The following is a 71,023-nucleotide window of genomic DNA, read 5'->3' on the forward strand; positions in this document are numbered from 1 at the left end:
AGTAAGGCATTTTGCAAATATGGTTTGAACAGTCATCTGATCCGTCCTATATCCGGGTTAACCGGAGTCGGGATCGTCCTAGACTAATGCTGGAAGGGAACAGGCCCTGTACCAGACGGCTATAAGAGGCGCGAGCCAGCCGGCGGTGTAAGGGGCCTCCCTCTGGTTTTGAAAATGAGAAATGGGGAACCTGTTTAGGCGCGGGTTAGCCCACGGTTTATGTGCCGTGTTCTGACCTTTTTGAAAACGTTATAAAACGTGTTAAAAATGGGTATTTGAACCCGGTTTGATTTGAAAGAGTCGTTTAGACCGCATTTGTTGATTTGAAGAACTAGACTCGAATAATCATCATTATTTGATAATATTCGGTTTCGGGTTCGATTTAACAAACTTGACATGAATAGTTTTGAAAATGATTATGGACTAATTGTTTTAAGTCCATTTTGAATGTAATTAGTCGATACTCGTCATCGTACACGGGTTAAAATCCGGCATGGTATGTAGAACCAAGGATGATTTTGTGTTGGTGACTAATATGTTTGTTTGAAAATGTGAAGAAATGAAATAAAAGGCGTTAAAATACCTTCTAAATGTCATTAACCAAATATTATCACCGAAACACGGATTTAACCGTCATGGTATGAGGAACCAAGGGTGAAAAATGTTTTATGGTTAAAACATGTGAAATGAAACAAAAAGGTTTCGAAAATACTTGAAATGGTAAAAACCGATTACAAATATGAAAAATGGATTAAGGGAAATGACGAGAACAAACACGGTTGATTTCTGGTCTGAATACCCCATTTAGGCGCGAGCGATTGGCGACCTAAGGGGCTTCTCGCCTCGGACAAAAATCAGTTTTGGCTCGTTTATTCCATGTTTTGGTTCATGTTATGCATGTTTTAGCATGTTAGAGTCATGAAACAAATGAAAACATAATAAAAGAGGATTTTTACACCCTCATACTTACATGTTTGGTTATAGCGAGTGACCGACGTAAGTGTAACAACTCGTTTGATCGGAAAAAACTCGGTTTAAAACCGTTTTGGTAAGTAAAAGTGTGTTTTAAAAGTTTAGTGATGGTGTAGTGGTCGAGATGGTCGGTCAAGTGATTTAATGCATGATGACGGTACCAAACAATGTGTAAGGCTCGTGTTTACGATCGGTAGGTCGTAAATACGCGTCGGATTGTGACTTTAGAAGTCGAGTCGAGAATTTTAAGGGAGAAAAGAGGGGGCGGACACTCGCGTAAGTCTCAAATGGGTGGCATTTGAGGGGTATTTATAGGAGAATGAGTGGTTGTGTGAGTTTTGAGCGACATGGCCACCTGGGCTGCTCAAAGAGGCGCGAGCCACTTCGCGGGTCTTCGAGCTGTGTTGTCGCTTTCACAACAAACGCAATCATGATTTGTTCTATCCTAGGATTTGTAGTCATATGTTTGGTACTTGACCATTCATAAATCCGGGAAATCTTAGCATAGAAGGTTTGAAATGTTTGTTTTTTGTGTTTGACTCGGTTTGACTCGTTGTTGGAGTCGGGATTTGAATTTTTGAGTCGGTTTTTGGTCCGGTGTCGGTTTTGACTCTGTTAGTGTCATTGCGACCCCGTCGTCGTGCATTAAACACTCCAGGTATTTTTGAAATGTTTTGAAATGTTTTATTTTCGAAATCGTTTTAAGTTTTCTGACGTAAAGTTGTACACAAACTGTCGATCAAACGCCGCGATTCCAAAACATGTTGTAGTCCGATAATCATCGGGTGTTTTTTGGAGTCTCGCAGATCATCGGGTATCTCTGAGCCCCCACTTTGACCGAGGCTTGGACAGGGCGAAAGTCAAAGTAGAGCCCCCAGGTCAATCGAAGATTACAACCTGGAGACCCAAGGGACGTCGAGGCGGCTCGAAAGGATTCGGGCCAAGGACCTGCCGTCGGGAAGGGCGGCGCCAAGGCGACTCGAGGGTATGAGTCAAGGACCTGTCGTCGGGAACAATTTAGAGTCTGTCGACTGTCCATGCGGGTCATTTAAAGTTCGTTAGACTACGTACAAAGGCTCGCCAGCCATAAGAGGGAGTCATACCTGAGGCATCTTCGGATACGTCCTCGCTTGTTTGCGGACAAAGGCTCGCCAGCTGATGGTAAGGAATGTACCCGAGGCATCTTCGGGATGTGTCCTTGATGTTTGCGGACAAAGGCTCGCCAGCTGATGGTAAGGAAATGTACCCGAGGCATCTTCGAGATCTGTCCTTGAAAGGTTACGGACAAAGGCTCGCCAGCCACGGTAAGGAAATGTACCCGAGGCATCTTCGGGATGTGTCCTTGAAGGGTTGCGGACAATGGCTCGCCAGCCAAGGTAAGGAAATGTACCCGAGGCATCTTCGGGATATGTCCTTGAAGGGTTGCGGACAAAGGCTCGCCAGCCAATGGTAAGGAAATGTACTCGAGGCATCTTCGGGATGTATCCTTGAAAGGTTGCGGACAAAGGCTCGCCAGCCAATGGTAACGGTCGGCTAATGGACCATGGGAATAGCCGCGTCGAATGGGCTTGTTTTGAAAGTAGTGAACTCGTGATGTCGCCGGGGAAATAGTGAGTATGGATTCTCGCTATCACCATTTTGGAATGAGTGGGTTCCGCGAGGAAGTCCCCTGTTGGTATTTGAAGGAATAGTGAATTTGGAATCTTCACCATTCGTTGTTCTTCTTTGAGCTTGAAGTGGCGGTTTTGATCGCTGTTTGTTTGAAGTTTGAAGGAAATAGCAAATCCTAAATCTGCTATTACATTTGAAGTGATGGTTTATGTGCCGCCGTTGACATTTGATGGAAATAGTGAATTTGGAATCTTCACTATTAATTGAAGTGACGGTTTATGTGCCGCCGTTGCTTGAAATTTGGAGAAATAGCGGTTTTTGAATTTTCGCTATTATTTTTGAAATTGACGGTTTTCATTGCCGTCGTTCGAAATTTTGAGGAAATAGCGATTTTGAATTTTCGCCATTATATTCGAAGTTGGCGGTTTTGATCGCCGTTTGCTCGAAATTTTTGAAAATAGCGAATTTGAATTTTCACTATTTGGCTCTGTTTGTTTTTGAGGAAATAACGACATTCAATATCGTCAGCGAAAATCCGAATTTGTTATGTGGAAATTGGGCCAAAGCCCAAATTTCGCTGAAAAAGCAAAGGGGAGGCCTATTTTAGGCGCGAGCCATCTGGCGATGGAAGTCGGCTTCCCTATTTTCTGTTAAAAAGACGCGAGGTTGAGCTGCGGATGATTATTCATCTTCATCCTCAAAAATCCCACAAAATCGCCATTGAAGGACCTTCTTGCGTGTTCGAGTTCTTGCCTTTCATCAACAATGTCATCTCAAGGTAAGTATTCCCTCTTGAATCCATTCAAATTTTTTGATTTTTAGCTTGATTGAATTAGGGCGAAATTTACCCTAGAAAATCGAATTGGGCGTTTTTGATTGAGCCCATTTTGAGTGAAATTGATGTTTGCATTAGGTTAGAAACCTGTTTAGGAGTATAGGGGTGCTTTTAGTTTACATTTTGGTCCCCGTTCCCGCTCCCTATGCTCGAAAAACGTGAGTGAGGCGAGAAACCGTCTCATTTTGCAATGCCAAGTTTATTTGCTTGAGTAGTGGGTCCCACTAGGTTGCATTGTAGTTGGGAAAACCCGTGTTTGCCATTTAAAGACCTTCGTTGGATGTTTGTGGGCAAAATTGGATTTTTGCCTTTTGCGACGGTCTTACATCTAACAAAATAAGCGCCTGTTTGGGCTTGAATTGAGTCAGTTTGCCTTGAAATGGACCTTATTGGTATTTTAGGTCACCTTGAGGCGTGATAAAATCACGTTTGCCTTTTTGCGGTCGTTTTTGAATTTTGACCGGTTTGGGCTCAAATTAGCGTATGAATTGCCTTTTTGAACCGTAGAAAAATCCCCATTGTGTCGGGAATGTATTTTGGGTTGTTGGCGGACCTTGTATGGGTCTTGAAATGCCGTTTTTGTGGTTTTGACTCGTCTTTTGCTTGAAAAGAGGAGCGAGTCGTTTTTGTGTTTTTTTTGTGAATTGGTTTGGGGCGGGATTGCCCCTTGTTTTTGTATTGCAGGTTGTGTTTTTTTTGTTTTTGGGTTTATCCATTTCATGCCGTCGTAACGCCGAAATTTCGGCTGACGTTTTTTTGTTTGTTGTTTTTTTTTTTTTGATCACAGGGTATCGTCTGGGACCTATGGGGTCCGTCGTTGAGGCTTTGAAGGAGGAAGTCAATCCTGGAGGGTCTGTAGCGGCCGAGGAGGCTGCCGTATTCGAGGCGGTGGTGGAGGATGTTTTCGTAGAGGAGGAGAGGCGGCTGATATGGCCGGCTTGTCCTTTTCGTTGTGGCTCATAGACAGGGTGGCTGATGAGTGGGGTTCAGTATCGGAATGGTGCATCGCATCATGGTTCTTGGCCTCCTCATCATCCAAAGTCTGCAAGGCACCTTTGTCTTCTTTTTGTCGTGGAGCGAGAACGGGGTTATCGTCATGGTAACCTCCCCTCTCGCTTTCATTGCTCCTCTCTGTTTCCCATGTTGCTCCCTTTCTTTTTCGATCGGAAGGGTAGGGAGTGCTTAGTTCGGTAGGTGGCGGATAGCCCCGATTCGTTGTTTTAGGCGATGTCCGTATGATAGACGTTTGTTTTAGGCCAGTATCTGTATGATAGACGTTTGTTTTAGGCCAGTGTCTGTATGATAGACGTTTGTCGATGTATTTTGCGTAAGGCGGTTTGTATATATGTGTTTTTGGATTATGGTTTATTTTGTGATTTTGGTTTTTTTGTGTTGTGTTTCGGAAGAGCACCGTCGACAGTCGATTCTCGTTTTGCTTTGCACTAGTTCCTGCATCGTTAGTGTAGAAAACAGACAACAGATAGCACATATACATAAACGCAAACATGTAGAAGTATTTGATTGAAAATCAAAAATTAACCAAGATGACTTGAAGTCAAAATTTGAAATTTTGAAAATTCCGTGACAAATCGTCGCGTTTGGAATTCAAAAGGAATTGATTTGAAAATTTGAGCAATTAACTCGTGTCGTGAATTAAATTGCATCGAAATTTTTGAAAATGACTCGAAAAAAATTCAAACTCAGACCGTCAGGAAAGAATTTTAGAAAAGGATTTTTGTGAGTATATTTGGCTTTTGAGGTCAAGACTCGAATTTGTGAGTGCTTGAATTTTTGAGGAAAATTGATGTCGTGTTATCAATCCTCGATTCTGATTTTTGCCGGAAAATTGCGAAAAGGCGAAAAATATTTTCGGAATTCGACTGTCATGGAAACGATTCATCGCGGATCGGGGCGACTAGCCCTTCCCCCCCCTTTAAAAAAAGAAAGAAAAATCTGTATGTTTAAAGTTGCGTCCTGGAAACCGTGTCGGATTTCGTAAAACGCGAAAACAAGGAAATGTGAGTGTGAGGAAACACAAAATTTCCGGAATCATCCCGAAGAGGCGCGAGGTTCCTGACGAGAGGTTTGAGGTGTCAGGAGAAAACACATGTTGAAAGAGACAGGTCAACAGCGGGAATCCTGGAAGATTCTCAAAGAGGCGCGAGCAGCTTGGCGATGGAAGTCAGCTCTCCCCTTTTTCTGAAAAATGCGTTGATCATTTTGTATAAATAGGGACGTTTGCGCTTCATTGTTTCATCATCCGAAACACAAAAACATCTCTACAAAACCTCTTCTTCTTCCACAAAAATATTTCATGGATGCTTTTGAGAACGCATTGGGACAATGGTGCCGGGATTTGTCGCCTCCCGGGAAGCATCAACTCATTTGCATGGGAGTTGGTCAATTGTTGGTGTTTCGTCAAGTCAAGGTGCAACTTTCGTTTCTTGAAGCATGTTCTCGGTTTTGCGATTCGAAACACCATGTTTTCGTTTTCCCGAAAGGTGAAATTTGTCCTCTTGCCGAAGAAGTTGGAGTCATTGGTGGGTGGCCGGGTTGTGCTCCGGTGCTTCCTCCGACTCGGTTGTGCTACAAGGAGAAATTCCGTTCCATGTTGGGCTTATCAACAAGCCAAATCAACTTTGTTCTTGCTCCACATGGTGTGGATATGTTGGCTCTTATCAACATCTTTTCAAACCGATTAGATGCTAATGTCTCGGAGGTGGCTAGGAGAAGGGCTCTTGCATTTTGCCTTGTCTATGTGTACCTCTTTGTTGATGTCTTGAAGAAGGAGGGGCCAAGATGTCATGGTAGCATGACCCTTATCCATGTGATTGAGCAAATGGAGCATGGTAGAGATCCATCATGGTTGGTGCTTGGAGAGATTATCCAAGCTTTGGACAAGGAAGGCTCTTGTGGAGAGGCTCCCTCTTTTGGATCGCCAAGGATCCTCCAAGTGTGGCTATTGGAGAGGCTAAGGTATGTAGAGCCTCCGGTTAATCCTTCTTCTTACTCCTTCCGTCACCTCACTATGAGGAAAAAGTTGTACCCGGATAGTTTTGCTTCCACCGAGGCCTATTGGACCGCAAGATTGGCGGAGGAGGGTGGTCCTCATATCCGTTGGGTGGTGTCGTGGTGGCACTTGAGGTCCTTCACGGGGTTGCCCGCTTCGGGTGCTAGTCCTCGTTCTTTGATGGTGGTGGGTTTGAAGGTTGTTTCCTTCATTTATCCCGAAAGGCTCATGAGGCAAATGGGGCGTCAACAAAAGGTGCCCGCTCAAGATACTCCTGTCCAAGAGAATGTTTTCCGGAACTCCGAGCTTGTGGAATTCTTTGAAAGATGGTGGGCCACTCGGCCGCTTTGGGAGGTACCAAACCGCGTTGCCACGACATGGGTGACTCCCGCTTATGTCAAGTGGTCACGTGCTCCGTCCTTGGAAGAGAGATCCAAATTCCGTAAGGACGAGGTTGTCGACTTGAAGTACCGAGAGGTTGGCAAGGTCAACTGTGCCTTCTTTGAGGAGTATGTTGATGGAGCTACTCCCGATGTGATGAGACCACCGAAGAGGAGGAGTTCCGGCCCCAAAAATATGGTGGGCCGTGCATTGGCTCGTCTGGGTCGAATATGGGGTCTTGCACTAGACCGGTGGCCGTCGCCGTCTTAGATCCGTTTAGGATCCGTTCCGAGGAGGAAATCCATGCTAGGCGGGCCAACAAGAAGAACAAGGGGAAGATGTACCCCGAGGGAAAAAGCAAGGGTAGAATGGAAGAGTGAAGACCTCCATTACCCACTTTATTATTATGTTGTATTATTGTTGTGAGTTTTTATTATGTTGTACTAGCTAGTTATTGTGTGTTGTGTGCTAGTTTTACTATGTGAGGTGTGTTAGTTGACACCTTAGCTTCGACAAGTTGTAAACTCGTCGAGATTTATTCGTCGTTGAAATTGTAATCCTTCCCATTATTAATTAAATAAGAGGATTGCTCGCGTCGAAAATTGTGAACGCTTGTTTCTTCCATCCATTTGGTAAAGGCAATTTGATTTGAATCGTCCTAAGCATTTGCACTTGGGAAAGTGGTATTTTGTGGAAAGGGAGAAAGGCTCATTTTTGTATGCTTGTGGGAAAGGGAATGGTTTTCCCTTTCTTCTTTTTGGAAGTTGATGTCGGTGATGTTTTTTGATTGTGGGGAATGGTTGTATCTTTCTTGTGAAAGAAAGGACTGCCTACGTATCCACCTGAAGAGGTGAAATCAAACCATGATCGTAGTTCGAGATGTTTTGTGAATTTGAATTGGGTTTTGTGGTTGTATCCCTCATGCATAAGAGGGACTGCCTACGTATCCACCTGAAGAGGTGAAATCAAACCATGCTCGTAGTTCAGGGGGTTTGTTTTTGTAGTGCAAATGGACGTTGCCTTTGACGGATCAAAGGACATTCGAAACGGGCAAGGTGCCGCAACTTAGACTCGATAAAACATGCAATTACAAATTAGAACACGTTGAAGAACTTGACTTGAAAAGGGTTGAGGTCGATGCTAGTTGTAAAACTAGGCTAGGTCGCTGGTTGCTATGGTTCAAGGGTAGTATTTCTTGAGTTGGTCTAGGTTGGTCGGGTTTGTGAAGTCCTCCTCGTCTAGGTCACTCAGTCTCACTGCACCCCCCGAAAGTATTTTCTTGACCAGGTATGGCCCGGCCCAGTTGGGTTTGAATTTTCCCCGCGGATCGACGGGTAGTGGTGCTCGAACTGACTTGAGGACCAAGTCACCCTCCTGGATGTTTATGGGTTTGATCTTCTTGTTGAATGCCCGTTGTATACATCGTTGGTATAGCTGGACGTTGTGTAAGGCGTTGAGTCGCCGTTCGTCTAGAAGAGTGAGTTGTTCGTACCTTCGACGGGTCCATTCCGCCTCAGGGACTTAACTCTCTAGTAGGATGCGTAGAGAAGGGACCTCTAACTCTACCGGTTGAACCGCCTCCATACCGTATGCTAGGTAGAAGGGTGTGGCGCCTGTCGGTGTTCGAATGGAGGTTCGGTATCCCCAGAGTGCGAATGGGAGTTTGCTCGGCCAATCGCGGTAGTTGTCTTGCATTTTCTTGATAATGGTAACAAGAGTTTTGTTCGCTGCCTCCACCGCTCCGTTAGGTAGGGGGATGATCGATGTCGCTTGATTTTGTATTTGTCCAGCAAAGCCTGAGTTTCCGCCCGGAAGTGAAAGCCTTGATCGCTGATGATTTCGTGGGGTACCCCGTATCGGCAGATGATGTTGTTATGAATAAATTTGGCCACTTGTTTGGCGGTCAAGACTGCATATGACTGTGCTTCCACCCATTTGGTGAAATAGTCGATGGCGACGAGGACAAAGCAATAACCCTTGGTGCCGATCGGGTTGACTTTCCCGATGATGTCGATGCCCCAGGTTGAGAATGGCCAGGGTGATGTCATGGTGTATAAAAGGGATGGTGGTATGTGTTGTATGTTGGCAAAGATTTGGCAATTGTGGCAATGTTTGACGTAGTTACGGCAATCGGCTTCCATGGTGGTCCAGTAGTAACCTAGCCGCATGATTTTCCGTGTAAGCATCATTGCACTCATGTGAGGGCCACATTCTCCGTCGTGAACCTCTCCCGTGACTTTTTTGGCTTTGTGATGGTCAATGCAAAGGAGGAGAATTCCTTGGGGTGTTCTTTTGTAGAGTTGATTTTGGTTCATCATGAATTGTGATGCAAGTAAACGGATGGCTCTGTCCTCTTTGATCAGAGTTGGGAGGAAATTCGTTTTTGGTTTTGTAATTGAGGATGGCTTGGTACCAAGGTTCATCATGGCTTTCCTCGTCGTCGATAATGGCACAAATGTGAGCTGGCTCGCTCCGTCTTTCGACACATAGGGGCATCGATGTCATGTCGTCAGGTATGTTGACGAGCGCGGCAAGTTTTGCCAAGACATCGGCAAATTGATTTTCCTCTCGTGGCAAGTGGAAGTAGTCAACTTGGTCGAAGAATTCGGCCTCTTGATTGATCTTTGCTCGGTAGGGAGCTAAGCTGTCAGATCGGATTTTCCATTATCCGGATACCTGATTGATGATGAGTGAGGAATCGCCATGGACCCTCAATCTCTTGATGCCAAGTGTGATGGCTGCTTGTAGGCCGATGAGACATGCTTCATATTCAGCGGCATTGTTGGTGACGGCGAAGTCTAGCTTGACCGAGATCAGAACATGTTCTCCCTCTGGTGATATTAGAAGGATTCCTACCCCAAAGCCTCTCAGATTAGATGCACCATCAAAGTATAAGTCCCATGCGTCGGAGTCGGCACAAAGGATGTCTTCGTCAGGAAGTGACCATGTGTCGGTCGTTGGGTCCTCGTTGACGGGATTTTCTGCTAGGAAATCGGCAACTGCTCTTCCCTTGATAACCTTGAGGGGTACAAATTTGAGGTCAAACTCGGACAGCATGAGTGTCCACCTAGACAGCCTTCCGTTTAGCACGGGTTTTTCGAAGATGTATTTGACCGGGTCCATCTTGGAGTAGATGTGGACCGTGTAGCTGAGCATGTAATGCCGCAGCTTCTTTGTTGACCATACTAGGGCAAGGCATGTCTTTTCTAGTTGGGTATACCTCGTCTCGTACTCAATGAACTTTTTGTTGATGTAGTAGATGGCTCGTTCTTCGTTGCCAACTGTTTGTTCTAGCATTGCTCCCATGGCTGTGTTGTTAACAGTCAGGTATAGGGATAGAGGGATCCTCGGTTGAGGTGGCATGAGGACAGGAGGTTTGGATATTATTTCCTTTATCCTGTCGAATGCCTTCTGACAGTCGTCATCCCAATCGGTGTGATCGAAGGCACGAAGCTTCTTGAATATCGGTTCACAGATCATAGTGAGCTTGGCAATGAACCGGCTGATGTATTGAACCTGACCGAGAAATCCCCGAATCTCCTTCTCGTTCCTAGGCCGAGGCATTTGTTGAAGGGCTTTGATTTTGGTTGGATCAATCTCAATGCCTCTTTTGCTAACGACATGTCCCAAGAGTTTTCCGGAGGTGACCCCGAATGCACACTTCTGAGGATTTAGTCTCATGTTATATTTCAGCAGACGAGCGAAGAATTTCCGGAGGGCATTGATGTGGCCGTCCCGTTCTTTTGATTTGACGATCATGTCATCGACATATAACTCTACCTCCTTGTGCATCATATCATGTAGGAGAGTGATAGCGGTTCTTTGATAGGTTGCTCCGGCGTTGATGAGGCCGAAAGGCATGACCGCGTAGCAATATGTACCCCACTGTGTAGTGAACGCAGTTTTGTGCATGTCTTCCTCAGCCATTTTAATCTGGTTGTACCCGGCATACCCGTCCATGAATGATAGAAGAGCATGTTCGGCGGTGTTGTCCACCAGAATGTCAACATGTGGCAAAGGGAAGTCGTCTTTTGGACTCGCCTTGTTCAGATCCCTGAAGTCGACACAAACCCGAATTCTCCCGTCTTTCTTCGGTACAGGAACAATGTTGGCCACCCAATCCGAGTATTCAGACACTTTGATGAATCCAGCCTTGAACTGTTTGTCCACTTCTTCCTTGATTTTTAGGGCCCATTCAGGACGCATCCGGCGTAGCTTCTGTTTCACAGGTTTAGCCCCGGGTTTAATGGGTATCCAGTGCTCTGCAATTTCTCTATCAATACCAGGCATGTCTCTGTAAGACCAGGCGAATACGTCCTTGTATTCGGGGAGGAGGTCAATGAACTGTTGTCTTTCCGAGGGGTCCAGGGTTGTCCCTATCCTAAGTTCTTGAGGTGTATTGTCGGTTCCTACGTTAATAGGCTCGGTTTACTCAATGATGGGGGTTCTGGTTTCCCGCTTGTCAAGTTATTTGGCCAAGTGAGGTGGGTAGTCACTCAAGTCAAGTTCTTCATGATCATTCAGAATTGCATTGCAGTTAAATTGAGACGAGTCATAAGCAAACTTAGCGTTCATTAAGTTGTCACGAGAGAAAAGCTCGGAAAGGACAGACATCTCGTGGTCAGTCAGAGGCGACACGACAGAGGAAGTGGCCCCTGGAATAGGCTCCAGGTTGTCACCTTTCATGGAAGTGGGGGTGACCTTAGTATACTCAGCCTCTGAATCAGCCACGACTTTGTGATAAAACAGTGGGAAGGGGACCTTGACTGGGACATCAGGAGTGACAGACTCTGACTCCGACTCGGACTCAGACTCAGACCCTTCTTCACCTCCCTCCTTGAACATAGGGCCTTCTCCAGTTGTTATCTTGAGAATGCAGCCTTTGCGATCGGTCCACTTGATGGTTTTCCTCCAGCCCTGGGTGGCTTTCTCCGGGTCAGTATCGGAGATCAAGGCGGTTGGATCAAATTGGTTGTCTTTCAGAGCGATGTTGATGATGTCCTCATAGTCGAGGTGTTTGATGTTATCTTCCCTGAAGGGGAGTGTGACAGCTTGTCCGTCAAGGCATAGTGACGGTTTGGACTCAGTTGATGCAGCTTCGATGTTGTCGGGGATAAAGTAGCAGTCCTGGAAGACTTCCACCCCCGGGTATCTAGCCCTGGCCATAGAGTCATAGATTGGCTCCGGAAAGCCGTGATATAGTTCAGACTCTCCCTCGGGGACAAAGTATCCGTTGAGAGTCAGGTGGTATGGGCGGAAGATGACTCCGTGCTTTTTGCGTTTTCGGATTAGGAGGTTCATCTCCTGGATGTCTTCATTGGTAGGTTCGTATCCCAGCCCAAAGGGAATGTTGGGGACCTTAGCCTGTTTCAAGGGAGGCAACGGGTCCTTCAATGGATTGAGCGGCAAACCCGGGAAATAACCCTGACGCATCATGATACGGTTGATCGTGAGGTTGGTGAACGGGTCACCCTCAGAGGTTGTCAGTTCATCAGTTATGGCGTTCACGGCTTGGAAACCCCACATTTCATTGTCGTCCTCCTCAATGGCTTGGGAGGCTACCCCTCTTCTCATAACTGCTTTGATTGGGGAAGCGGGGATCCTGATCGTTTTCCCGTTGAAGGGGACCCTGATCTTTTGGTGGAGCGTTGAGGTGACCGCCTTGAAGGCGTGAATCCAGGGACGTCCCAGAAGCATGTTGAAGGACGCGTCGATGTCAACCACTTGAAAACTGGTTTGTCTTTCTAAGGGTTCGGTTGCGACGGTCAAAGTGACTAGCCCAGCGACCTTGCGACGAGTGCCGTCGTAGGCGCATACTCCTTGATTCGTTGGGATTAAATCAGATTCCTTAATACCCAGCCTGTGTGCAGTTTTGAGAGGAATGACATTCACGGCGGAACCGTCATCTACGAGGACCATTGGTATATTTTTCTGGAGGCATTGTACGGTGATGTACAGAGCCAGGTTATGATTGGCTCCGAACGGGGGGATATCCTCGTCGAAGAAGACGACCGGGTTGTTCAGATCAGGGGCGTCTCTCGTCATGTGTGCCACTATTTCTTCTGGGGAAGAGGTGGAGGGCACGGTTAACTTTCTCAAGGCCTGCAGCAAGGCCTGTCGATGCTCAAAAGACGTTGCGATCAGTTGCCAAATTGAGATTTCAGCTTTCGCTTTCTGGAGCTATTTCAGGATTGAGTTCTCGGGGGCCTTTGGTTGAGTGTCCACCTCTGGGACGATTTGGTCATTCGTTGTTGGAACGACCATTGGATTGCTCGGATTCTGATAGGGATGTCCGGACCGGGTGAGATGTCCGATTTCCTTTGTCCTCTTTTCTTTCCGTGGGAGGATATAGACATCCTCAACATCATCCCGCCATATGCCGTTAATTTCAGGGTCTCGAGGATACCTTAGAGGGGTATTCCTCGGTGGGAAGTTCTTGTGGGGAATATTTTTGTGAGGGCGATTTTTATTCGGGTAGTTGTTTTGAGGGTAGTTATTCTGAAGGTGATTTTCGTGAGGTCTATGCCAGAATGGTCGCGGGAGCGATCCATCCTGGGGTGGGTAGTTTTGAATGTTTGGGGAATTCTCCCTCGGACGCGGTGTTGGTGGATTGAAGATGAGTCGACGGTAGGCGTCGTCGAGTCGGGTGATTCTCTCAGAGAGGCTGGCTATGGCCTCTTCAACTTGCTGAAACATAGTGAGCATGGTGGCAGCACTGAACACGAACACTCCGTCTGAAGGATCCTTTTCCAGAACATTCACCTCGTCGTCAATTGGCAAGATGAGATGAGAGCAGTCTAGGGTCGGCTCATCGTCAGAGATGGCGTGAATTCCCAGGGGATTCGTTTTGTTGTTTGGTTTAGTTGGTGGAGGTATAGGCAAATCTCCCTTCTCAATCATGTCTTGAATGAGGTGCTTGAGTTTGAAGCAATTTTCGGTATCATGCTCTTTCCCTCGATGATACTGGCAGTAGGCGTTGGGGTTCCAAAATCGGGACTTCTTGGCGTCGGCCGGGTCCGGGGTGGGCCCAATCGGTTGTAACTTCCCTTGATCCATGAGCCTTTTCAAGGCACTTGCATAAGTCGATCCTATGTTGGTGAACACTCTCTAAGAGCGTTCAGTTTTCTTGGCAGATGGTTCGACGAGGTTAACCTCATCAATCTTGTTTGTCTGACCGTAAGGGCGAGATCCGGTTGAGGTGGATCCTTGATAACCCCTGCCGGTGGTCTTTGCTAAGACACCCTTTCGGAGGTCGTCCTCAATACGTGTCCCCAGAATCTGCAGGTCTTGAAAAGTTTTGATATTCTGATACCTCAGTAGGTTGGCATAAACCGGGCGGAGGTTGTTGACAAATTTTTCCACCGGAGTTGATTCACTCAAACTTCATCGACCAACTGAGTACTCACCCTCCTCCAACGGGTTAGGAACTCAGTGAATCCTTCCTTGTCGTTTTGGGTTAGCACTTCGAGAGTACGGGTGTTGGCCTGGATCTCGACATTGTCGGCATATTGTTTGCCAAACTCAACTGCGATCTCATCCCAAGTGGTAAGGTTTTTCGGATCCAGGGAGTAGTACCAATGGCGAGGAATTGGCTCCAAAGAGGATGGGAAGATCCTGGTAAAAAGCTCCTGTTTGACCCCTTTAATGGCCATGTAGTCTTTGAAAGCGCGGATGTGGTTGAGTGGGTCCTCCACTCCCTTGAACTTAGGCACATCAGTCAGGGTGAAGTTGTCAGGTAACTGGTCCCCAACAGGTTCGAACCTTCGGTTATTTTCAAGGTGGATATTGTTACCCCGGGCTAGGAGCTGTTCTTCCAAGAGTTTCAGTCTCTTCTCAGTTTCAGTCAGAGGTGGGGTATTATGTTCCCCAATTCCCTTGTTCTCGAGGGCGTCGATACGGGTCTCGACGCGATCCAGAGTGACCTTAAGAGCGGTAAGCAGGCTGGCTAGCTGATCAGTTATGACATCTCTGTTGTTATCATTGTTGTTGTGGTTGACAGACGCAGTTGAAGACGGGGCCATGGCTCTGAGGCAGAAAAAAGGCTCACATTACAACTCATTCTGACACGGTTCCAAGACTGAACGCAGACAACACAGAGGACGAGACAAAGATCGACTCAACAAGATGGGGTGACCGTGTGTGGTCCCTTGGTGCTGACTCTATTTATGACGTGACGGTGTTTGACCGAACCTTTGACACGAGTCCAATCATGACGGCGCGACGCCATTGGACGGGTCTCGTGGTGAGACGACTCATAAGTAAAGACCCATAAGTACGTTTGCTTTGACTCGATAGACACGAGGCGGAATTGGAATGGTGGACTGAAGTTTTCGAAAATAGGAATTTCCAAAAAGATTCATTTGTTGCTTTAATGGGCGGCTTCCGAAGATAGAAATCTCCACAAGTCGATCAGTTGAAAAGGGTTGTCTTAAGTTTATTTGCAAAAGACGGTTTGAGTTTGAGTCGGCTCAGAAAACAGTGTGTTGCTTCCCAAGAGGGTTTTGAAATTCAAAATTGTATGTTTTGAAAATCGAGTTTGAAATGTTTGAAAAGGTCTCGGGGACGGTGCATGGTCCTCGGGATCTGAAAGTGTCTCGAGAAAAGGGTGTGTGCTTTTCTCGGGTTCCGAAAGAAAGCCATTGTCGGCGCGAAACGGGTTAAAATCCGTATTTAGACGCGGCGATTATAACGGCGTAAAAAGGCGATTTAAAATGGTTATACAAAACCGGGTTTGAAAATCGTCATTACGACGGCCTAGAAAGGCGTGTTGAAATGGTTATACAAAACCGGGTTTGAAAATCGTCATTATGACGGCCTAGAAAGGCGTGTTGAAATGGTTATACAAAATCGAGTTTGAAAATCATCATTACGACGGCCTAAAAAGGCGTGCATCGGTCGGCGAAAGACCGAATTTTGAAATGGCCATTATAACGGCGCGAAAAGGGTGTTTTTGAAAGTTTGAAAATGACACGGAACGACTTATGATCAGATAGCACATAAGCACTCACAGTTCATTATATTATGCATCATGCTGACACGGGTTTTGGCTTAGAAGGGTGGGTTACACACCAAGCAATCAAACCCCGATTTGCGAGAGGGATACCAATCCAAACAAAATGTGTAAGGAGGGTGCCCTAGCCTCGTGCTCGAAAGTGATGAAAGCACTTTGACGAAACAGAAATGTGTAACGTTAATGGTATGCTTGACTCAATCGGGATTCGAAACGCGGGGATGAGAAAAACTCACGCCGACGAAGCGAGCCAATCGGTCGAAAAGGGTTAGGTTATGGGACCGGACAAGGAAACCCGACCGTGACCGTAATATCAATTAATGCATTCCAACCAAGACCTCGTTCGAGTCTCACCATCTAGGGATCACAAAGACGTAAGTGTCCTAGTTATCTCCAGCGGAGTCGCCAATCTGTGGACGTGGGCCCACCTGCATGCCCAGCCGATCTGTGGACAATGGCAGTGGTCTTTTTTGAAAGCCACGCTCGGCGGCGTAAAGGTGCTTTCGACCGGATCGTTTTAGATCGGTCGGTTTCGTCTCGGTAAGGGTCTCGAAACGATTAGAGATGTTCGGAGTCGCCACCAAGCATTTGTGGGATGCCTGGAACCCGTTCGAATTCCACTTTATACCTCGGTCAAATCGAAGCACAAAGCAGCGTTTGACATAGGTACTAAAGATAAGGAAATCGTCCCTCTTTAGCATCCTATCTCTAGAATGACTCTCGTACGCCCTGGATAAGGTCGTCCACTATCCAAAGTTTCTGAGTAAGAGGTGAAGGTACGTATTGGGAAGCCCTTTAATCGAACACCCAATCCCGCCCGCGTTAGCGGCCTCTACCGATCGATCTTGGTTGGTTGAATGCAAAAGTTGATAAAACGGTTTAAATGCATGAATGCGCATCCAATGATTTAAACCTAACATGTGAGAGCTTTCTAAGTCGGTTGATTTAATCCAAGTATCAAGTATAAGATATTGAGTTGGATTAATGGTTGATTTGCATGCAAGACGGAAATTAAACATCCATTTACCGTATTAGGTTTAGGGTGCATAACATGATCCATTTGTCTTAATAAGGCATTTTGCAAATATGGTTTGAACAGTCATCTGATCCGTCCTATATCCGGGTTAACCGGAGTCGGGATCGTCCTAGACTAATCTTTGGAAGGGAACAGCCCTGCACTGCAGGACGGCTATAAGAGGCGCGAGCCAGCCGGCGGTGTAAGGGGCCTCCCTCTGGTTTTGAAAATGAGAAATGGGGAACCTGTTTAGGCGCGGGTTAGCCCACGGTCACTACAAGGTGAAAGTCAATTAGCTAACGATATTTCAGTAGCAAATCACTTGATTTCGGTAGCTAATTACAAATAGAGACGGAATTTTCGACGAAATATGATCCGTAGCTAAAAGCCTTGTAGCTAAATTTGCTACGGATTATTAGCTATAGCTACCAAATGTGAAGTAGCTATTTTTGCGACAATAATAGAGACCAAAGTTGAAGTAGCTACAATATCTAAAGTGGCTACAATATAATAAGTGTGGGCTTATATGCCACGACACCCTAGCCAGGCCCTCGCACTGGACCGCCGCTCGCCGGGCATGCATGTATGAATGTATGTCCATGCACCCACCTCTTGTAAAGAGGTTGGAAATTTTTGCTGTTAAGAGGAATCGAACCCATGACCTCCAACTCTGTAACTCAGATTCTAACCATTGAGGCAAAGCAGGATTAATGAATATTTGCGTGATGAATATTTACTTAAAGTAAAAGTCATTGTTACGTATGTGAGTTATAAGTTATTTTTTTCAAAATAGTTATAATAATATAAATAGATTATATTAATAATAATTCAAAAGTATATTACACATTGGATACATTTTATATGAAATATAAAAAATACATGATAATGAAAATTAACTTTAGCTACCAACGTATTTCCGTAGCTGAAAACTTAAATTAGATACTAAATTTGCTACTCAGTTTGTTTTCTCTCTATAACTTTAGCTACCAACGTAATTCCGTAGCTGTAAACTTAAATTAGATACTAAATTTGCTACTCGCTTTGTTTTGTCTCTATAATAACTACGTACTTAGCTACTGGCAAATTTCCGTATTTAAAAACTTAAATTAGATACTAAATTTGCTACCTACTTTATTTAGTCTCTACAATAGAGACATAATTAGCTACCATTTTAGTTTGATCTCTAAAGTAGATACTAATATATTTTTTGTCTCAACATTAGTCGCTAAATATATAGCAACTGAGTTTTGGTGAGTTGCTAAATTAGTAGCTAAATCATCATTCTCTTGTAGTGGGTTTATGTGCCATGTTCTGACCTTTTAGAAAACGTTATAAAACGTGTTGAAAATGGGTATTTGAACCCGGTTTGATTTGAAAGGGTCATTTAGACCGCATTTGTTGATTTGAAGAACTAGACTCGAATAATCATCATTATTTGATAATATTCGGTGTCGGGTTCGATTTGACAAACTTGACATGAATAGTTTTGAAAATGATTATAGACTAATTGTTTTAAGTCCATTTTGAATGTAATTAGTCGATACTCGTCATCGTACCCGGGTTAAAATCCGGCACGGTATGTAGAACCAAGAATGATTTTGTGTTGGTGACTAATATGTTTGTTTGAAAATGTGAAGAAATGAAATAAAAGGCGTTAAAATACCTTCTAAATGTCATTAACCAAATATTATCACCGAAACACGGATTTAACCGTCATGGTATGAGGAACCAAGGGTGAAAAATGTTTTATGGTTAAAACATGTGAAATGAAACAAAAAGGTTTCGAAAATACTTGGAATGGTAAAAACTTATTACAAATATGAAAAATGGATTAAGGGAAATGACGAGAACAAACATGGTTGATTTCTGGTCTGAATACGCCATTTAGGCGCGAGCCAGTTGGCGACCTAAGGGGCTTCCGCCTCGGACAAAAATCGTTTTGGCTCGTTTATTCCATGTTTTGGTTCATGTTATGCATGTTTTAGCATGTTAGAGTCATGAAACAAATGAAAACATAATAAAAGAGGATTTTTACACCCTCATACTTACATGTTTGGTTATGGCGAGTGACCGACGTAAGTGTAACAACTCGTTTGATCGGAAAAAACTCGGTTTAAAACCGTTTTGGTAAGTAAAAGAGTGTTTTAAAAGTTTAGTGATGGTGTAGTGGTCGAGATGGTCGGTCAAGTGATTTAATGCACGATGACGGTACCAAACAATGTGTAAGGCTCGTGTTTATGATCGGTAGGTCGTAAATACGCGTCGGATTGTGACTTTAGAAGTCGAGTCGAGAATTTTAAGGGAGAAAAGAGGGGGCGGACACTCGCGTAAGTCTCAAATGGGTGGCATTTTAGGGGTATGTATAGGAGAATGAGTTGTTGTGTGAGTTTTGAGCGACATGGCCACCTGGGCTGCTCAAAGAGGCGCGAGCCACGTCGCGGGTCTTCGAGCTGTGTTGTCGCTTTCACAACAAACGCAATCATGATTTGTTCTATCCTAGGATTTGTAGTCATATGTTTGGTACTTGACCATTCATAAATCCGGGAAATCTTAGCATAGAAGGTTTGAAATGTTTGTTTTTTGTGTTTGACTCGGTTTGACTCGTTGTTGGAGTCGGGATTTGAATTTTTGAGTTGGTTTTTGGTCTGGTGTCGGTTTTGACTCTAGTTAGTGTCATTGCGACCCCGTCGTCGTGTATTAAACACTCCAGGTATTTTTGAAATGTTTTGAAATGTTTTATTTTCGAAATCGTTTTAAGTTTTCCGACGTAAAGTTGTACACAAACTGTCGATCAAACGCCGCGATTACAAAACATGTTGTAGTCTGATAATCATCGGATGTTTGTTGAAGTCTCAGCAGATACTGGGTATCTACAGGCGGCCACATAAGGCGCGAGCCTGTTGGCAGTGCAAGGGGGTCTCCCCTTGTTTTGGAAATAAGAAAGAAGGGGCATGTTTAGGCGCGGGTCAACCAACGGTTGTATGCCGTGTTCTGACCTTTTGAAAAACGTTTATAAAACGTATTGAAAAATGGGTATTTGACCCGATTTGGTTTGAAAGGGTCGTTTAGACCGCATTTGTTGATTTGAGGAACGAGACTCGAATAATCACCATTATTTTGATGATATTCGATGTCGGGTTCGACTTGACAAGCTTGACATGAATAGTTTTGAAAATAATTATGAACTAATTGTTTTAAGTTCATTTGAATGTAATTAGTCGATACTCATCATCGTACCCGGGTTAAAATCCGACATGGTATGTAGAACCAAGGACGACTTTGTGTTGGTGACTAATATGCTTGTTTTGAAAATGTAAAGAAATGATGAAAGGCTTTAAAATACCTCCCAAAAATGAAATAAAAGGCTTTAAAATACCTTTTAAATGTTATTAACCAAATATTATCACCGAAACACGGATTTAACCGTCATGGTATGTGGAACCAAGGGTAAAAAATGTTTTATGGTTAAAACAAATGAAATAAAATAAAAAAGGTTTGAAAATATTTGAAATGGTAAAAACCAATTACAAATATGAAAATGGATTAAAGGGGAAAGACGAGAACAAACACGGTTGAGTTCTGACTTGGACACTCCATTGAGGCGCGAGCATGCCTGCATACCAAGGGGCTTCTGTCTTAGGCCAAAACTCAGTTTTGGCTCGTTTATCCCATGTTTTGGATCATGTTATGCATGTGTTTAGCATGTTGTAGTCATGAAACAAATGAAGACATGATAAGAAAAGGATTTTTACACCCTCATACTTACATGTTTGGTTATGGCGAGAAACCGACGTAAGTGTAACAACTCGTTTGGTCGGAAAAGACTCGGTTTAAAACCGTTCTGGTAAGTAAAAAGAGTGTTTTATTAAGATTAGTGACGGTGTAGTGGTCGAAATGGTCGGTCAAGTGATTTAATGCACGATGACGGTACCAAACAATGTGTAAGGCTTGTATTTACGATCGGTAGGTCGTAAATACGCGTCGGATTGTGACTTAAGAAGTCGAGTCGAGAATTTTAAGGGAGAAAAGAGGGGGCGAACACTCGCGTAAGTTCTCAAATGGGGGCATTTGAGGGGTATTTATAGGAAAATGAGTGGTTGTGTGAGTTTTGAGCGACGTGGCCACCTGGGCTGCTCAAAGAGGCGCGAGCCACGTCGCGGGTCTTCGAGTTGTCCTGTCACTTTCATACAAGTGCAATCATGATTTGTTCTATCCTAGGATTTGTAGTCACATGTTTGGTACTTGACCATTCATGAATCCGGGAAATCTTAGTATAGAAGGTTTGAAATGGTTTGTTTTTTGTGGTTGACTCGTTATTGGAGTCGGGATTTGAATTTTTGAGTCGGTTTTTGGTCCAGTGTCGGTTTTGACTCTAGCTAGTGTCACTGCGACCCCGTCGTCGTGCATTAAACACTCCAGGTACTTTTGAAAAGTTTTGAAATGTTTTATTTTCGAAATCGTTTTAAGTTTTCCGACGTAAAGTTGTACACAAACTGTCGATCAAACGCCGCGATTTCAAAACATGTTGTAGTCCGATAATCATCGGTGTTTGTTGGAGTCCCAACAGATACTGGGTATCTAAACATATTTATTATTATTATTATTATTTATTATTTTTATTGTTATATTTCTTATATTATTATTATTATTATTATTATTATTAATTGTTAAAATTATTTATAATATTTATATTATATTATACTTATCGTATTTATTTTATAGTTATTATAATTAATACATTTTATTATTTAATATTATATTATTATTATTATTAATGTTATCATTTATATTACTACTATATTATTATTATTGTTATTATTATATTACTATTTTTTTTATATATACTATTAGATTATTATTAGATTATATTAATATATTAATAATAATAATAATAATGAATAATATTGTTATAATATTTATTATTATTGGTATTACCGTTATTATTATTATTATTATAATCTTTTATTTTTTATTTCAGTTCAGATCAGTTCAGTTCAGCTCTATTCAGTTCAGTTCAGCTCCATTAAATTCAGTTCAGTTCAGTTCAGACAATTTCAATTCAAAAGAACATGGCCTAAATTGTTTGAAAGGTTCGTTATATTATTATTGGGCTTAATTCGACCTCTATGAGTCATCAAAGTACTAGACAGGAATTGGGCCACGAATAATGATGAGTTGAAGCTCGACCCAAATCCAAACCAAAACTCAGACCTGAGCTGAGATGTGAACCTGATGGCGGTAAAGTGGGTCCAAGCCATACGGTGACTGTAAAACACACATGTTATTTGTCAAAACAAACCAAACAAAACTCGTAACATAAGCCAAAGCGACATCTCTCCCTCCTTCCTCCCTTCCGTAACCATTTTTTTCTGCGACTTTTTCATTTATTTTCTTTTCTTTTTCCTCCCAATCCCAATTTTGCAGCCATCGTATCATCATACGGAATACTCGTATATTATACATAATCAGTTTAACCAATTATACACCAATCTTGATTTATACTCCCTACGTCATTATATCATTCAACCACAATTCTTAGAACAACAACGAAGAACAAATAATTAACCGGTGATCGGAGATGTGGGTTTTTTATTTGATATCGTTGCCGTTAACATTAGGGATGGTGATCGTAACCCTTAAATACTTCGCGGGCCCACACGTTCCTCGTTATGTCTTTCTTACCGTTGGTTACGCCTGGTTTTCTTCTCTCTCCATCATCATCCTCGTACCCGCCGACATTTGGACGGTATTTCTTTCTTTTTCCTTTTTTATCTATTGTCTTTTCAAAATTAGGGTTTCTGTGATCTAAGATTATCTGATCAATTCCTGATGTGCATTCATACTACATTACATTACTTCCAAACATTTTGCACTTGACTGGACCAATTTAGGGTTGCATTGGGGGGTAGGTAGAGCTTAGAGACCGTGTCGAATTACAATTGACTTGATCATCAGCTTACTGATTCCTGGTTGTGGGTTGGAGTTTGAGGTCGCAATCAATATATGACTGACAGCTAGTAAAGGCTATAATTTGCCCAAATCTAGTTATTATTATTCATTCCATCCAGGTCATTTGTTTACCTTTTATTAATGTACCCCTCACAAATAAGGGTACGTAGTGGACAATGCAAGACCTTGTAAATTCTCTGAATGTATCTGTCTATGTGCTCATTCTGTGTGGAACTGGTTACTGATCCTTTTGTATTTGCTCAATTGTTGTTGAGTTTTGGGTTCTCATATTACCCCTAATCACAAGGAGATGAATTAAGTTGAAAGGACTAGGAATTTGAGGATGTTATATACAGAGTCTATGTTAATTGAATGAATGGACATTAGGTATATCCCCTCATACCCGTTAAATTGTGTTTTACTTGAATTACGATGGAGACTTGGAGAGATGGGGGAAGGAAAGAAAAGTGAAGTGAAGTAATGACCTTGTGCAAGTGAGTAGGTTAGGGTGGTTGTAATTTCTATTGCTATTCTTTTACAGTAAATAAGGTAATAGTGAGCAGAATCATTTTGTGAGCGATCCGATATTTGATTGGTCAAAACAGGAGCTCATCTTGAGTGAGCTTGATCGACACTTTATTGAGCTAAGTCAAGGGCCCATCTGATTTAGCTTGGATTTAAAGTATGAGTGCGTAATTATAATCAATTAATCATAATTTAATAATCTTGGTCTATCCATTGGGCTTGGTTTTTCTAGTTTTGTGGTGTAGTTCTTATAACTACTAAATAAATTTTAATTTTAATGGCGATAATAAAATAGTGGAAAAGTATAGTGAGTGTTAGTTCACTTAGTTGAGCTCGAGACTACTGAAGTTTCAGTGGAGGTCAACAATTTTCTCTCAAGCTCAAAGTCTCTAACCAAGGTTACATTTCAAGCGCAACTAACTTGGGCTCGGTTTATGGCCAGTCATATTAAGCTAAAGCAGGGGCAAGCCGAGTGTGGTCCGGATCTGGCTCATTATCTCCCCTAGTTGTGACTATAATTTTCTGAATAGACTTGTCTGAGAGTTTGTGTAACTATGAGGGTTTTGTATTTTTATCTGATTGGCATAGCAGTATCGAAATTCAGTAGTTCCGATATTGGTTATTTATGAGGAGTCTAGTTGTTCACCCCGGAGTTCTATAGGCTAAACTATGACTCTATGAATAAGAGTTGTTGGAAAAGCATTACACAGCCGACATTATAGCAAGATGTCAGAGGAAATATTTCTCGTGTTTCCAAGCATAGTTAATAGAGCTGGACTAGCTTTATTGCTTTAAGCATATGGGCTCCATACGCTTTTATGGCCAGTGCTCCATGAAGGACTTATGAGTAGCTGATTTTGCTGGTCCTGCAGACAATGAACGGTCATTACAATCACGTTATATCTGTCTCTTGGAGCTTGTCATATTGGAGCACATTTTTGTTGACTTGGTACGTCGTTCTGGTTGTATACATTAACCTTTTCAATTATTCTTTATTTTTTTGTTGAGTGTTGATGCAGAAATTGTAGCTTTAGATATGTTCTGCAAAATTCTAGGGCTCATTGTTGCAGATAGCCTTATGTATCTGGACTATGTGATTTTTCTAAGCAGGGCTGTGGTCCCCCTTATTCAGGGTTATGAAGACGCTGGAGACTTCACAGTGATAGAACGGTTAAAAACAAGTGTACATGTTAACCTGGTGTTTTATCTAGTTGTTGGATCAATTGGTCTTATTGGACTCGTTCTCCTTATTACTATGCGCAGGGATTGGTGAGTCTAAACTGTTTTATAATTCGCTTTCTAAAGTTTTTGTTAAAATGATGATTCCATCACATCTGACCTTGTCAGTATTGTCACCAACGGCTTATAGTATGATATTATGTACAGTTTTTATTTACGTCTGATCCCTGGCCCTTTGTGGATATTTCTGGTCTGAGACAGGAATGGCGGTGTTCTTGGTTTTGCGATGGCTTGCTCAAATACTTTTGGACTGGTTACTGGAGCGTTTTTGCTGGGTTTTGGTTTAAGTGAAATCCCAAGGAGCCTCTGGAAAAATGCAGATTGGACATTTCAGCACAAAGTGGTGTCCCATAAGATTGCTAAAATGGCTGTTAAACTGGATGAAGCTCATCAGAACTATTCAAATGCAATTGTGGTGGGTTCCAGTGCTGGTTTTAAAACAGCGTACATTTTTTTGCTATTTGATTCTGTTCAAAAAGTCATTTAAGCATCTTCCTGGAGTTTATGTGCACTACAGATTGTTTTTTTGTATACCGGTGTCATCCCCTTGGTGTTTTTTTTATTTTTTTACTGGCATCCTCAATTGATGTCCTCTATTACTAATAAGAAAAAAAGTGAACCATAAATGCACTTGAAGAATGACAATATCATATTTACATCATTCGACCGGGTACCTTCAGGCTTCAGTCAATCCGCTCATTGTCATTTTAGCTATTGGCTGCAACTCTTTTGTACTTCAGAATGCTCTTACATTTTCCTGTGGCAATTCTTTTTTATTTAGGATGACCATTTTCTCACAATTATCTTCTGAATTTACTATTCTTTTGCTGTCCATTTATTAGGTTGCACAAGCAACATCAAACCAGATGTCAAAGCGCGATCCTTTAAGACCTTACATGGATGTAATTGATAAGATGTTGGCTCAGATGGTAGGAAAATATTATGCGTTTTTATTTTCTCTCGTCTTTTTAAACTTATTAGTATATTACATAGTAGGAGTCATTCGCCATGTATTCTTCCGTTCATGACTACTGACTCTTCTATATATCAGTTCAAAGAAGATCCTTCATTCAAACCCCAAGGTGGTAGGTTGGGTGAAAATGATATGGACTATGATGCAGATGATAAAGCAATGGCTACACTTAGGCGTCAGCTTAGAGTAGCACATGAGGAGTATTACCGGTATAAGAGGTAATATTTCATGTTTCATTAGAAAGATAAGATCTATACATACCGTAATATCTTATCTGATCACTCTGTTTTGTGTTACTCCTTAGAGATAGTTTTGCGTGTTGGTGGTCTAGTTAGCCTTCATCGTAATCTTGTCCATGGTAGTGATTGTTAGTTTTAATCTGTAAAAGCTTGCTGATTTATTTTAAGTTCATAGTAGTCAGTGGCGAACCTAGGATATAAAGAATGGGAGTCACTATGCAATACATTGCGATTAGAAGTCGGCCATCGGAGACTCGGAGGAGATGATGGTGTGATGCGAAGCTATGGTTTGTGGTTTGGGACTTCACGTGTAGAGTAGTTAAATAAAAGAAAAGAATGAGGGAGGGACTTATGAGACTCCTTGGAAAGGAGCATATAAAAAAATCAGCTTGTGGGAATTTGAACCCCAGTTATCTTGCTTAAAGGATTTGGAGTCATTTATGCGTTCATGTCCATGAAGGCATGAAGTGAAACTTATTTTATGTTGTGCCCTGTGACCCAGAAAACTCTGGAACTCTTCCCCATATCCAGTATTAGACTGGCAATGACTTCTATATAGACCCCGACAGCAGAGTTTTACAATGGCATACAATTTAATTTGTTGGATTTTGATGATTTTCAACATCATTTGGATATTGAGATGAAATGATACCTGTGTTACATTTTCACCACATCTGGTCTCTTGTCCCTGTCTAATTTCTGTTTCCTTCAGGAAATGAGTTCTAGACTTCTAGACATGTAGGAGTGGGTTTAGAGGGGTTTATGGTTGAATGGAGTTATAACTCAAAGCTTGTTTCAGTTCTTGGAAGCTGTAATCTTGCCAATGATTGTGATTTGTGAAATATATATATAGTGAACAATAAAAGATTCTCTCTTGGATCAGACATCCACAACTTTTTTTTTCCTTTTTTACTTGAACCCATTGGCCCTTTCTTCCATTCTTTGATTGTCTTTGATAGTTTTCTTGTTCTGCAGTGAATATATGAGCTTTGTCTTGGAGGCGCTTGAGTTGGAAGACACCATTAAAAATTATGAGCGACGTGATTCAACTGGATGGTTTGCTTTTCTTTCATGATTTTCTTTCATTAGGCCTGGTTGCATCTTTTACAGTCAATTGCCACAGTAACTTATTTTTTTTTTCTTTCTTGAAAATGTTCAAGGAAGAAAATCTCGCTATTCAGACTGCATGTAGGCTCATAGATGAAGCTGAATGACAGTGAACCGCGCGCTTAACTGTTTGATTATGTGTTTATTTTGTTCCTGTCCAAATATTCTGCTTTGCTATTAGATACGAATATTTCCAGTAAAGAGAAAACCACTGTACGGTTTTAGGTTTAGACTTTAGATTGGTGGCTAGAATTTAATGTATAAGTAGCTAGTTATCCCCACAATTTTGCAATAATGGGCAGATAATTCCCTAACTCTTAATTGGATCAATATAGCTGCAATATTTATGTATTTGTACAAATAAACTAAAATGCCATTCTGGCAAAACTATTACATTAAAAAACATTTTGAAGTGCCAGGAAAATTACCTTTTTGCTAATTTGAAACAGAACAAAATAGTTATCTCGTAACGGGTGTTACCCGATGATGTTGACACAATAAACGGGAATAAAATATGTTTGTCGATGAGCAAAGGCTCACCTTTTCTTTTTTCCCAAATTAATATGTGTTAGTTGACCCTGAATACTTTTAAGGCCGTTTTTGGTTTTGGAAACGAGGAAGATTATAGCTTAAGGCCTTGTTTGGATACCAAAATAGGAGGGAAAAGGGAGGGGAGGGGGAAGGAGGGAAGAGAAAGGGAGGGAAGGGAAGGGGAAGTGAGGGGGAATGGAATGTAGGTGTTTGGATACAATTTCCCTCCAAATCTTTCCTATCGTGGAGAGATTTTAATTTGCCTTGGAGGAGAGAAAATGGATCCCTCCAAATCCCTCCCCCTCCATTTCACTCCACCCTTCTTTGCTATCCAAACAAAGGATTTTAAATCCCCTACTCTACCTCCCTTTCCTTTCCCTCCAAATCCCTCCTACCCCTTTTGTTATCCAAACAAGGGATTTTGTATCCCTCCCTCCCCCTCCCCTTCCCTCCAAATCCCCTCATCCAATCAAGGCCTAAATGATTGATACATATGTATATATAAGGGGAGTTTCCAGATATACTACTCGAAGAATCGACACAATACACACTTTTTCCCAAATTAATGTGTTAGCTGATCTCGAATACTTTTAAGGCCGTTATTGGTATTGGAAGCGAGGAAGATCGTAGCTTAAATAACTCACACATGTATATAAGGGGAGTTTCCAGATATATTACTCAAAGAATCGACTCAATACACCTAGTCGGTTAGAATTTTGAAGAGGGAGGGAGGGAACGAATGAACTTATTATCCATGTTAGTTGATGTAGGCTACAAGACAATCATGCATTAGCCCTCTGATTGGATGGATGGAGGGAGGGAGAGTTATGAACTCGTATTATCCGTGCTATTGATGTAGGCTACACGACTATCATGCATCAACCCTCGCTTTGGATGGACGGAAGGGAGGAGGGAGGGAGGTTTATGAACTCATTATACGTGGTAGTTGATGTAGGCTACACGACAATCATGTATGGGCCCTCTGTTTGGAGGGAGGGAACAAAAAGGGAGGGGACAAATTCCCTTGTTTGGTTAGCAACTTGAACTCATATTATCTGCATTAGTTGATGTAGGCTGCACAACAGTCATGCTCCAACCCTTTGTTTGGATGGAGGGGACAGATTCCCTTGTTTGGTTAGCAAGTTGAAATGGAAGGTGTTGGAGAAGAGGGAGATGGAGGGATCCATTTTTTCCAACAAGCAAATTAAAATGTCTCTTACATAGGAAAGATTTGGAGGGAAAATCCCTTTGATCTGTTCCTTCTCCCTTCCCTTTTTATCTCCTCTCCATTATCTCCTATCTTTGTATCCAAAGAAAGGGTAACTTCTTTTTTTCACTTTGGGAAAACTTATGTCGTGTTTGTGAATATGATTTCTTGTATTCGTTGGTATAAGTAACTCTTGTCACTGACTTATGCTATCCCTTTCAGGAAGTATATTTCAAGCTTGCGAGGCAGTCGACCTGGTTCAGTTGGCTCCATCTTAGATACCATTGGTAATTATAAATCTCTAAAACCACTTCTTTTCAGAAAAGATATCTGCTATACTTGGAGAATATAAACTAGAGACTTTGATCTTTTATGTTGGTAATCAATGCTTATAGTGTACGGATCTATTTCTCGGTAATATAAGCAGTTCTTGCCCCCCTTTTCTTTTAAGACCACATTGGTGATACTTTTTGGATGGATTTCTGAAGGTTTTTTTTCCTGTACCTACAAAATAGTTCATAAGTCGAAGGCTATAATAAAGAAATGATCAATTTTTTTCAGAGCTACTATGGCGCTGTATCTTGAGTAAGCAACTGCAAAGGGCTTTGGCAATCATTCTGGGTTGTATGTCAGTTGCAATTCTTTTGGCTGAGGCAACATTGCTGCCCAGTGGAGTTGACTTGTCTCTATTTTCAATTCTCATCAAGTCTGTGGGAAGGAAGGAGTTATTTGTCCAGGTATGATCAGAAAAGTTCTGCTGCTTTTGAATGTTTTTTTTTTTTTTTTCCCGAACATCAGTAGTATTTTTTTTTATACTACATGGTGGGGTTATTTTCAAATCATTTGAAAAGAGATCAAAATGGAGTTGTAATCATTGTACTTTAGGGGGTCTCTTGCTTTTGGATCATGTTATAATTTTCATAACTCGTGCTAAATGCCTTCACTTATCGTCAGGTTTTGGCGTTTATTCCTCTCATGTACATGTGCATATGTACATATTATTCTTTGTTCAAAATTGGAATGCTGATGTTCTATTCGTTGACACCAAGACAAACCAGTTCTGTCAACCTACTTATGATTTGCTCGTAAGTAATTCATTCTCTAGCTTGTAAAAATGATCCCTAATGTTTTATCGATTTTTGCATGGAGAACATCGATCGAATTAAAGCAAGCTACTATTGATTCGTTTTGACAGGATGGTTGCACGTTATGCCCCACCGATTTCTTACAACTTTCTAAATCTCATCCGCCTGGATCGGAATGCTAAAACTATCTTTGAGGAGGTAAATCTTAACCCACAGCCTTTTCATCCTCTTCTTGGTTAGGCCTTCCACACTTGATGAAATTTTATTAGTTTCCCTCTGAAAAAATGCATGAGAGGAAGGTTATATTTTATAGATATAGCTACTGTTACCTCGTTGACTGTAGCTATGGATTGCTTGACAACACTTTTGTGCTCTGTTGTGGTGGTATTGTGATGACCAGTTACCAGTGATTATAGATGTGGATTGTTTGGCATCACCTTTGTGCATTGTTGTCGGATTTATAATAAACAGTGATCTTTTATGTGGGTTACAGTGTATTATTTTTCTTAATAGTTATGAGGCAAAGCTTGTAGTGACTCATGGTACAAAACTTTAAAAAAATACTACTCAGTAGTTATATAATGTATCAAAATTTTCAGGAAGATAAATTTTTGGCTAATATGAGCTCTATTGTCTACCCAATAATTAGACACCAATAATAATTACCCCGGGCCATCTCGAAGGCTCCCACAGACGTGTTTTCAAGAACAGTTTGGAACCATGATGAGGTTTGCATCAAGAAATGTGTTGATCGATTGTTCCTTCGCAATATAAGAAAAGCACAATTAATTTAGTGAGCCAATTTTCTTTATTGCATCATACTTCAACAAAAGAAAGATGAAATCTTTAGTTCCATTTGAAAAGGTACCTCAATTTCTTATGATAACATAAAATGTGATTGTTACTAGTAACCTGAGAGATCTTTTGGTCAACTCATTAAATAGGGCGCTTAAATGAGACTATCTACTCACTGCTATAATAATTCCTTGAGAATTCGGCTGTTCTGTGCACCCAAGAGGGAATGCCTAACTTCGTGCCACTTTACTTCAATTGAAAACGCTTTTCTGTCATTTATAGATGGTCGTCAGCTTACCTTTTAGCAATCAGATTAATAGAGATATGTATCTTCTGGCATATGTAATGTAACATGTTTATGTTACTGCTTAATCTGAGCTACTCAATGTCGACTATTTGATTGACCTTTGCCCCGTCTTGAAATTGTTGTGTAGCGAATGGGAAATATTGATGATGCGGTCCCCTTTTTTGGGGAAGGATTCAACAAAATTTATCCCCTCATTATGGTTATTTACACGATTCTGGTTGCAAGCAACTTCTTTGATCGGGTGATTGATTATTTCGGGAGCTGGAAGAGATTCAGATTTCAAAGTGAAGCAGATGATATGGATGGTTTTGATGCAGCAGGAATGATTATCCTACAGAGAGGTATACTATGGCTCTACTTTCGTAGCTGCGTGCATTATTGGTGATGTGTATACAATTAGTGTTTCTCGGGGTGTAACGAGGCCGAGCCGATGTCGGGCTTGGCGAAGCTCGAGCTCAGACGAGCCAAGCTTTGACTGAACCAATAACGAGGGATTGTCGAGCGGGCTCAGCTTATTTACGACCCTAAGTACTTCCAAGTTCTAAAGCATAGTTTCCTAATTGATGTGCAGAACGGTCTTGGCTTGAACAAGGGCACCGAGTAGGGGAGCAAGTTATACCACTGGCAAGAAATTTCAACAACATAACTTTAGATGTGGAGTCTGGTTCGAATAAGAAGGTACGTACGTCATTTGATGAATGCTCTGGCTTGCCCTATCCTATAGCATATGCTGTGAATAAACAATCCTAGCTTCTTCGAATATTTCTAAAGTTTTCTTGAATAAATGCAAATATTTCAGGAGGACCATACTGTTGAGATGAAAGGGTCTTCATTTGCCAATGGTCAGAAGGCAAATATGTCGAAGAAAGTCAAACCCGAGTCTCAGCAATATAGTGCGAACAAGGAAGCAATCAGCAACAAGTACTCTGCCACCAGAGAACAGAGCAGACAAACCTCCAGTTCAAAGTCAACAGAGAATACCATAGCTGCCACCAAAGTTTCGTTATTGAATACTGACAGCTCCGACTCTGTAAGCGACCCAGCAGGCCCATCTTCTGGGTTGACCTCCACATGGCAATCGATGAAAACAGGGTTCTTGACTTTGAAGACAAACATTGGGTCAAAGAAATTTCTGCCATTACGACAATCCCCAGAAACAAAACTTCTTTCACACACTTCCTCTTCCGAGTCTCTGGACGAAATATTCCAAAGGCTGAAACGCCCAACTCTGGATAACGTGGCTTACAGTGATGACGATGATGATAATACAGAAATCAGTGACCGGGGCTCAACAAGATGACATGTTGTGTAGAGATGTATAGAAGCTTTGTCACAGGTTGGAGGTGCTTTAGCCGATTGTATAACTGCAGAGGCGAAAGAGGATGAATAACCCAATTATGAGCTCAAACTTTGGCGTACGCTCTCACTTATTTGCTTGATATTGCGCAGCTATTCAGCAAGAGCCAGATTCATGGGTTAAGAAATATACGAAAGATGGTAGCTCATCAAATACTTTTTGACAAATTTTACAAGGATCCTTCCTTTTTCCACCCCTATTTTTTAGTGTATGTATATGAACACTCGTAAACAAGCCGCTGACGTTCTGCATATAGTTGAACAGCTCCCTTGTTTCCTGGTAAACTATTAGTCTCTCATGAAACTAATGTATGGCTAGAGTGAGACGCATGAAAATGGACATTACCTTTAATTAACTGAATTTAGTTGTGGGTAATAGCGATTCGAAAGTCGTATATTTTTATAAAAGTTAATTATACTCTCGATTTCTCATCCCCAAAATTCTCGCACTTCCCATTCTCGTCTTCATTCTTTACCATCTCATCTTCATCTCCCTTACAACCGCACACCAAAACCATTTCATCTAACAACCAACCATATTCATCATACATGTTGCCTCGCTGATCTTATTCCAGCCGTCCTCACAAACGTCGATTCACCAACCGTCTGTTGAATTTTTCCAATTTATTTCTCAAAGTCATAAAATTGTTAAATTTACCTATTATTTTACAGTTCAATTTTAAGAGAATCATATTTGGCCGCTGCATTTGTACCTCAAAGTTCGGTTATCACTTCTTTAAACAGATAACAAGTGTAAACTATTGATTGGGACGGGAAGGTAGCTCAAAATGAGGTATGTAAGCGCAGGGAAGTGTATGGTCTTGAAACCGTGTCAGTTGGATAGAAATTCAACAGCATTATGGAAGGTCAACAAAAGAGCAATTAAATTTGGTAATGTTAAGAATGACGAGGTAGTGAGGGACGTAGGGTCTATTTAGTACTACCAACATATCGTGCGGGACTCCTCCACTTCCTTATCATCTCATCTATCTATATTTAATTAGACTTTGCCGTTCTTGACTCCTTCGAGTTAGTGGTGGAGCGAGAGGGGGTTAGTAGGGCCCTTCGCCTCTGCTGGCTTTTGAAAATTTCGAAATTTTTAGTTAAATTTTTTGAAATTTTTTGAGATCCCTTTATAATATTACCCTTCCGTCTCCGCTGTCGTAGAATCCTGACTCTGCCACTGCTTAGAGTTATATATATGTTGCATAACGCCTTCCTTTTGTTCCCGAGGAACAAATCAATTCTTCGGCTATTGATTGGCCGGGTGTTAATTATTAGTTTAGATTTGATTAAAATAATATTGTGGCAGTTCAGATGGAATATTATCTTTTATAGACTAGCAATACGTATGCATGAGAAGTAGGGATACGTGATGCATGTTACAAGATTATACAAAATAATGAAAATTATTTTAACATATTTCTTTTTCTAGATTACATAATTAATCAACATAATCACTACTCTCAAACGAAGCTGTGTTGTTCGATTTATCGTTATTAAAGTAAACTTTCGGATTTTTTTCTTGAAAAAAATATTATTACGAGTATTGTTTAGCAGCTCAGTTTAAGGTATTTAATATCATCATTTAAAAGACAAAAAAGAAGATGGTCTCACTTTTCAAGTGATTGGTTAGAAATTTCAATGGTCTGATTAATTCAGGTACATGACTAATTGACTAGTATGTACTATGTAGCTTTTGTTGTTTGATCCACTTTGCTTTTACACCAATCAACATTACTTTATACGGAGTACCTAAATGATTATCCAAACTTTACTAGCTTAGCTTTCATTATTATAATGATAAAAAATTTGTTCTTCGTATTAGTGAGATTTTAACCTGATGATAGTTTAGATATAGCTAAGGTGCAATAGACGTTATTAAGTCACACATTCAAATCTTCCATCCCTATTATTAGAAAAGAAAAAGAAAAAAATTCCAATTCGAACTCCTTGTATGCATATATTGTATTCTCTCCATCTCACTTATTAATCTTTAATTTGGCATAAAGAGCAAAAATGTGGAGAGAACCATTTAAATGTATTTATTGTTCATTATTAGACGATAAATGAACTAAAATGCATATAGATAATGAAACTACCCATTAAAAAGCAATTATCAAATTATAAAGGTTAACAAATAACCGTGATTAAGGGATTAATGCTTTATAGTTTCTTATAGAATTATAAATAACAAAATAAAATGTCTTCTCCGGCCGATGGACAGGCAACGGAAATAAACAGTAAGGGTCCACAACACAAACAAATAACGTGGCATGTCGTCGTATGTTACAAAACTAAGTGGACCTACCTTTAAAACATAATTAGGCCTAGATTGGTTGCAGATGTAGACAATCCACAACTCACAACTACATACATCTAAAAGCCAATGATTTTGATATATAAACCAAAACCCTTCCATCTCTTTGATTGACGGGAATGTCTTAGTTTATTTATATTCGTTAATTAATTAGAAATTATATAGCTTCTCTGAACATTAAGATAATTGAAATAACATACACACTTTATTTATTTTTTTAAATGAAGGAAAATTGTTTATCTAGGCTCTTACGTGGTTGTCATGAAAATTTGACTCGATATAAGCGCAATCACATAGAAACTTCAACTTTCTCCTACGTAAATGTTCCTCTATTCAACCAAATATGATGTTTACAATTTACAAAAAATGTGAAATAATAATGTGATGTATAAAACCAATGATCACTAGTTATGAATAAATAAATGGAAGAACGATTATCTGTACTTCATTCATATAACAACTCATCATATAGTCCGTCCAATTTTGCGTAATAAGATGCCGCATGGGAATATCAAAAGGGCACTTAATTATAGAAGTATTATAGAAATAGTGCTACTAAAACTCGACACCAACGGGTGACACCATTTCATTTTCCGTATCAAAAGAGCAACGAAACGTACGTCGATAGAATAACAAACGAAGAAGTCATCCTAAATCAAATAAACGAATGACGAACTAAAGAGTATAGATCACTCAACATTCCACTTTTCTTTATCATGTAGATTCATGTTACATGTTACATTTAAATAAACTTTACAGCAAATACCAAAAACTAAAGGTAATAAGAACAAGAGTTAGCTGAGCTCTCAGTACTCCAATCGTGAGGCCGAGAGTTTGATACTTATCTGTGATATAGTACGTTCATACGAATCCAAAATAAACAAAAAGGTAATCAAATGGCAAAATATAAAAGATTTAACCACAAATTATTACCTTTCATAATATACAAAAAAAACCGAAAATTTTCATCATCAAATCAACCAAAACTAAAAATAAAAAAAAACCCTAATTTTTTATGGTAACACCAGGATTAAGAGAAGAATGAGACCTTTCTTTCATAGTTTTAGAATGCATTAAAACACCTTTAGTCTTCTTACTCGTATTATTAATCAATTTCTTCAAAAACCCATTATTTTTCTTCTTAATTAAATCCACCTCACCACCACCCTTAATCTTCTCACTAATCACGTCATTATTATTAGTATTATTAGTTCCTAATTTGGTTTTTGATGACAAATTAGCACAACTGACTGACCTACTCTTTTTCAACCCATTATTCAACACCATCCCGACCGAAACATACGCTTCCGAACCGTTTCTCCGGTGTTGTCTCCCCGTGGTTTTAGAGGCAGCAGCAGCAGCGGCAGTGGCGGAGGATGATGAATACTTTGGGGAGGATGAAAAGGAAGAGGAATTTGAAATGAAAGTAGTTTTCTTCCTGTTGAAGGAAGATGGTGAAGTGTTTAGTTTGGTTAATTGTTCTCTTAGACAAAAAGAACAAACTCCTGGAGATTGTCTATTATTTGGATGGGTTCGGCATCTTGATGAATCCGTTTCTGAAAATCCCATCTTTTTTTTTAACAAGTTTTATGATCGATGTTTGATCAATTTTTTGTTTAGGAAAATGTTTGTGAATGTTTTGTTTGCATAATATGGAGGTTTGTTTATATTTGTAGGGAAATTGTGCAAAAATTGTAGAAGTTTGAAGGAAACAACGAAAGGAATAGTGGGGGGATATTTATAAAATGGGAAAGAGAGAATATGTACGTGTGTACAACTTTCCACGTCGGTACATTGAATGGTCAAATTATTTAGTTGCGTTCGTCCACTAATGTGACCTACAAGGCTACAAAGTATATACAGAGTACAATACAACTATGGATGAACACAAAATCTCATTGAAGACGGCACGTATCCGTCATTTCAAAGTGACGGATACCATTTCCTCTCACAAACGACCCAAATAGATGAGAGAGGGAAACACATGGGGTACCCCACCTTGTCCCCCTATTCGTTTTATGAGTGACATTATCCGTCACTCGCTCCGATCCGTCTTCAGCAAGACTAACTGATGGATGAAAGTTACGTAATCCTAACTAAAACCCTTTTTTAAAAGGTGGGTTATTTGACTAACTCAAATACTCAATTATAAATGTTTTAGTTTCTTTTACGAGCAAGTGTAGAGAGTAATCTAAAAATTAGAAATGGTTTATGAATTGAACTTCTAAAATTTACTAAAAGAAAATAAAATTAGTGTTTTTCAAACCTTTAAGGCTATCTCCTTTCTGGTTTAATTTCAGTTTCATTCAATTTAGCTCAACTCAGCTCAATTTAGTTCCAACTCATTTCAACTTTACTTATCTTAAACTTTATGCTTATTGATATTATGTTTTAATAATAATAATAATAATAATAATAATAATAATAGTAATTTAAAAAAATATTGACTTTTTGTAGATTTACTCGTTACTTGTAAACTTTTTAAATGTATACCCTGACACCTTTTCCTAATGTTCAAACTTTAAGACCATACCCAAGCAAAGGTCGCGCTAATTAGGCCGCGACCCTGTTTTACTCTTAATCTAGCTTTATTTATCTTGACCTACTTTCACCCTCCCAAGCAGAAGGTCACGATCTAGATCATCAACCCAATCATTTTTCACTTTCCAACCAATTATATCTCTCCACATTATATCACATTTTCATATATATTTTTTTTATTAATTATTAATATTGTCAACAATCACATATGGCCACATATAGGTCATGAGTTGGGTCAATTTGCTCCACCAAAGGTCACCATAATTTTTTGTTTAATTGGTGATTAGTGTGACCAAGTAAGGTCATGACCTACCAATTAACCTTGCTTGGGGATATTCTAAGAATGCGTTGACCGAGATTTCCTTTCATTCAGGAGAAAACCGCGATCGCTAGTAATGATGCATTATTTCAATCATATATACAAGTAGATTAAATGATTGATTGTTCATATTCTCATGAGCAAAGGTACCGGTGTATTTTTTTTTTTTTTTGGTCAATCGAAGCGCGCACTGAGTCGCATTACAATAGAGGGGAGGGGGGATTCGAACCTGGGATCTAGTGTCCACAATACCTCCATCTTAACCACTAGACTAAGACATCTTTGGTAGCAAAGTTACCAGTGTATGTCAACTTAGAACTACATCCTTTAATCAAACAACCCACTGCTAAAGTACTAAACCAGCCATATATAAAATTTGTATGACATTTCATCTCATAAATTCGTTAGATTATATTTTAGACATTCGATGCGAATTCATCGTGACGAAAATATGATAAACAAGACTGAAATAAGGTCGGTGAAGCTTGGATTCGACTAAACATGGAAAGTGGGCCAGTTGTTGGGCTTTTAATATTGGGCTAGTTACTTGAGTAGTCCACTTAGGTGGGGACCATTCATCGTATAGATGATGATGTGTTGCTGCACGAGTGTAATGGGCGCACGTGCAGAAGCTCCTGATAATTCCAAAAGACCATGAGCATTATGGGGAGGTGCAATCCTCTGCATAACGGCGGACCGCTGTTTTGGTTCATGCATGTGCAAATGTCTGCCAATAAATCAACCGCCATATCATCCTACTCTGAAATTTATGTAGATATTCTTCGATTTCATTTATTACATTATTCTTTGTACCAAAAAAAAATTTAAAAAATTAATAGATTATTCTCATTCAAAATGTGAAATTAATAGTCAACAACATTTTAACTCTTAGAGTATCTACAACAACAAAAAAAAAAATTGTTGTTTTTTGTGAGTCCTCAACACATCACATCATCTTATCATAAGACGATTTTTTTTTGCAAAAACTTTACATAACAATAATTAGTTTTAAATGGGTCTTACCCCCAATCAACAACAAGATCACATAAAAAAAAGAATAAAATACTTAGCAGCACGCACAATTTTCATTGTCAAACTCATCACATTTGGATGAGAGTGACAAAAAATTATTTTTAGATTAATAATTTTTGTTATTGTGTAGTAATGAGTGTAAAAATATCATATTTAAACATAGATGTTTTTGTTGTTGTGGATAATATTATTTTCATTTTACACAAATTTATTCTGACCTACTTTAGAATACTTACCTATCTTATTTAGAAAGTCATTAGTTAAATATCAGTCTTTACCATTTTTCACTCCCCTGTTTTTCCTGGAGTAAAAATTGTGTTTTTCTTGTATTTTTAATCCAACCATACTCTATTTCTCACCTTTTCTCTTAATTTACTTTCAATCAATCAAAGAGTGACACGTATTAAGTCATCAAATGGGTTAAATTCATCAAAAGAGGTCAATATTCATCAATTAACCTCTTTTGCAATGGCGAGTCCTGTTAATTTTATTCATAATTGTTGATTAAAAGAACCAACAATAGGTCTTGGTATAGACGGGTGGGGCGAATAGGCGGGTAAAGACCTCTAATAAAATGGGTAGGGGGAACAAGGTGGGGCACCCCCATGTGCTTTCCACTTTATGGCAAATGGGTATTTTGTGAGGGGAAATGGTATCTGTCTATACGTATAGTCGGATAGTGTCCATCTATAATGAGAATTTGTGAAGAATCAAAGCATCTCATAACCTAGGGCATGACCTTGAATGATAACGGTGTTATGTAGCTCCCATTAGTTTCTTGGCATCCGACAGCCGAGGCAATCAGGTCAAGTCAGATGGCGTTGGGCTAATTAGGTTGGGGTTATATCCGGAAAACATATTCTTTTAGGTCTCGAGTTCAGGTCGGGTTGTTATCGAGTCAAATTATTTTCGGCCAATTGATGTGCCTGGTTGAGTTATTCCCCTATTCCGAGTGTTAAGCGTGCAAGCAACTTATAAAGGTTGTCAAAACTCAAAGTCAAATATATAATCTGGTTGCTTTGAAAAGTTAACTCAAAAGCCAAAAGTCATTAGAAGCCTAATAATGGAGGACTATAAATAAAATGGATGGTAATTGTCATTTTCAGGAGGCCGGGTGTATTGTAATGACCGGCGAAGTCGTATTCAAGTGTCAATCAATACCAGCATTCTTGCAAACACCTTACACTGTTGCACGCTATCTCTCAACTCCCAACTTGTCGCCGTCATACCCACTAAAAAATCAAATAATTTGCTCTACAATATCTTACGACCAAGGATGTCTTAGTCTAGTGGTTAAGACAGAGGTATTGTGGACAATAGGTCCCTGGTTCGAATCCCCCCTCCCCCTTATTGTAATGCGACTATGTGCGCGCTTCGTGAGACCAAAAAACAAAAAACAATATCTTACGAGCCGAGCCGATACGATACGTAGTTGTTACCTACAAATCTACAATATTCGTCAATGGTTCGTCCTTTCTCATAAGCAAAGAAAAATTGATGATTTAGCAAACAAATCTACTTTGTTAGCTACATACCTTATACCACCTAAGTATTGAAATAAATTGCCTATAAATTTATCCTTGGGCATGAAAAAAGTTTTGGCAATGTTCAGCAAGAAGCAACGAAAACACGAGGAAGAAAACGCAACATGAGCAATGAACTAATAAAAAAAACAATGTCAATGTGCAGCTGATTTGCCTGACTATGAGCCCGGGCCATTTGAATTTGGGCCAATGCCTAGCATTTTTTCCTGGCCATCCCAGTTGACCACCTATATATTCCCCAACCCATTATGACGAATAGAGACCTCCAAGGCCTCGCTCTCGCTTTACATCTCACAAAACTGCTTCACGGCAATCCGCTAAATGTTTGGCAAACAGGCCCAACATCAGTCGCGTAATCGTGTAAAAGAAATACTCCAATGCCCTCAATCCTCATACTGCCCCTTTATCCACCAGTCTCCGTTTCAAGCCGAGAAGGCCCAAACAATGGAATACTTGTACCTGCATGTTAAATACTACCAATCCACGACAAAGATTTTAATACATTTGTGATGCTATGCTATTTACTACTCTATTCTTTACCACTGAAACTTGAATAAACAACCAAAATATCAAAATGAGGAAGTGATGAAAACAAGAAGTAGCTCCATAATATTAGTCTGTAGTACAAGTGAATTATTATCGTCATGCATTTTAAGGAAACCACAAAGCGCTTCAATTACACCATCTAATTCCAAAGGCCTCGTTTTTTTGACTCAGCTTCAGCATATTTGGCTATTAATCTCAGGAATGACAGGTTAAGTATCAAGGATCCACTGATCTGGGACTGGGGTGTACCAGTGTAGAGTTGGCGGAACCTCATCCGAGAATAAATTGCAGGCTTCTTCTCCATTATACATAATCTGCTCCTCCAACTTGACTACTAATTGAGGGTTGTATACATTTATATTGTTATTATTATTATGGACATATTGTATACCCTCTGATCTACACTCTGTCAAGCTGATGTAGTTCATTGAGGAAGAACTACTAGAGTTGAATCTGAGAGATGGCGAGTTTGGAGACATCCATATCAGCTGTTCCTCAGTCTGGATAAACTCCTCACCAATTGAATTCTCGTCATTCTCGTTCAAGATAGCGCTGGAATCGCTTTCGGATGGTTCATCCGACACCCTCTTTTTGTTGTTCATAGACTTTGAATCATCACATTCTTCTCTCAAAAAGGGTGGTGGAGTAATTGGTTCAATATCTGTCGTATTGATATCCGTATCAGACATCACAGCTTCTTCCTTGATGCTTATGTCTCTTTCAGTCTTCTCCTCACTCAACTTTGATTTTAGATATTTAATCTGCGTAGAGAATATGTAATGTATTATGTGTGACAGATTCACAATGCAGAATTCTGGCAACGGCAAATAATAACTCGTCCAAACTATGCTTCTTTGACGGTCTATTAATGTAACACACTGTTGAACAGCACAAATTTGATTAAAATCATCTCACAATGAGAAATCAAGGATTACAGGGTAGTCGGGTAGAGTTCAATTCTCCAAGTTGAAAACTCAAACAAACCAAAGGGTGGAAAAGCAATGGGCCAAGGAGGCAATTAGTAGATTTTACCACCAGTTATATGGTGTAGAATCCGAGCTTTGTACTAAAGTTTTCGAGTTTTGTTTTAAAAAAATCTGAGCTATACTGTAAATTTCTGAACTCACACACTTAAACATGAAAAAAAAAAATAACCTTTTATAAAACTCAGAAAAATTACACATAAGCTCGGATAAATGTATAATGGTTGTACAATGCTTATTATACAAATGGATGTATAGTAGTATTTGTGCCAATGAAGGAATGTCATTCTTTTACAATCATTCTTGATAACTTTAATTTCATTTGTTGGTAAAACAGTGGAGGACTTCATTTACGTCAAGCCTAATTTACTAACCAAACAACGGGAGTTGTTGCCACCCTTTTGCTTGCCCTCGTTCCTTTCAAATGCGTCCATCCAAACAAGGTGTTTAAAGTCACGATATAAACAGGACGGAGGGAGTAGTACAGTATAATTACCAAAGAAATATGAGTAGGAGAAAAAGTGTTATAAATGCAAGTCTTAGCTTACCTTGGAAAGAAGGGAATCCTTGTCAAGCAGAAGCGATTCGTAATTCTGCTTGAGAGACTGAAACTGAGAGTGAAGAGAGGCATAATCTCTCTCTAACAATTTGGTTTTCCAGCGCGCTCTACGATTTTGAAACCAAACAGCAACCTGTCTCGGTTGCAACCCAAGCTCTTGAGCAAGCTTCACCTTTCGCTCTGTCTCCACCTTGTTATCCACCTCAAAACTCTTCTCTAAGGCCTTCACTTGCGCCACACTGAGTCGCCTCTTTTTCTCCGGCTTCTCTCCGCATTCTTCTTTGTCAACATCATCCAACATGTACTCGTACTCGTACTCTTGTATCAGCATTTGGCTATGTTTCTCTGCACCATTGATTCAAACATAATTCAATACCATATGAAACAAACATGAAACTGTATTATTTACTCCGTCCCTCTCAGTCATTTTTTTTTTTTAAACAGAGATTTTAATGACAGAAATCGACCGAGTATTACAAACAGCAAAGTTTTAAGTACATCTTATGAAAAATATAAACTACCAAGTTGCACTGTTGAAGCCTTGAAGGTTTAGTTTGTACTATTTTACATGGAAATGGTAGAAGTCCCAATTAAGAAAGAAGTAAAAAGGGTGTAATATAGAAGACAAGATTCTGACAAGTCAGTAAAAAACAACCAGTTTTGGATCCACCTCCATTTACCCCCAGCTGTTTTTACATCCTTTTTTACTACAGCTGACCCCATCCACCAGTAAGTAAATTACCTTACTACCTTAACCCAAAACAAATTATGTTTGAAGAAAAATAATTTTTTTTTTTTCTTGTTATATTTATTTGGGTTAAAGAGTTGAGAAAATTGTGAGGAGAGACATAAAAGACAATGTTTACAAGTTAGAACCATAAGACAGACAGAGGAGTGTGTTTAAATAAGACAACTAGGGTTAAGTGAGAAAGGTTAGAATCTAACTATGGTTAGGTGTTAGAAATGAAATTGGACTCAAATGCACCTTCTCAGACTGGCTGTAGCCAGCCAGTGGAAGTTGGTCAAAAAAACAGAAGATATTTTTTTGGTTAAAATCTATGTTACTGACTCGTCTAAGCGTATCCGACAAAATACGCGTCGGAGTATCTGATACGGCTATTTTGCGAAATTTTCAATATTTTGGTGTAAAATGAAGTATCAAAGTGTCGTATCGTATCCGACAAAATACGTATCGGATACAAAATACGGCAATTAAGTGAAATATCAGAATAACATAGGTTAAAACAGGAAAGATAGGGAGATAGTCGGATAACAGTAGGGTTAAGTGCTAAGAAAGTTCAGCCTAACAGAGCTTGACTCTAGCCATATAAAACAGGTAGACAGGTCAGGTCATATTTTCGGTTCTCTTTCTTGCCGTCAGCCGGTTTATGATCCAACCCGGTCTTAACCTGGTCGTGTGACGATGAACAATCCATATATTCCAGTTAGTAGGTAGCGTGCTTTTTTCTTATCCGTTTTGAAAAATCATTCTTAAGTAGACGTAGACGTAGACGGTAGACCATATATTAATTTAATCTGAGCTTCTCTTATTAAATATCACCATCTATATCACTTACTTGACTGCTCCAACTCAGTAACCTTTAGAAAAAATGTGGACAACAAGAGAGTAGGTAGAGTGATCACTGTATGTTGGTCATACTTGTCCGAAAGATTATCCACAAGTACCTCATGCTCATAGTCAAGTAAGTCAATTTCAGTACGCCAAATGATGTCCTGTTTGCTCAGCCTAATGTGGAAAATGTGGTGGGTACGAGAGACAAGATGGGTACCCGTACTTGGCAAATAACACAAATTCTCATTTGTGATGGAATGTCCATCACAAGCTTGTAACGGAGTGTCCGTCACAAGCTTGTGACGTCAGACAAAGGGCAAGTGGAAGAGGGTTGTGAGATATCACAAGCTTGTGACAGTCACAAGCAAGACAGGCTGGGCAAATAAATATACTCGGAAACATTGGCAACCAAAAATACAGACCCCTTTAATAGAGTATGAGTTTGAAACAACCGCCGATTGATCTCGTGGTGAATAATTTAGGACCATCAAGAAAACAGGTCTCAAGACAACAGAAAAAATAGAGATGCCAATTAGCAACGATTGTACAAAAACATTGGAGGGCGGTAAAAGAGACAACAGTTTGGATCGTCTAGCAAGTTATATACTCCATATCAATTATCAGCCACCGTTCCATCTATATAATCGTTGGGGCTTTGAATAGCCAACTGCGGATCACCTCTATTTCAGTCTTTCAGGACATCTGACTTGACTTTTATTTTTTCTTAAACGCTTGATAATGTCTATTCTTTTTTAATTACGATACTATATAGACCATACAAAATTCGAGGGAGATATTTTTTGGTGGGAGTTGGAAATTGTGGAGTGATCCTAGAGCAGAAGAAAGTGAAATCCACAAAGGATGTTGGTGGGTAGAATAAAGCAGAGCTCAAACCAAATAGCTACTGAATACTTTTCTATTTGGGGAAAATGACTGCTTAAGCTGAGTCATATAGCTTTGTCCATGTACGTACATAAGAGATCATACATTCAAACCCAAAGTTAGAGATTAAAAAAATAATGATGTACTCCCTCCGTCTCAATCATTTGTTTACCTTTTATATTCTTTGTGAGGAGCATTTTTAATCAAAGGTAAACGGTTGGGACAGAGCGAGTACAAAAACATTGTAAAAAAACTCGCCATGCAAATCAAGCGTACAGGGTACAATAACCACAAATAACAAACGGAAAGAAAATATTTCGAAGCAATAAGTAAAACACCGAGTATGAACTGAAACAAAAAACGAAATTTGATGATAGACTTGTGTGTCATGCAGTTAGACGGAAAAAAGAAGCCAAGAAGGCCACGACTAACAACAAGATAGTATGAATTTGTTTATGATAAGCAAAGGAACAAACACAGCAGCACTTCCGTCGACATTCAAGGGCTAATCGTAAATTCTTCCATCCAATAACCTGTACTTCCTCACAGAATAATATAACATCAAGAACTCATGCTATGGGGCAGATTCATTATGTTGTATGTAAGAAAAGCCTCATCTCATCGACAACACAAAATTACCCTCTATGATGTCCCGATCCGAGTTTCTACTGCTAATTCAATGGCTTTGTGTTCAACAAAGAAAAGTGGAAATATGCAACCATGTCAAGGTACAAAACTGCTCGCCAAACCACAGCACGTCTCCACAACTCCGCCACTAAGCAAGAACAAAAAACAGCAAGCATTCCCTAAGTTGTTGATTATCTCTGATTTGTGGCTGCTTGTAAAGTTATAACTTGAAAAATCCAAAAAAGAAAAAGAAAAGAGGGACCAAATAAATCCTGTAGATTCTACAGTAGACAGTAACACGTGCGAGCTAGGTTCACGGAAATCAATGTTCAACAACTACTGTGCTTTTCAGAAACTACTGAGTAGGATACTGTCCTCTGTGTACTCAAGAAATTAGAAAGGTTACAAAAGCAGTTGAACGCAGCACTGAGTAGGAGTCAGAATTCATAAAAAATAGCAATGAATGCTGTTTAGAAGAAACAATCTAGTCCATTGTATTGGTTTCATCTTCTGCATCATAGGACATAGGACAACTCGGCCAATACGATACAACTCGGCTGAGATTTTAACCTTCTACAATTTTGCTTGTACGCACAAATTTAACCTTCTCAACACACCAGATGATGGAGTGATGGACCTACAATTTTGTTCTACATTTAAGTTTCACATGCTACTGAATATTAGTAGTACGTGACGAATACGGAGTTGCTTTTCAACTGACAGATTATCGGGTTGTTTGGACGAAGAAATGTGGAGGGTAATATGGGAGAGACGGGGAAAAGGACAATTTTCTTTGTTTGGTTACTTAAGTAGAAGCAAGGAGAATAGATTCCTTGAATTCGCTCGTACAATAAAGTAAGGATAGCTCTAGGATAAGACGATCTACAAGTCCATTATTTACATTACTTTTGAAATCGATCAAAGTTACTTTTGCATGCAGTAACATTTTATTTACTTTCGATATTGGATTCCTTTTGAGCGGTCTCATGTGGTAAGACCGTCTTATAGTATCCATTTTTCCCATTAGTGATTCGTGCCCATCATAACATAATTTCTCCTTCTTACTCTTCACTCGTATCCGGTTTTTTTTTCTCAGGGAAGTATCCATTCTTCCCATCAGTGACATCCATTCTTTCCATCAATGACAAGCTTGCACTGCCCATGTTTATCAAAATTCATGTTTTATCAAATCACGTGATTATTACCCAAAAAACCTCAACTTTCCTTTTTTCTTATCCAAAGAGAATAATAAAAAAAATTTATGATTCTTCAATAAATATAGGGTTAAACATTATCAAGATTTTTCATACTATTAATCATGTATAAATATCTTACGAGTAGTTCATCTTGATGAATATAACAATTCAATTTGTTGAGTATGACGCTCCGATTTTTGTTAAAATGCTCATGAGAGTACAATGTGTTGTACGCTCGTGAAAATGTTCATGAGAGTAAGATGTGTTGTACTCTCGGAAGCACTATATAATAAATGTTCTTTTCCGCAACTATACATGATATTGACGATATTAATCTCCCAAGGGATTATGGTAGTTTGGTAGCACCACCAAAGCTTCTTGAGATGAGTAATAATTTGGCAATTAATAATAACTCCACGAATAAGTCGACACATAACCATATTACTGTTTTCACTCTAAAAAGAAAGGGAAAAAAAATGAGGATTTATTCAAGAACAGCGCAAAGATAGGTGGAATTATAACCTCTAACCACCATGAAAAGTACAAATAGAAAAGAAATCTGCACAACCCTCACCTTTTGAAACGACGAAACAGGATATGGCTAATTAGTGAGCATAAATTAATTAGGCATTGGTCTATTGTTCATAAACTTGACAACAAAAAGCGTTATCATTCTAAAGACTCAACAGGTAGATAAATCAATTAAAAAATGAATCCGACAAAAAGAGAAATATTTCAACTTGATTCTGGTGTCTTTTAATGAAAACACAAAAGAAAAGGCACGATCTAACTTGATTTGCCATGTTGAAAGACACTAAAAGTCGATCCTAATTGACAATAAAAAAAATTCAAAGTAACTTCATTCTCCTGTTCATCATTGATAAAGGCATCCGTCCAAAGAATTTGAATTTGTAGAAATTTTAATAGGGATCAGATCAAACTAACGTAGTTTTTACCAAGATGACCAATAAATCAGCTAGTTGTCGTAAATCAGCAAGTGACCCTATCAGAATTACAAAATCTCATCTGAGACCGTCTTAGACTTAAGATGGTCTTTTTCCATGCTACATGGTTTATTTAATACGGAGTATAGTTATAAGGGTTTTTTGTCAAGAAGTAGTAACATTTAACCTCGTTGGCATCAAGGCACCTAACTTTTTTTTTTTTTTGCCCAAAGGTACCTAAAATTTATACCTTTTGTTAACAAATACCAATTGACAAATTCTGTCAAAAAAGTCAAGATTCCGTCAAATCAATACTATATATTATATCCAGAAACCAAGGGACTTCCATGTAATTAAAGAAAGTTATACAAATTAATTATACTATATAGTTTTAAATCACTAGCACCGTGTGATGGACCCGATTAAGGGATCTCAATGCAAATATTATTAAGTTTGGGTTAAAATTAAATTATATATTGTAGAAGCTTGGTAATTTTCCTAAACATTTGTAAGAGACTAAAACATGTCCTTAAAATAAAATAATTAATTAAGATGGTCAATTTCCTTAAAATAAAATAATTAATTAAGATGGTCAATTTCCTTAAAATAAAATAATTAATTAAGATGGTCAATTTCAAGGAGACTAAAAGAAAGAAGATGCTTGGTAATTTCCTAAATATTTATAGAAGACTAGAAGATGTTCAATTTCCTTAAAATAAAAAAATTAATTAGTATAAACATGTACACTTATGCAATTAATTATTAACATCATAAAATTATATACTGTATTAAATTTAAAATCTATGCAATTTTATTAAACTTTATAGTTTATTAGATGTATAGAGATGTTAATTATTTAACATACAAAAATATAATATAAGTAGGTTATAAATAATTCAAGTTAGATTCCATAATATATAATATTGCATAATTGTTTCGATTTGATTTAATGTATATATGTAATATATTTATATAAATATAGAATCCTCTTAAAATTGCATGATTAAGTAATAAAAGTAATTTCGTCAGTAAAGAAAAGAATTGTAGCAACATTGGATATAGTTATATGATAGTAATCACTCATTTGAATACTCATTTGAATAGTAAAAGTAACAATATTATCAGCGAGATTAGTGAAAGTGGTAGAAACAACGGGAGTAGTGAAATAATCAATATTAATGCGGCAATAGTGAAAGTAACAATAATTACGGCGGGAGTAGTGAAATTATCAATATTAATGCCGACAGTAGTGACAGTAACAATAATTACGGCGGGAGTAGTGAAAGTAACAATGATTACGGACAAGTAGTGAAATGTTATTACTATTGTTTCATTAATAAGAGTAAAATATTAATAGCGGGAGTAAGTGAATTTGTCTCAAAATTTATTTCATCGTAATTTTAGGATATGTCATAGAAAAATATATTAATGATAAATTTACGGGTTATGCAACTTTAAGTAATTTTATTTAATGAAAAAAAAAAAGTAATGGTAAGTAGAGGTAGCCCGGGCGAAGCCGGGCACCAATACTAGTTTAACAAAAAAACAACAACAACAACAACAACAACATCAGAGCCTTAATCCCAAAATAATTTGGGGTCGGCTGACATGAATCATCCTTTAGAATCGTCTATGGGTGAACGTACACCTCAAAATGCGAAAAAAATAGAAAAGAGAAGAATGAAAAACAAAAGGAAGAGTGAAACATAATACAAAGTCAAGGTAAACTTATAGGCTATGTTACTCAGACACGGATACGATACTTCGTATCCGATACGTATCGGAGTATCCGACACGTGATTTTGAATTTTAATAGATACGGGAATACGGTCAAAGGAGTATTTTGACTATTTTTTAGACACGGAGACGACACGTCTTATTTATTATATACATATATTCTCTTTTTTTTCCATAAATTGGGAAATTATTAAAAAAATGTATTGTAGACTTGGTTTATATGTCATGTTCTTAGTTTATAAGTGATATATACGTGTAATAGTACAATTTACAACTTTAGTAAATGTGAGGAGTAAAATATTGTGTCTCCACGACAACCCACTAACCCACTTGCTCTTCTTTTCCTAAAAATGGAACCCTAATGTGCAACCCACTTCCCCAACCGCAATACTCATTTTTCCACATTACACTTTCTCTATCTTCTTCTTTTCCCCCCTTCTCGAGTTCTCGTTGTCTCCTCCTCACACCCATGGTGTCTCCTCCTCACACCCATAATGCTAACTTTTTGAGGTCTTCTCCTTCTCCCAGGATTACATCCATGAATGTAACCAGATCAGGGTGAAGGGCCAGATCTTCATATTTGAAGAGCTTCGTGAGAGCAACAAGGTAAGTTTTCTCATTCCTTTGTGCCGTACCCGAGTCGTGTCACATTCCGGCGTGTCAGGGACGTATCCCGTGTCATATTCCGTATCGTATCGTATCGACATGGGATACGCCAGTGGTCTGGCGTGTTTCTTTTATAAAAAACTTAAAATTTAAATCGAGAATAAAGATTAAAACGATTTTGAAAACCGAAGTAGAAGTTAAGGATCCGGAATACCTTAAAAGTAAATCAAGTAAAATATATAAGTGGTTGGTAAAAAAGGTGTAATAAAGGAGAGAAGAACAAATAAATTCTTTTAAAAATTAAATAAAAACACTAAATATGTCAAATAACAGCAAATACTAAAAATCCACATGTATCTTTTCCCTCCATTGTGCCCCCCTCTCCATCACCATACTCTCCTCAAGCCCCACAAATCTCATATCGTGCTCTATCACTCTCAACCATGTCTGTCTCGGTCTCCCTCTACCCCTAGGGATCTTTTCTGTTCTCCAAGTCTCCTGCCTCCTAACTTCAGCCTCCTAACTGGTGCGTCCATAGGTCTCCTTCTCACATGGCCAAACCATCTTAGTCGATTTTCCATCATCTTGTCCTCTATTGGTGCCACTTTTACCTTTTCCCTAATCACCTCATTCCTTAATCGATCTTTCCTTGTATGGCCGCACATCCACCTTAACATACGCATCTTTATCGCATAAAAACCCTAAAACGCTCTTCCATTTCAACCATCCCGCTTTAATTCTGTGAGCCACATCTCCGTCTAACTCCCCATCTTTTTGAATAATAGATCCTAAATATTTGAAAAAATCTGACCGCTCAACAACATTCCCATCGAAATAATACTCCCCGACTCTGTCGATCTCGACCCCGCCACGTTAGTGAACTGACACCTCAAATACTCGGTCTTACTCCTGCTCAGCCTAAACCCACGAGTCTCTAAAGTATGCCTCCACAATTCCAACTCTCTCAACCCCCTCTTTCGTCTCATCAATCAACACAATATCATCAGCAAACAACATACACCAAGGGATGTCCTGAATATTCCTTGTCAACTCATCCATAACTATAGCAAAGAGAATAGGACTAAGTGCGGAACCTTGATGCACCCCGATGGTAATGGGAAATTCTTCCGTTTTCCCAACATTAGTGCGAACACTTGCACTAGCCCCCTCATACATGTCCTTTATGAGGTCAATATATTTTCGAGACACTCTCTTTCTCGCCAAAGCCCACCAAAGTACTTTTCTCGGTACCCTATTATATGCCTTTTCCAAGTCAATAAAAACCATATGCAAGTCTTTCTTCTTGTCCTGATGGTGCTCCATCAACTGTCTTATGATAAAAATCGCATCCATAGTCGATCTCCAAGGCATAAATCCAAATTGGTTATCCGAGATGTCTACACATTTCCTAAGCCTTTTCTCGATTATCCGCTCCCATAACTTCATCGTATGGCTCATAAGTTTAATTCCCCGATAATTGGAACACTCTTGAACATCATCTTTGTTCTTGTACAAAGGGACAAGAGTGCTTCTCCTCCAAGCTCATGGCATCTTGTTGCTCCTCCAAATCTTGTTGAAGAGCATGGTTACCCATTCGATTTCTTTCTCCCCGAAGCACCTCCAAACTACTATGGGTATACCATCCGGTCCCTCTGCTTTCTTTGACCCCATCTTCCTTAACGCCTTTCTAACTTCACTCTTTTGTATTCTACGCACAAATTCCTGATTAACCATGCTTGGTGTTACTTTTACATCCCCAAAACCTTGCTCCTAATGTCCATTGAATAAAGTATCAAAGTAAGAACTCCATCTAGCCTTGGTTATCCTGAACCAGAACCTTGTCGTCCATATCTTTCACACACGTAACTCTCCCAATATCCCTCGTCTTTCGGTCTCTTATGCGAGCTAGCTTATAGATATCCTTCTCTCCTTCTCTCGTGTGTCCAACCTGGCATACACTTCTTGGTTAACTTTTGCCCTCGCATCACGCACTGCCTTTTTAGCGGCTCGTCTAGCCTCCTTGTACTTTTCAAAGTTCTCATCACTCATGCATTTCCCCAAAACTTTATAGCATTATATATAAAAAATTGTTTAGAATTTTTAATTACAATTAAAATATGATAACATTGTTAATCACTTACCTAACACAACTCACTCCACAATCTACCACTCCTCAATCTACCTTCTCCCAACTCTCCCTCCTCTTACAACCCATAACCACCATCATTAATCCCCTTTTTTCGCCCAATACCATCTATCTCTTCTCCCAAATCTCCCTCCTCTTAAATCCACATAACCACCATCCTTAATCACGCATTTTTTCCGCCCAACACCATCGATAGTGGAGGAATTTGATGACTTTTTGAGCATGTTGAGGACAAGAGGGTGGTGGATGAGGAGGGGGGGGGAATAGAGTATATAGAGGAGAAGAGTAAAGGCCACACTTAACAAACATATAAGATGCTTGTTGGGAGCTTCATTTTCGATTAATCTGGTGGCTTTTTTAGCATCTTATATGGCTTTTCAACATATAAGATGTTTACGGAAGAGGAGGAGAGAGAGTACATGATTCAGGTGGGATAGAAAAGGAGGCGGGTAAGGGTGGCCGGGAGAGATGAATATGGTGGTGGTGGTGGTGGTGGTGATGGAGGAGGAAGAGTGGTAAAAAGTAAATGGTAAAGGTAGAAAGAAGAGAAATATTTAATTAGGATTGGTTGGGGAGATGAAAAAGTGGTTAGTTTAAGTAAATGATTAAAGAGAAAAATAAGGTTCTAATTATGCTCCCCGTTAGTTTAGGCGGAAATCTGGCTTTTTTTTAACGGCAATTAGCATTTGGTACTTCTCGAGAAGACGACATAAAATAATAGGGATCTTTGGGCACAAAAAAAAAAAAAAAAAAACTCTAGGTACATTGGTGCCAACGAGGCTAAATATTAGATACTTCCTGACAAAAAAAACCCTAGTTATAATGACTATGTGGTAAGCTAAAAACTGTCTTTAGTAAGACTAGTTCCATCATGTTTCATCTCATAGTTTGATTTGTGGTTGTGGGCATCACACTTGAATATGTGTATACAAAGAATACTTATTGTGCTCGTGCTTGAAAGTTGGAACTTGTAACTTAATGTCATCTTCATTGGTTGCCTACCAAACTAAACCGAATAATGCAAATTACCATCATCCAACGATTAAAAGAAAAATCATACCTTCCGGGATGAAGCTGGCAATAAGACCCATATTTAGTACATCGTCGCCACTGGCAACTTGTGCAAGTCAGTAAAGAAAGTAACCTGCAAAAATTCAACAAATACTTTTTAAAAAGTTGCTTATTTTAGAGAGGTAGACCCCTTAATAAGGACCTTGCACGAATGGAATGTGTCACATTTTGGAAACAAGACTAGACAAGTGTAATAGACAAGTAGGAGAAGTGCATCAAGAAAGTGCAAGAGGGTAAGTACCCAAAGCGAAAATAATTCAGGGAAAAAGACATTCAAGTGGATATATGTCGCAAGTTAGATCCATATTCAGATAAATTATCCTAAAAGTATAGCAAAGTAAGAAGAAATAGCATCCAATAACAACATTAAGTGACGATTAGGCAAAGAGATAAACAATTTAAACGGGAGAAATGTGTAATAAGAATAAAGTAATGTAAGATGTGGAGAAAAATGACAAAAAAGATTCACACGAAAAGAAGAACGTTGAAAATAAGCAAAACTGAAGTAAAATTTACGACTAAATGGAAGTCGAACATCATCGTCTACATAAAATTATTTTTTCCTTTAATCTGCTCTCTCCAACTCTCTACTCAAACTCAAGTAAAATCATTGTTTTATTACACATTTCTCTCCAAGTTTTGAGGTCTTTTCACTGATTTATCCATGTTTCTTTTAGTTTTATTACACATCACTTATCCATGTTTCCTTTGGGTTTGTGTACCTTGCACAATCCTATCACTCTCCAAGTCTTGAAGTCTTTTCACTTGTGTATCACACTATCACAATCTTTATCTCACGTGGTCACACTACCTCATGAAATTCTTAAATCGTATTATCTTCAATATATACAACTAACTTCCCATTAGTTGCCTCATTCATTAACCAATCTTGTCTTGTATGGCCAAACTTTAACCGAAATTACCCATCTCTAAGTTTTTATCTTAGAATGATACACAATATCATACATAAATACTTAAGTGTCGTTTACATTAAGCCTACTTCAACAAATTAGAAAAAAAAAAAAAAAAAAAAAAAAAACTGTGTGCACTCCACTTCAACAACCTTTGATCTTATGAGCCAATTTCAATATGTACGTCGTACCCGAGACTGAGCACCATAGCTCTGTACCCCAACCCCCAATGACCCTGCGAAGACTAACTGTACACCTTGGAGGCATATTTGTAAGCTGTACAGACAAAAAATATAAAATCTAGTAGCTTTCTTTGTCAAGCAAATCAAAGTACTGGCAATAACAATTAAGGATAATAATATTTATAAACTGGGGAAATGATATGATTAGGTGTTGAGCTTTATAGACTATTGACCCCCTAATGGTAGGCAACTTTCTCTTTTAACTTTCCTTTTATTTGGTAAGATTTATAAAGGCAAGTTGAAAGGTAAAGAGCAGAATCTTGGTCTAAACTCCTTTAGTCATCTTTTTCATGAATCAATCAACTTTTGATCAGCCCTCAAACATCCCTGTCAGCTATCACACTCCCAACAGATGGAAAGCCAACACATACAGGTTTGCGGATTGCGATAGGAGCAGGTCACCTCTTGCACGTTACACACCGGGAAAACAAAACTTTTATAAAATAAATCCAAAAGAGAGATGCACAGCTATTTGAATGGAATACGGATTTATGTAAAATGTTTCAAAATAAATTTGATCAGAATGACCGTCATATAAGAGTACAAAATACAGTTCACTAACTGAGTGAAATAATGATAGTTTTGTCCAAAGATGTTTGTGAAATGTAACTAGGCTCAAAGTTAAAATGTTTTGTTTAAAACTGGACGTGATGCGAAAAAGGGAGAAGAGTGAAATCAACCTAAATTTGCTAGTGATAGGTTAAGAAAGATCAAACCAACAACTCTAACGAGGCTGTTGACGATAATTAAGGGAATAAATGTGCAAATATAGATGTTCTTTCAGCACAATACTGGCAGAATATAATTGCATCTGATGGGGTTCTATCATATTATCAAGTACTCTTCATTTAGCCTACCACACAAAGCTCTGTTAGTTACAATCAATTATCATCATCATTCTAGCCATTTTAGTTTGGGTTTAATGAGAACACTTCTAGCAACTTGTGTTGCTAGTCTAAGTCGACAAATGTACAGAAACAGCAAGCTCCCGCATCAAATATTTGAGCGGAGTTCACAGAAATCAATGTTAGACAACTACTGTACCAGTGGGATACTCTCCTCTGTGTTCATAAGAAATAGAATAGGTTGCAAAAGCAGTAGTACGAGTGCTCCATATACTCATTACTGAGTAGAGTCAGAATTCAGAAACAAACGCCATCAATGCTATTTAGAAGAAACAATCTAGTCCACTATTTTCGTTTCCTAATTCCTATCATAGGATATAGGACAATTGCAATGCAATCCAGATGGTGATTCTAGTACAGGACATCAAGTATTAACAATAAAATTGGGATGAAGGGAGTACTATTCAGCGGTGTTCACTCATAACACTATTGAGAAATGAGAGTCAATGGAATTTAAAATACCAACAATTCCATGCCAAAATTTCTTGTAAAAATGGTACTACCACTTAATCAAATGTGATAAATAAGCAAATACACGCCAATTAGAAGATGGAGGATGACAAAGTAAGAATAAGGGATGAAGAGATACCTGAGAGAGCATAAGATAAAGAAGAATACGTTTGCCAACTTTCACATTCTATCAGCTTCCATAGCATCAACGGCGACAGAGAGAATGAGTGGTGAAGCGTCAATTGTGACTTCAGATCCTTGCTGCATTCATTTACACAAAATACCCTGATATACTGATATAGTTAACCACAAATGCAGAATCAAACCCCAGCTTTCAGCCTGAAATTCGGTGAAAATTTTTGTTCACATAGTTAACTTCACAAAATTCCGGCTATACTACCCTATCACATAATCAGGTCAAAAGATTCTCACTCAATTCCTTGTTTGTGTAGAGGTTATACCTCTCAAACCTAACACAGTTCACTTAGGTCAGGTTTACATCAGACGATTTGGTAAGGGCATCATTAACACGCAGCTTGAGTCCAGATCGTTTCAGGTTGGGTCATTCAAGTGTCTTCTTTTCGTCATAAATTACTAAGGTATTGATTGATTCATATCAGATTTTTGTTATCTCGAGGCATCCCAAATCAGGTCATTCCTTGAGTCTACTTTGGCCTGGACATTTGGATCCGGTAGGGTTTAGGTCTGATCAGTTGTGTCAGGTATAATGTGTTAAAGAGCAAGTACATGCTTGTTCAGTTGTCCCTGCTGGCCTGCTCAAGATGTGTTTGGAAAAGTTTGAATGTGAGTCAAGCTTGACCTTTGCGAGCTTGAAAAGTGTAAATACTTGTGTTAAATTTGAATGTAAAACTTGTCTAAGATCGCAACATGTGATGAAGACGAAGTTCAACTCCGATCATCCCCAGTAACCTCGTTAGCTCACATCTACTTGCTAAACGACATCACCATGTCAATTAAACACAACCCTCTCCAATTTCCTTCAGATAGTTAATGCCTCTTGATAGGGAAGGCAAATACAAATAGGTCAACTTTCTGAAACTTATTGTAAACACAACCCTAAACTTATTGCTCCATTGCAACCAGTTTAATCAGCAAGTAACAAGGAAATCTGATCATCTAACAGGGTTCTCAGTTATTGTACCAATTCAAGCAAACCCTTTGAAAGTACATGTCCACTACGGAGCAGCAACACGTACATGACTCTCGATTATCTTAAAATTAGAGAAGAGATAGTCTTTCCGATGATGGCAAAGGGGACACATTATTATTCACCGTCAAAACTGAGGTAAATCTCCATAGCAAGTTAGCATCATATCAGATAGCTATCATTTCAACATATCCACTGCCACATCTATAAACTATCCACTGCCACATCTATTGGTGCAAAATTATAAATTATTAATCTTGTCACTTGTGCTTCAAAAAAAGCGTTAGCCGGCTTAAACATGCAATCCATCCTCGATGACAGCCCTTTAAATTCATCAATTTACCAATTCCATCCACATATAGCAAGGATTTAGCATTAGTGTCACCGTGTTCAAAGGTGCCTCTTGAATCAACTAAATCACATATTACGGGCTATTTGCATGCTTTATGTGCATCATATTAACTTCATGTTTTCTACTGTCAACTCTCAAATGCTGGTTTTTCTGATGCAGATTGGTCAAAGAAAGACCTTGTCAAAAAGGATATGGAGAAAGAGGGGAAAAAACTAATTGGTCACTAGGGGAAGAAAGAAATGGAAGGAGAATCACCTTGCCTACATAAATACTTCGTACTAAGTAGTCATTAGAAACCAGAGCAGGTTTGCCCCCACAACAAAGTGAAGTAAGAAAGATTCCTTTGAGAATTCATGCAAGTGCTGCAATTGATAAGTATAATTAAACAAGGAGTTTAGAGTAATAACGTTAATCTATAGTCTCAAAGGCTCTGCCAATAGTGAGATAAGGGCCATAGTATGAAACCTCGGTTTCGGTCACAGTTGCAATATCGGTTATCGCAACTTAATCTTACTAAATACGGTCAATATCACCTCAAAATGTGGTAAAATATGGTTGCAGTAAACACCAAAACCTTGACAACTCGGTCTCAAATCGATGTCAAGACTGATTTTTAAAACCATGGTAAGGGGTGTCACTTGTATGCAACCTTAATCCTACATTAACAATCAAAACATTCACAAAACAACAAGTTTTTCCAAATGTAATTCACAAACACTCAATTCCATCATCACATTTCTAATGTCCAGACTTCAGCGATATTCAAGTTGTTTCAACAATTAAGATTCTAATTCTTTTTTTTTTGTGTGTGTGCGCGCGCGCGTTAAAAGTAAAGAGAGGCACAAAATAGGAAGTATAGAAATGAAAATGTGATCAAGCCTAAAAAGCTGGACAAGGTTAAAATGAAGAGTATTCTGTACAAATTCAGTAAGTTTGAACTCGTAAGTCAATTTGCCATGCTAAATCATTTCCCAAGGTCTATAAGTCTGCACCTATAGAAGGCTCAGTACTTTCCGGTTGGCTCTTGTATTTGATGTTACCATATGTTGTATACATTCCCGCGGAAAAAAAATGAAATATGCCAAGTCACCTCTCCTTACTCTAAGAGTATAGAAGTCTACATTGCTCGGTCTACGACTCTTGTCTCATAACCTAATCTATTTCTCTCAGATAGAAGACATAATTTCTCATCTGCACAAAAATGATAATTTAAGACAGCACTTTTAAGTTTTAAGTAGCATATCGACAGTTTAACGGAACTAACATACTGTGTCAACAAGTTAACAATTTGTCATCCATGTGGAAGACAACAACTACAAATATATAACTCACCATCAATCATGTACAGCAGATTCTTTCATGCACTATCTTTTCCTTTCCTGTACCGAGCAAGGTGTTCCTGATACTCTTCCAGCTCTTTTTCCAACTTCTCAATGAATTGACTTGTGTGCTCAAGGGACTGTTGGTACTTATATTTCTCCAATGCCTGCAAAACAATAGAGACAAATATAAGGGGAAAAAAATGACCAGATCCACACTTTTTGAACCAATTACTCCGGCAATTAAAGGGGTAGGAAAATAAATTAAATTATATCTGGGGGATACTAGGCAATTCCAATCACCTTTGCCTTTGACAGGGTATCAGGAGGAGACATAACTTCGGGTTGCACATAGTTCTTCCCACGATAGAAAATCACTGTATTATCAGGCTTAATATCAATAACAGTTCCTTTACTTAACTGGGAAAGCTCTTCGGCAATCTCATTAACCTGCCCGGGTCTGCAAGGCTTACAAACAACCTTAACTGTTTCGTGATTTTTCCAATGCAGATGCATGTTAAGTACCACACCTCCAAAGACTCCCCGCCTACCAACAGGTACGTAATGCTTCTTTTTCTCACCGGTGCGCTTCAGATAAAATTTCTCTTCCTCTGTTAAACTTTCAGGGTCATATGTTTCAGCTGGAGCCTTAGGAAGCTCAAATTTTCTCAATTTTTCAATCAGCCAAGCTTCCTTTCGTTTGGCCTAAAGAATAATTACATCTTAGTACATTAATACATTCTCTATTTTAAAATAAAACATGATAATTTTAATTTATGTAAGCTTTGTCCTACTTGAAACCAGACCAGTTTTTGAAAGATACTATGAGCCCTAAAACCTTAACATTCAACAAACATGGCACAATGCTAGATCAATTATCAAACCAAAACATGGACCCTTTCTAGATCTTTCTTTCTTGAAACAGGAACAGTAAGAACAAACCTCTTCTGAATCCACACTCCACGTCTGGCTATTGCTACTCATGTCAATCCTTACTCCTAACACACCCCCATTCAATACACTAGACTATAACTAAATGACCTCAGAATTATGAGTCATAACCCCCAGTGCCTAACCGGTCCACGCAAATTGTAGGGTAAAGCTGAGTCAAATGTGCATAACCTGACCTTGTCTGAACACATGTTTTCAGATGACTCAAAATGAAATTGCATCAAGATTCGAGAGTTGCATAACTTTGCTTCAAAGTTCAAAAGGCTATTGTTTCACAGTGAAAAGAAGTGAGGCCAGTTATGGGCCATTTTACTTGGATCCAAATAATCCAAAATGAAGAACAATACAGCAAAGAATTATGTGTAATGAGAACCAATAGATGATAATACTATTGAGCACATAAAACAAGTTGTCATCAAGTCATTATAAAAAATTTTAACTACTGAGTATAGAACTATATATACATATTTTAGGCACGTAAATGAATGTGACACTTCAATTCATCAATCAAATTGTGTTCTTCATGCCAATATATTCATTCAATCATAAATTCTTAACAACTCCTCAATGAACCTCATTCCGAGGCAATGTTCAAACGATAAACTACATCGATCCTCAATGAGCAATAAATTTTCTTCAGATTAGAAAAATGGTGATTGAAGATTTCTAGCCATTAAGAACTTATGATTAACGAACCCACCCTCAGATCTTTTATCCAAGCAAATAACTATTTCAATTATAAATATGCGAAATTCAAAACAACTATGTAAACTTTTGAAACAAGATGCTACCTTTTCGAGTTTATATCGAATTCTAACAGCAGGATTAGGAGATTTCATCTTCTTCTTAGCCTTAAGACGATAAAACCTCAACTCATTCACTTTCCGCTTCTTCGACACTTTCTTCTTTTTCTTCTCCACCTCCTCTACCATCATTCTTCCCTTGCACTCGTCTTTCGACGAACGCTTTAAACATCTATCATTCAGCGAATCGCCGATAGAAAACCTAACGACACCATCAGTACCAGCCTTAATTCCAACACATGAATTGCTGCTCAACTCCCCAACACCTAACAATCTAGTACCGCCGTCGAAAATCCTGAACATGTTTGATCCTCGCAAATCATACAATGTACGATCATATAAACCTCGCGACAAATTCGACGAACTTGGCGTCGAATACTTTACAAAATATGAATTGCTGCATAGATTAGTAGAATAAGAATGTTACATTCATGATTTCAAGATAGAATCGAACAATGATTGATGATTAATTGATTGATAGTGGGAAAATTGGGGGTTTAGGGATACGGGAGTAAGGAGAAATAGTAAGGAGATATAGAAGGAACCTGTGAAAAAGGTGAGGTAAGGAAGAGAAGGAGAAAATGCGGTGAGATTTTCGGAGAAATGGCGACATCGTCTTCTTGGTTGTTCAGCAGCTAAAATTCAGCCTCCGCCCTCATGGACACAGCAAGTCAGCAACGCAAGTGTATTCAACAATCAACACTGGTATTTTATACGAGGGAAGGGGTACAAAATACGGAGTAAAATTGTAGGAGACGGGAATAAAATTTAATTTATTAATTTATAGTTTATACTCGCAAAATTATACTCCTTTCATACTGCCAATAATTTACATTTATTTTATCTCCCCTTCACAAAATAAAGTAAACTAGATTTCATAACGGCCGGGTAATATCAAGAAATAATTTCTGAATATTTATCTTGATCGAGATTGTTGTTTTAAAAACATTTTAATTATAACGAATATATACCTATATTTTGGTCAATTGGTATGGCTAGAATTCTCTTATGTTCAAATTAAAATTATATAACATATTCTATTGTTGATTAAATTCTTACAGTAGTTAATTGTCAATTTGTGATAAAATTGTGATTAGAAAACATTTTTCTTATATGATAAGACAAATTATTAGACTACTTAGGCTATGTTTAGCACGACACTTCAGGTAGCTTATTTGACCAAAGTAGCTTATTTGACCAAAATTTCAGCTACCTGATTTTTTTGCAAGTGTTTGGCAAGTAGCTTATTTGGTCAAATAAGGTACCTGAAATGAAATGCTACCTGAGGTAGCATTTGAGAAATCAGGTACCTGAAATGACTTATTTTCCATTTTGTACCCCTTTATTCTATAATATTAAATAATTTTCATATCCTTTTACGTCATTTTACCAAAATTAGCTACCTTTTCAGCTAGTTTGTCAAACACATTTTTATATAATCAGTTACCTTATCAGCTCCTAATTTTCAGCTACCTTATCAGTTACCTTTTTAGGTTTCAGTTAGCTTTTCAGTTTTCAGCTACCTTTTCAGTTTTCATCTACCTTTTCAGGTTGTTTTGCCAAACATAGCCTTAGTTAATCACCCATTCATTTAATACTAATAAATAAGCTTTTTTTTATAAAATGAGGCCATCTTATAATATGATAATTAATGTATCACGCAGTCACGCGGTAATTATTGTATATAAATAAAAAATGTGTTAGTAAACCTATATGTAATATAATGATGAAACTCTTAATAAGAAACAAATAAGGTGGAACCAATATGAAGAAAGTCGGCTTGTAGTTACAACGTCTATTGCTCGTAAAATCTATCTATGAGTTGGCTTGTAAACTCTATCTATTAGTATAGATTGGGAATCCAGCATTAATCAATCTAAAATAATTAATTACCTAAATACTTTTTCACCTTTATATTTTACAATTGAAGTAGTTTATAGTAGTTGAAGACTCTAATATCTCATGAAAAGTTCCTCTTTTCAGTTGCCCGGGTAATATTTGAGTAATATTTATTTAAGTACTCCTTTTACCTGAGTGAGATATCAAACAACGATAACTATTGACACGACGAAGGAAGTCTAATCTCAGAGCAATATTATTATAACATGTTAGTAATCCAAAAATAATCAATTGTTTACCCATTCTTTTTCTAGTAAATAAATCAACACATATGGGTGAGAACCATTATTATTTCGACCTCATTTCAAATTGCTTTTAATTTTTCTTTGAATAATTGTAAATTCATTTCTTTCTCGTTACCTTAATAATCGTGTATAAATAAATTATAAACTATCTAGTAGGATGGGGTAGTAACGTAAAAAGTCAACTTAAAGTTAAAAGGGTTGGAAAATTCTATTAAAATTTTAAATCATCTACACAATACAATTACACACTTTAAATAATAATAATAATAATAATAATAATAATAATAATAATAATAATAATAATAATAATAATAATAATAATAATAATAATAATATAAAGAAACGTAAAATTGACTTGCCTAAGAAATACATAGAACAAAGACTTTCTTCTTCATAGAAAGGAAGTAGATCTATAATATTAATTGTATACAATATACATCACGATATTTGAGAAATCGGGCAACACTTGCACCATAAACATAGGACAAATATTTTCATAACTCACCATCATTATAATATAATATTGATGCTCGAGTAAAATTGGCTACGCAGAAGAACTCTAATCGAACTCAACTTTGTTATACAATTCTGTTAGTTGCAAAATTTAATCGTATCCAATATATGCTCGATGCTTTTGGAAAATTGTAATTGTTTTACTACGAAGGTTATTGCAAACAAATGGATGATGAAAAAAGATCGTGAAATACCTACCTTTTTCAATTAAATTATCTAAAGATTTGTTCCATGAATTAAACAACCATGTTATACATATGGAGTCCCTCTGTTTCAGTGATACTTAATATTAATATTGAAAGCAAGTGTAAATATTATCACTGAGACATAGGAAGTACTTAATATTGTCCCTAAAACGAACCAAATCGCAGCGTAATATGGATTAGGTAACAAACAAATATATTATCAGCATAATAGTTAATCGCAATATAAGTTATACATATGAATATCTTCAACAAAGAGTTCATCTAACAATAGCAATAAGAAAAGGAAATCAAAATAAGGTTGAGAGAAATAAGAAAAAAAATAGATTTCAGGATAATGAAGTGAGCTTTGTTTAAGTATTTGATGCCCATGAAATTATTATCTACAAAAACCAGCAAGTGCATCGAAATTTTATGCATGCAGAATGCCATAGATTAGACAATGTGAGGATCAACAGACAACAGTTACTCCTTGAGATTCCATTCTGGCATTCTTCTAATCTCACTGCCCTCTACTAAATAGATACTCCCTCTGTCTCCGGTCATTTGTTGTCCTTTTTCATTTTGAGGTGTCTCAGTCAATTGTTGTCCTTTCTATTTTAAGAATGAACTTGATAAACAATTTGATCATTCACACCTAACTTGGTCCACTTGTCATTTAGTAATTGACCTCTCCTCTTTCCTTGGTCTTTGTGTCAAAACCAAAGGACAACAAATGACCAGGACAGAGGAGTACATTCAGAAATTGTTAATTCGCGGATGAATACATATACCTCTCATAGCTAACGAACAACAATAACTGCAACTATCAAATTCAATAATCGCGTCTAAGCCGTCTATCTCTTTCCCAATTTTGGCAGCATCAGCCCATCACAATTTCACAATGATGACCCAGAAATGTGATAAGTGCATATTTTATATATTTTTACCCCCTATATTAGCTCCATTTTACATGTTATTTAGCACTTATCATAGTGTTTTGAGGTAATATTTGTTATTCTAGTTGCAATTGCTTGTTTCCACATGTTTTGTAGGAGTTTAAGCTTTTAGGAGCCAAAATCCAACAAAAATGCAAGCTAGAATGCAATGGCTAAGCAAGACCAAGTATTGGACTAGCATGGAGTATTTGCATGGGTTTTGTATGGAGAAATTGATGGATTAATGTGTGTAATGCAAATGTTGTCAATAATCAAAGTCAATCCCAAATTCAAGTCCAAGTCAAGGTGGAAAACATAAGATTCCAACATACATAGGATGCTAAAGATTAAGGTCTTAACCGGGTGATTAATCGCTCAATTAATCACCAACATAGGATTCTCCAAGCAATTAAGTGAGGAATTAAGAGAATTAATCCGGATAACCACGTCCCCGATCGGGGCTGGCAACCCCGATCGGGGTTGGCTGTTTCTATGTTGTTTACGTTTCATTTCCCTCCCCTATATAAAGGGGAGGCACTTCATAGCTGAGGGCATCTTATCTCACGTCTTTCATACTTTACAATAGCCTTAAGCATAATTTCTCTCATTAGTTTTCATATTTATTTTCAATATTGTCAAGATTGTAGTTATCAAACATTTGGTTCTTAGTATATTTCAAGCATTTGGTTCTACTTTGTTTCTTCCATACAAGTTCATTTTCACTACGGTATTTCTATTTCTAGTTTACGATTTTACATTTCTATTTAGTTTACGCATAGTTTATTATTAGTACTTTATTTATATTACATTAGCATTATATTTTTATTACATGTTATATCATTTAGTTTATATAATTTATACAATCATTTTTGGCATTTCTTACAACAAAGTTTATAATTTACATTATGCCATGAGTAGCTAAATTCCTTAGTTTAGGGGCTAGGGAAGCCATGCAATATCAAATATGAAAAATGTTAAAATAAGTTGATATAATATTGTCTAATTGTTTCTATCACATGTTTGCATCGTCACGTTTAATCTATGTTTAAAAGGTCTTATTCATCGATTAAGTTTGTTCATTCGTTCTAAAAGTCGAGAGGCACGGAATTGAATTAGACTAAGCATGTGTAGTAGGACGGCCTAGTCATGGACGAGAGTTTCTCTAGGACCCGGTCTATGGTTGACACTAATACCGTAAGGTGGGTGTCTTTAAGCCTAAATAATTGACAGTGTTATTGATATCGAGTTTAACATGATCATATTTACCTTTGCATGTGTGACCAGACTCCCCTAGACTCCCTTTTATCATATAGTTTTCATATTAATATTTGTTAGTCATCAACCAAACAACAAACAAACCCAAAACGAAATCGACCTTGATAAGAATCTTTCCATAGCATTTCACAACGCAATTCCCGTCTCCTTGTGTTCGACCCTTATTGCTACATTAATTTGTGTTTAGGGTAATTATCTTTGCATAGGTACAAGATAAGCCTATCAAATTTTGACGCCGTTGCCGGGGAGCACGGTTTTATTGCGTTTTGAATTGTCGATTTTTATCTTGTTTTCTTTTGTCTTAAGGAACACTTGTTCCTTGGGACCGTTACTTATCTTTTTCTAGAAATTGTTATCTTATGCCAGGTCCTCTCGTAGTGGAGAATTACTTTCACCGGATTCCGATTCCGAGAAAACCTTTAGGAGAAGACGGCGTTTTTGGAAAGAAGTGAAAGAAGCCGCTTCTCCCGTGCAAGTTGAAAGTGCTAGAAAGTCTTACTTAGACGATCTAAAAGTTCTTGAAGAGGAGGAGGTTTCAAGTTCATCATATCCACCACCACCACCATCTACTACTAAAAAGATGGTGAAACTTTCCGATCACTCAAAGCCCACCGCGGCCACGCTTCCGGCCGGTATCACAACTACTCAAATTACCGCGCCGGACTTCGAGATCAAATCGGCTTTTATTAGCCTTGTGGAGAGAAAGCAATTTGGGGGAACTTATTTGGAAGATCCCAATTTGCATGTGCAAAATTTCTGCGATTATTGCTCCATGATCCGTCAAACGGGCGTCACCCAAGCCTAAATAAGGGAAATACTTTTCCCTTTCTCTTTGAATGACAAGGCCAAACTTTGGATCAACAGCCTTGACCGCACCTATAATACCCGTCCTTTTAGGGATCCGTTGACTGACGTTGACCGACCTTAGTGACATGTTGTGGTCTTAGGGAAACCTTACGAGAGATATCTTGTGTCATGGTAAGCTTTGGGTGTGTGGTACTCGATCTAGTCGAGGCCACTCGATCGAGTAGCTTGGAGGCTCGACCGAGTAGGGGCCACTCGATTGAGTAAGTTAGTTACTCGATCGAGTAGCATGTTTACTGCGAGGATTTATATATCGTGTTTCGTGAAACCTTAAGTCATTTTCGCCATTCATTTCCTAAACCTAGATGCCGCCACCCTTCCTTCTCCTTCACCATAGTTCATTCCTTAAGGTCCTTGAAGATGCTTATGCCATGGGGATAGGTTACTTGAGTTGGGTAGTGGTCTTGGTACCGGATAGCTATGCGTAGGTATGTCATAATCATCATCATTGTCGTTGTTGTTCTCAGTTAGGGTTATAGTGGTTGTGATAGATGTTTATATTGTGTGTATAGGTTTGTTGCGTGGTTGTTTGACATATCGTGATCGGGGGTGGAATCGCTGCGGTGCGCTAAAGGTAGGTTCGCCTACTCAGTACTGTTGAATGTCTAGAGTGTCTTTTGATGTGATTTGATTGTTGTAGTGTCGGTGTGGTGGTCTGATTGTGATGGTCGGTTGGTATTTTGTTATTTCGCGGTCGTTGTTTTGGTACAGCTGATTGTGTTGTTTGTCTCTGGTTCTCGAGGTGCGTCCTCGACTGAGTGGAGTCACTTGTGGGAGTGGCTTCACGCCCTAGTTTCGCCCTCCATGGAACCCGCCACGGGAGGGGATGTGCACATTAATGGGACATGGTTATCGCTCGATATGATGAGCGGGGTTTAGGTGGGAACGGCTGCGGTCCCCTACTGGCAGGGCTGATCCAGTGGACGGTTGATGACGATGGTTGATTGGAGGACTTGTGGCTGATGTGTGTGCTGTTGTGTCTGAATTGTTGTGTCATTGGTTGATGTGTCTCTTCAGTTACTGACCTTGTGTGGTTTTGTCTTCTTGTTTGTTTTTGTTGTGTCTGCCGTGATCCCTTATGGTGAGCAGTCAGTCTTAGTAGGTGATGTATTGAATGATAGCTGGATACTTGGCGGGATGAGTCTTCACGAGTCATGACAGAAGTGTAGATCACCTAGTTGTTAGTAGTCCGAGTTGTATCTTGTTATCTTAGTTTGCTAATCACTGTAATGTAACTTAACTGTTCTTTTATCGACATTTGTTTATTACTGTCCTCGGGCAACCGAGATGGTGATTCCCCTATATGTTAGGGAAGGTCTTGTTAAGGCTCCTTAGTATATGGGGGTGTTACAAAGTGGTATAAGAGCGGTGGAACAAACTGTTGAGTTCCGCCTGATGAACACAAGTTTTCTGTTGACATTGGATATGTTTGCAACTCACCTTGGCTTGGCTAAACCCGCCAAGGGAGCTCTCCGAGATATACCTTCTAAGTGTGGGGTTAGTAGCCTCATGCCTTGTCTTACCGGGAAACCAGCTCCTACTTCGAGTAACATGTTGATCAACGATGTTCAACATATCACTTTGAAGATTTTCCTTCGTGCTTTGACATGCCTGCTTTATGAGAGGAAGGATGTGAGTAAGTTAAACTCACACGAGTTGATGTTGCTGATGGCGTACCTTAACCTCACCCGGTCTCAGAGAGTGACCTTTAGTGCCCATGCCTTTGTGTGTGCCAGTTTAGCGCTGATGGCTTCTTCCGACACCCGCTTCCTGAGTTGTGGGGCCATTGCCACTCGGTTGGCAGAGAGACCGACTTCCTTTGAGGCCTCCTCGGCCTACACTCCTTTGACCACCACGGTGCCTACCTTGGACCGAGACTATTTCCTCGACCAGAAATGGTTGAGAACCTTGGGGATGGTAGTTTGGCATGGAGAGTGTGAGGTATGAGTTGGATGCGGATACCAGCTCCTGAGCACCTTCCCGCTACAGAGCCTTTACCAGCGGCAGTGGTGTCTGCCGATTCTTACGAGGAGGAGGAGGAGGAGCGTCCTGTGAGACAGACGTACCTCATTGACCCGGAGATCCTACAGGTCATGCCCGAGCCGAGGAAGGGGGAGAATGTGAGAGCTGAGGATGCCCAACCTAGGGTGGGGAGGGGACCACGCCGAGTGAGAGAGAGGATGGCTGAGACTCAGCCATTGCAGTCGGAGCAGCCAGTGCCGCCACAGTACCAGTTTCCTGGTTACCCTTCTTTCGATAGCCCAGAGATGTGTGAGAGCTACCTTACAGAGAGAGTGTCTTCTACCTTGACACTCCGGAACCTGCACGAGATGGCCCACGTACAAGGTATTGGGACCACGGGACCTCATCCGGTTTGGTGGAGAGGTGTCGGGGATGACAGTGGGGTCTTCCACTCTTATGGTGTGGATAGGTCTACTTGGGGAGAGCCTCAGCCGTACCCATATGGTTGTTTGGCCCCTTGGCGCATGGGAGCAGGTGCAGGTGTTGGTGGTGGTACGGGTCACGATGAGACAGGAGCAGGCACTTTTGGTGGTGGCGTTGGTGATGATGCAGTGATGGAGGAGCAGCAGGAGGAGTGATGATACTCCATGTTTTTCTTTTTATATTTCATAGTTTATGGTGGATGTTATTCCGTTTTCGGTTGATACTCTTGGACCTTGGCTTGTATGGTTGGCCATAAGGTCGTACTTTGCGTTTTGTTAGATTTGTTATGCAGGATTTTAGGGTCGGGAGAGCATCCCGACTCGTGGTTATATGATTGCTTAATTTACATTTGGCATTGGAGGATTTCGGACCTGTTGGCTACTCGATCAAGTGCCCCTCACTCGATCGAGTAACTACAGGTATGACAATAGTGAAGTATTCTGACCTCAGCCTACTCGATCGAGTAGATGTTGAACTCGATCGAGTAGGGCCAGCTCGATCGAGTGCCTGACCAACTCGATCGAGTGTTACTGTTACAGGAACATTTCGAGTTTAGAATTGTTTGAATCATCATATTTTTGGATACTTTTATGTTAATCTTTGTTATTGGTGTTTAGTAACATCCTTTAGCTTCATCGATGGTTATATAATTGTGTGTGGTCATGTTATGTATATATATATATATATTTGTTATGCTATGTCTACTAGCGGAACGATAAATCAAATTGCTACAGGTAAGGTAAAGTGTGGCGGTGTTATTCAAAGTTGACATAATTTTATATATATATATATATATATATATATATATATATATGTATCATGTGGGTTATGTTTACGTAATGTCAATAAAGTGTCGTTGCTGTCATGAGTCGAGTATGCATATTGGTTATTTTGCATAATTCTCGGTGGTATTCGTATAACATGTAGTCTATATCGAGTCGAATTGGACAAGTGGAATATGATGGTTATAATGTGGTAGCATAATTAGTATGATCGTATTACAAATATTTGGTGACTTTGCTGCTAGTTTGTAATAATATATCTTGCGGTGTGCTACATAATTTCAGTGATTTTACATTTATACGAGTTGTAAGTGTGTAATGTCAAAGAGTGGGTTGTGTCAGTGTAAACCAAGCTTGTGTCGTGGTTTATGAGTAATGTCAAAATGGTATAATATGTGTCGGTTTGAGGGAAAGGGAAGTTGCTTGACGGTGAACTTCGGGGACGAAGTTCCTTTTAGAGGGGAAGAGTAATGTCGCAAAAGAAAAATGATGTAATTATAACAATTTTGCAGTATTTTTGTGGTATTTTAAAATACGTGAGTGATTGTTTGAATAGTTCTATATGATTGTTGAGTTAACTTCATGAGTGATTATAGTACAGTTGAGTGAGAATTTACAATTGTTGAATGAAATCACATGTTGTATACTTTATTCCAGTAGTTATTTATTGTGATGACTTGAGAATTCAATGTTGTTAGCAAGAGTGTGTTGTAGGGTTAAAGTAATCGAGTATAATGAAACATATGGGGTGTGAGTCAGGAACATGTGTTGTTGCGAATCTGTGATAAGACCGTTGTATTGTATGTCTTGTAATTGGTAGTTGTTGGCCGAAGATGAATGAAAGTATAGCCTCATAGTTGCGTTGTTGCGTGTTTGAATAATTTGATGTAGTAGTATAAATGATAGTCGAGTTGGTCGTGTTGGTGCATGGTATGCGTTCAGTAACTCAAAAAGGAAGTTAGTGGCTTGTTGAGGATTGTGTGTGTGTTGTGTGTTAGGTGGTTGATGATGATGATGTTTGATGAACATACGTAGTGGGATAGTATTTCTAAACAGTTTTGTTGATCTATGTCGGGTAAACGGTGGTGTTGACTTTGGGTTCTTTGTCGTGCAGTTCGGGAGAGGATGAGTCGAACTTCGGGGACAAAGTTCTTTTTAAGGGGGAAGACTGTAATACCCGCCCTTCTAGGGACCCGTTGACTGACGTTGACCGACCTTAGTGACATGTCGTGGTCTTAGGGAAACCTTATGAGAGATATCTTGTGTCATGGTAAGCTTTGGGTGTGTGGTACTCGATCTAGTCGAGGCCACTCGATCGAGTATCTTGGAGGCTCGATTGAGTAGGGACCACTCGATCGAGTAAGTTAGTTACTCGATCGAGTAGCATGTTTATAGCGAGGATTTATATATCGTGTTTCGTGAAACCTTAAGTCATTTCCGCCATTCATTTCCTAAATCTAGATGCCGTCACCCTTCCTTCTCCTTCACAATAGTTCCTTCCTTGAGGTCCTTGAAGATGCTTATGCCATAGGGATAGGTTACTTGAGTTGGGTAGCGGTCTTGGTGCCGGATAGCTATGCGTAGGTATGTCATCATCATCATCATTGTCGTTGTTGTTCTCAGTTAGGGTTATAGTGGTTGTGATAGATGTTTGTATTGTGTGTATAGGTTTGTTGCGCGGTTGTTTGACATCTCGTGATCACGGGTGGAATCGCTGCGGTGCGCTAAAGGTAGGTTCACCTACTCAGTACTGTTGAATGTCTAGAGTGTTTTGATGTGCTTTGATTGCTGTAGTGTCGGTGTGGTGGTCTGATTGTGATGGTCAGTTGGTATTGTGTTGTTTCATGGTCGTTGTTTTGGTACAGCTGATTGTGTTGTTTGTCTCTGGTTCTCGAGGTGCGTCCTCGGCTGAATGGAGTCACTTGCGGGAGTGGCTTCATGCCCTAGTTTCGCCCTCCATGGAACCCGCCACGGGAGGGGATGTGTACATTAATGGGACAGGGTTA

General features: G+C 39.1%; 3 protein-coding genes across 9 annotated transcripts; 1 reads left to right on the top strand and 2 right to left on the bottom strand.

Moving 5' to 3' along the window:
• The first annotated feature begins 22,114 nt into the window (after window positions 1-22,114).
• LOC141643294 (uncharacterized) lies at window positions 22,115-32,523 on the top strand. Of its 2 annotated transcripts, none has more exons than XM_074452382.1 (14): window positions 22,115-22,580; window positions 24,181-24,257; window positions 24,419-24,577; window positions 24,749-24,962; window positions 25,390-25,476; window positions 25,599-25,738; window positions 26,735-26,815; window positions 28,827-28,891; window positions 29,166-29,341; window positions 29,559-29,689; window positions 29,800-29,887; window positions 30,919-31,132; window positions 31,363-31,469; window positions 31,591-32,523. In XM_074452382.1, the coding sequence occupies exons 1-14, from the start codon at window positions 22,413-22,415 to the stop codon at window positions 32,089-32,091; spliced, it is 2,208 nt and encodes a 735-aa protein (XP_074308483.1). In that variant the 5' UTR covers window positions 22,115-22,412; the 3' UTR covers window positions 32,092-32,523. The 2 variants fall into 2 exon arrangements, with proteins under 2 accessions (XP_074308483.1, XP_074308484.1); XM_074452383.1 differs by having other exon boundaries at window positions 22,134-22,580; window positions 24,441-24,577.
• Window positions 32,524-40,486: 7,963 nt separating this feature from the next.
• LOC141643296 (homeobox-leucine zipper protein ATHB-16-like) lies at window positions 40,487-58,238 on the bottom strand. 6 transcript variants are annotated; one of them, XM_074452385.1, is made up of 5 exons: window positions 58,134-58,238; window positions 55,421-55,542; window positions 52,763-52,846; window positions 41,981-42,336; window positions 40,487-41,210 (listed from the first exon to the last, which is right to left on the bottom strand). In XM_074452385.1, exons 3-5 carry the CDS (start codon window positions 52,791-52,793, stop codon window positions 40,659-40,661), a joined length of 939 nt encoding a protein of 312 aa, XP_074308486.1. In that variant the 5' UTR covers window positions 52,794-52,846; window positions 55,421-55,542; window positions 58,134-58,238; the 3' UTR covers window positions 40,487-40,658. The 6 variants fall into 6 exon arrangements, with proteins under 6 accessions (XP_074308486.1, XP_074308489.1, XP_074308488.1 ...); XM_074452388.1 differs by lacking the exons at window positions 52,763-52,846; window positions 55,421-55,542; window positions 58,134-58,238 and adding an exon at window positions 42,734-42,868; XM_074452387.1 differs by lacking the exons at window positions 52,763-52,846; window positions 55,421-55,542; window positions 58,134-58,238 and adding an exon at window positions 42,629-42,868.
• LOC141643295 (putative CRM domain-containing protein At3g25440, chloroplastic) lies at window positions 57,988-60,614 on the bottom strand. The gene is made up of 4 exons (XM_074452384.1): window positions 60,420-60,614; window positions 59,863-60,271; window positions 58,424-58,825; window positions 57,988-58,287 (listed from the first exon to the last, which is right to left on the bottom strand). The coding sequence occupies exons 1-4, from the start codon at window positions 60,485-60,487 to the stop codon at window positions 58,159-58,161; spliced, it is 1,008 nt and encodes a 335-aa protein (XP_074308485.1). The 5' UTR covers window positions 60,488-60,614; the 3' UTR covers window positions 57,988-58,158.
• Between the last annotated feature and the right edge of the window lie 10,409 nt (window positions 60,615-71,023).

The sequence above is a fragment of the Silene latifolia genome, chromosome 2, assembly GCF_048544455.1.
Source record: "Silene latifolia isolate original U9 population chromosome 2, ASM4854445v1, whole genome shotgun sequence".
In the NCBI taxonomy this organism is placed as follows: Eukaryota; Viridiplantae; Streptophyta; class Magnoliopsida; order Caryophyllales; family Caryophyllaceae; genus Silene; species Silene latifolia.

Coding starts and splice junctions, on each gene's coding strand:
- LOC141643294 (XM_074452382.1), top strand. CDS start 22,413: ATGTGGGTTTTTTATTTGATATCGTTGCCGTTAACATTAGGGATGGTG. Junction 24,963..25,389: donor ACTATTCAAATGCAATTGTG/GTGGGTTCCAGT, acceptor TCCATTTATTAG/GTTGCACAAGCAACATCAAA. Junction 31,470..31,590: donor AGTCTGGTTCGAATAAGAAG/GTACGTACGTCA, acceptor CAAATATTTCAG/GAGGACCATACTGTTGAGAT.
- LOC141643296 (XM_074452385.1), bottom strand. CDS start 52,793: ATGGGTCTTATTGCCAGCTTCATCCCGGAAG. Junction 42,337..52,762: donor TGCCAGCTTCATCCCGGAAG/GTATGATTTTTC, acceptor TCAATGGTGCAG/AGAAACATAGCCAAATGCTG. Junction 41,211..41,980: donor AGGATTCCCTTCTTTCCAAG/GTAAGCTAAGAC, acceptor TTCTCTACGCAG/ATTAAATATCTAAAATCAAA.
- LOC141643295 (XM_074452384.1), bottom strand. CDS start 60,487: ATGTCGCCATTTCTCCGAAAATCTCACCGCATTTTCTCCTTCTCTTCC. Junction 58,826..59,862: donor TTCGATATAAACTCGAAAAG/GTAGCATCTTGT, acceptor ATTATTCTTTAG/GCCAAACGAAAGGAAGCTTG. Junction 58,288..58,423: donor ATACCCTGTCAAAGGCAAAG/GTGATTGGAATT, acceptor ATTGTTTTGCAG/GCATTGGAGAAATATAAGTA.